The sequence below is a fragment of the Phoenix dactylifera genome, chromosome 17 (assembly GCF_051530095.1).
Source record: "Phoenix dactylifera cultivar Ajwa chromosome 17, Ajwa_hap1_PhDact_Kaust_v1.1, whole genome shotgun sequence".
NCBI lineage: Eukaryota > Viridiplantae > Streptophyta > Magnoliopsida > Arecales > Arecaceae > Phoenix > Phoenix dactylifera.
Window position 1 is genome coordinate 8,999,770 of NC_143206.1, and position 71,214 is coordinate 9,070,983.

Genomic DNA, 71,214 nt, shown 5'->3' on the forward strand with positions numbered 1-71,214 from the left:
GACGCTTCTATATTTGAGGTGTTGGTTCGAATTGAATGCAGCGCATTAACTCTCAGAGTTGACACGCGTTATGATCTGAGCGGGGAACAACGCTTCGCTTTGCGGATCTGGGCTGTCAGAGGGGTTTATATATAAATCCCTCCTTGGCCATCTTCCGATTTCTTTCCCATCGTCTCCATCCTCTTCCTGTCTCCTTAGTCCGAAGCAACCGATCCTCCATTATTTTCGGCGAACTCCCACAGGTGTCCCTCTTTTCATCTGCTCGGAGCCAATCCTCTCCTCTCTTATTTTCTTTTTCCTTAATGGGTCTTGGTCCGAATGAAATCGGGTCCACAATGAGTGAGTTGGAGGTTGAGATGGTCGAGGAGTGGTTCTTTCCTCGGCGAGGGTTCCGTTTGGAACCCGCTGGGTTGGGGGATCGGGTAACGAACCCCCCCATAGGTCGGATCGGAGTGTATTTGGAGGCACTCTGGGCCGGCCTACGATTTTCCTTCCATGGGTTCGTGAACGAGTTGCTCGGAGAGTACCAACTTGTCCAGGCGCAACTTGCTCCGAACGCATGGAGGACGATCATCGGGTTCCTGTCATTGTGTATGGCATATGGGATCCCGTCTTCCGTGAATGTCTTCCGGCGGCTCTTCATGTTGAAGTCCAACCCGGGAGATGGAGAGTGGCTCTATATCGCCCTTCGGGCGGGCCGGCCACTCTTCCAGGGCGCTTCGTCATCCATTCACGATTGGAAGAAAAAGTTTTTCTTTTTGGGTTCCGAGCGGACGTGGGGGTTCGACCCTAGGTGGAGGCCGAGCCGGCTCAGGACCGCCAACAAACCCCCTAGGCTTTCCACGTGCGAGCAGGGGATCCTTAACGCCATTCGCGGCCTCGGAGACGGTATTCTTCTGAGCGGCCTCGTGAGCAAGGACGCTCTAGTCAATGTCGGCCTGAGCTCGGCGCGTCCTCAGGGTAAGGGTAGTAATGAAAATATTTTCTTTTTCTTTTTCTGTGTAATATTTCGCGAACTTATCTTGCTCGTCTTTGCAGATATTGCGAAGATGGTGACCAAGAGCGAAGCTTTGTACGCTCGGTTTCGAAAGAGGGCTGCCAAGCTCGGAGGAGAACTGCTCGAACCGAAAAAGAAGGCAAAGGTCTCGGCTGACGGGGCCGCCGAGAAGAGTGCTCCTCGAGTCGACCCCTCCGAAGCTGCTAGAAGGGGAGGTTCGAGCTCCGAGCCCGGGAGCTCGGGGGGGGACCGCTATGGCGCTCGCATGCCCAGTGCCGATCTCGCAGATTCCTGGTCGGCCTCCCGTCCGACCCGAGGGCCCGACATTTGAGCCGGGCAGCAGCCAAGGGGCTGCAAGGCAGCCTATGCCGGAGGCGACAAGGTCTGGCCTCCCCGACCCGCCGGAGAACGAGGGCCAACAAGAAAAGCGGTCCTATGTCGTGGAGTGGACAGTGTCCGAGGGCAATTCAGCCCTCGAGAATTTCGAAACGGCGCGGCAACTTTTCCGCGTCGCGCTTCTTCCAGCCGACAGGACGAAGATTCAGGCTATGAGCCTGAACCAATTTTTGGAGTCGACTCGCCTCTCCGCCGTTCGGGTAAGTCTTTCGTTTACAGTCACTTATTCCCTACGCTTTTAGCTTTGATGCTCTAATTTTATTCTCGGCCTAATTTATCTCGCTTACAACACCTCCACGAGATCGAGACCTTGATCTCGATCGGTGCAGATTACAAGGAACGAGCTCGTCGGTATTTAGGGGTGCAGGAGGAGGCCGAGAAGAAGGTAGCGGAGCTTGAGCTCCAAAAGAAAGGAGCTCTTACTCAGGCTAGGGGCCACTGAGGACGAGATCCAGATCGTGGCTGCGGAGCTTAAGGAAGAAAAGGCCGCTCATGCTCTGACTAGGTCAGAGCTGCGGGCCGCCGAGGCTCGCTTGACTGAAGCGCAGTCCCTGCTCGTCGTCCGCGAGCAGGGGATAAAAAATGCAGAGCTCAAGGCCGAGGAGCTCCAAGCTCAACTTGGAGCCCGGGAGGGGGAGGCCCAGGAGCAGGTCCAGAGCGCCGTCCAACGCTTCCGTGAATCGGAAGAGTTCCGCGACCTGCTTGAAGAGGAGGGCGTGAACGGGCTCATCCAGGGCTTCAACGACTTCCGCAATCAAGTGAAGCGGCTCTGCCCTGACTTCAACCTCGATCTACTTCAACCAGGAGCGGGGGTCGAGGGGCTCGAGGAGGGCGAGGCCACCGCCGAGGAAGGCCTAGCGGGAGCACCCGAGGCTGCTCCAGAGGTGGCGGAGGGAGGTCGGGACGAGACCGCTGCGAAGGAACCAGCCACCGTCGAAGGTCCGGCGGGTGAGGCCATCGAGGTCATCGAAGTCGAGCCTGGAGAAATCTCTGCTGAAGATGCTACGGCTTCCGCCTCTTAAGGCTTCTAGTACTCTTTCCTTTTTTGTAACGAGAGGTCGGCCCTTGTCTACCGCACGGCCGAGCCTTAATTTTGTACTTGGCCTCCGGGCTTTTGAATGGAAATATTCCTTTTCAACTTTCGTTCTTTCAATTCCTTTATAGTTCATTTTTTAGCTAACGTTTCTCCAAGGCTCTGCTGCTCGGGTTCCCGAGCTGCTAAGGCACTTTAGACCGAAAAAATGCCCGAGCTTGCCAAGCTCCTAAGCTTGAGTCGCAGTTTCGCGGTCATAGAGCGCGGGGCCCCAGCTGCGGGGCGCCGTGCTCTAATCATCTTATTAGGTAACTAGCTTGTGGCCCAAATCGTTGAACCCCCTGAGCTTAGGATTAAATTTCACCGAGCAGCCGAAAAACCGAACTAGGGTTCGCGCGGGCGTGTTCGACTAGATTTCAGCTCGTAATCGGCTCGGCGGAGGACCCCGATATTGGCCGGGATTTTCATTTACATATCTAACATAAGAATGAATGGAATGTGCGTATCGGACGATCAAAACGTACCTTTTCGGGGTTATATGTCCCGTGCCGCAAATTGTTCTTAGTGGTACCTCAGCTTGTCGCAGAGGATGACCCCAAGCTTAATCCAAAGCATGGGGTCGTAACCCTTTGAGCTCGTACATGAAGCTGTCGCAGGCTTCAAGGCACCCAGATCTCGATCGAGATATCTGACATCGGAACCAAGCCTTGATAGTCGATGGGGATCGAGCCTAGCTCGATGGTCGATGGAGATCGAGCCGAGCTCGATGGTCGATGGAGATCGAGCCGAGCTCGATGGTCGATGGAGATCGAGCCGAGCTCGATGGAAAAACGGCTCGATGGTTGATGGAGATCGAGCCGAGCTCGATGGTCGATGGAGATCGAGCCGAGCTCGATAGATGATGGAGATCGATGGCTGCGTCTCGAACTTTTGGATGATCACGAACATTTATTTTCGGAAGGGATCGCGAAGGTACTATCCCATCATCCCGAGGTCGAGGAGTTTGGGTACGCACTATCGACACTCGGGGCATCCCGACCTTAGTCGAGGAGGCGCATATGGGGGACCGCGAAGGTACTACCCCGTCTTTTCGAAATATCGAGGGGTCTGGGCACGCACTGTCGACACTCGGGGCATCCCGACCTCAGTCGAGGTACTTAATGGAGATCGAGCCGAGCTCGATAGCTAGTGGAGATCGAGCCGAGCTCGATAGATGGAGATCGAGCCGAGCTCGATAGATGGAGATCGAGCCGAGCTCGATGGCCGGTGGAGGTCGAGTCGAGCTCGACGGCCGGTGGAGGTCGAGCCGAGCTCGACGGCTGATGGAGATCGAGCCGAGCTCGATAGCTGTGTCTCGGTCTTCTGGCCGAGGCGTCTAGCGTCGTCCGGCATTGATTATAGCATCCTAGCAGGATCGCATATCAGGTTGTCTAAAAATTACGAAACTTCCAATTAGGACAAACGTGATCATAAATGAAGAATAGCAAAAATCACTGAGGAAGATAAAACTTATGCTCAGAGCAAAAAACCCCTTGGGGCCCTATTGATGATACACCCGGAGGTTTTCGAAACTCCAACTTCGTGGAATGAGGATCCCTTCGAGGAATTCCAGCTTGTACGCTCCGGGTCGTTGGACGCGCGCGATCTGATAGGGTCCTTCCCAGTTCGGGGCCAACTTCCCTTGCTCGGTCGGTTGGGAGGCTTCTGGGACGGCCGCGCTCCTCATGACGCCTCTTTTGCTTTTTGAAGGTCTGCTCGGCCCCACCCCGCCTGGAAGCGACGGCTTCCTCGGCCTTTGCGTACTTCTGCGCCCGGACTAGCATTTCGGTGAAGTCAGCTGGGAAATTCTTCTTGGTGGAGAAGAGAAACCTATAAGACTGAGCTCCAGTCTTGAGTGCCGACATGGCGATTGACTGGTCGAGCTCGCGGACCTCCCACGTTGCAGCAGTGAAACGGTCCTGATATTCCCTAAGCGACTCTCCCTCCCTTTGCTTTATATCGAGGAGGAAGTCTGAAGTCCGCCGCTGGGGTCGGCAAGCGGCAAAGTTGGTGGCAAACTGCCTGCCGAGCTGCTCGAAAGAAGAGACCGTGCTGGGTTTCAGCCCGGCAAACCAGAGCCGAGCTGCTCCCCGAAGCGTTGCCGGGAAGGCCTTGCAGAGCATGGCCTCCGAGGATCCCTGCAGTGCCATCAGGGCCCGGTAACTTTCTAGATGGTTGAGGGGGTCAGTCATGCCGTTGTAAGGCTCCATCTGGGGCATTTTGAACCTCGGCGGGATCGGCTCGTCCTCGATTTGTTGGGAGAATGGGGACCTCGTGATAAACTCGAAGTCACCCTCGCATCCCGCCCTTCTGCTGTGGAGCGCTTCAATCTGGCGCTCCAGCTTCTCGACTTTCTTGTCGAGCTCGTCGCTCTAGGGGATCACCGCAGTGGCCCACTCGGGCGCAGGTTGCCCTGGGGCTGACTCGGCCTCTGACGGTTGCGGCCAGTCGCCAGGACCCCTCACTGGGGGCTCTCTCCAAGAGGATACTCGGGCATGGAGGCCTTGACTTTGGAGGGCCGGTCCACTTACAGGGGGCACCGGCTGAACCGGGGCCTGAGGTAATGGTGCTGTTGGGATGCCCCTAGGTTGCAGGCCTTGGACAGCAGCGGCCAAGGCCTGGACCTGCTGCACCAGGGCATCAAACTGCTCTGGCCGAACTTGGGGAGTCGAATCGGCCGGAGGTGGCGAGTTCTGGACAGAGTGTCCGGAGCTAGGTGGAGGACGTCAGGAGGAGTTAGAAGCTCCCTTGCTTCTCAGCTTCATGATCGCGACTCGGGCCCTTCCTCTAGCGCCAACTGTTGCTAGAATTTGGACCCGAGGGCGATCGATGGGCCAGAAAGGAGGAGCTCCGGTGAGAATCGGGGTGCGACAATCCGACAGTGTGCGACGTCCTCCGGAAGACCTACAAGAAGCCGGTGGCCGGGGTTTCCGGCTCTGGCTCTCCGATGCTTAAGTTAGAGGGGGAGTGTATAAACGGAGATGGAAGCCAGAAAATAGGATTTCAATCCCCCCCTAAGATGGAGGAGTTTTCCTTTTATAGAGGGTGCCGGGTTACCTGTGATATGACAGGGCAAATGGTCTGTCGTACAGTTGGGCATGCAGTGGGCATTAATGCTCGATCGTGTGAATCAATGCTATTGCTGTAGGAGATTAGGCCAGATCTCTTAAGTCGTCGTGGAGTCATGCCATCATTCGTAGTCAAGCGGGTTTGCCGTGAGAGGCTCGATGTCCGTAGGCAACGGAAGCCATATGCTTTAATTGTTGAGTAGGCTGAGGGCCTGCAGGTGCCATGCGCTTTGATTGTTGAGTAAACCGGATGTCCGCAGGACCCATACACATTAATTATTGACGAAGGTAAGACGTAGTCTTTCGGTCGTGCTGCGGGAGGATGTGGCCTCAGCGCACAGGTCGGACGTCTGGGTTGGTAGAGCTATTCGGGTGCTTCCAGGTCGAAGGGGGTCTGCTCGACCGCCTGCAGGTCGGAGGGGGCTGCTCGGTCGGCCCCTGTTCGGAGGGGATCTGCTCGGTCAGCCCCTACTCGGAGGGGATCTGCTCGGTTATCCCCTGCTCGGAGGGGGTCTGCTCGGTTGGCCCCTGCTCGGAGGGGATCTGCTCGGTTGGCCCCTGCTCGGAGGGGGTCTGCTCGGTTGGCCCCTGCTTGGGCAAGCGTGGCGATATATTTTTCCCCCAACAGGAAGGTATGGAAAAGGATTAAAAAATTTTTCTTCTAAAATGTGGTTCAAAAGATGCATACAAAAATTGAAAAGAAAAATACCTTTTCTTATGGAAGGGAGTCTGACGGCTAGGGTTCTTTGCTCCAGCAGATTTTTAGGTTTATAAAGGGACAAACTATGTAATTATGTTATTTTAATATGGGCATTTTTGTCAAAAATACAGCTTTCCGAAAAAGCTGAAACAGCTTCCTTCCAAAAGCTCCAAACTGGAGCTTCCTCTCAAAAGCTGTTTTCAGCTTCCCGCAAAAGCTGAAACAGCTTTTTGAAAAATTTACCAAACACAGTTTTTAATCTAAAAGTACTTTTGGAGGTCCAAAAGCTCCCCCAAACAGGGCCTTAGTGATCATTGAGATCCCACCACTGTGTGATAAGCAAAATGTCGTCCACGTGTTAAGCATCCATACCTGATGTCCAGGCTGTACTCTGGTCAATCATTTCTGATCGACCCACGTGCCCTAATCCTCTAGTAGTAGGAAATCTCCTCCACCGGCTATACACCAAAAAGGATGGAGGCAAAGTAACTAAGGCCCTGTTTGGGGGAGCTGTTGGCAGTAGAGCTGTTGAAAGTAGAGCTGTTGGAAGTAGAGCTGTCTGAAGTAGAGCTGTTATAAAAAGCTGTTTGTTGTTTGGTAACCACATTCGTAAAGTGCTGTGGTACTTTGTTTTGTGTTTGGTAAACAAATTGAGAAAGTACTTTTATATGACAAAATTACCATAAAGGACATTGCATAGTATTATACAACACAATATAATAAAACATAACATAAATTAATACATAAATATACGATATAGTATAATATTATTGTAATACAAAATAATTTTATGTTAATATAGCATAATAGTAATATAATTATTAGAGTAAATTAATATTTGGTAATATAACATAATATTAAATTATTTAACATAACATATTAATGTATTATGATATAATGTAATATATATTATATTTATAGTATAATACAATAATAAAAGTATAAAATATTATAATTATTAGTATAAATTAATTTTTCATAATAAAACATAATATTAAATTATTTAAAATAACATATTAATGTATTATAATGTAATGTAATATAATACAATATTTATAGTATAATACAATGATAAAGGTAAAAAATATTATAATTATTAGTATAAATTAATTTTCCACAATATAACATAATATTAAATTATTTAACATAACATATTAATGTATTATGATATAATATAATATGATATTATATTTATAGTATAATACAAAAATAAAGGTATAAAATATTATAATTATTAGTATAAATTAATTTTCCATAATATAACATAATATTAAATTATTTAATATAACATATTAATGTATTATGATATAATATAATATGATATTATATTTATAGTATAATACAAAAATAAAGGTATAAAATATTATAATTATTAGTATAAAATAATTTTCCATAATAATTTTTCATAATTTTTCTAAAATTAATTTCCTGCGGTCCAGGGGCTCTTCTTCGTGGTCCACGCTCGAGGAGGACCTCAGCGTGGGCCGCGAGGTTGATGATAAAAAAAAAACAATAGATTGATTTTGGAAGGTATGGAAAAGGATTAAATTTTTTTTCTAAAATGTGGTTCAAGAGATGCATACAAAAATTGAAAAGAAAAATACCTTTTCTTACGGAAGGGAGTCTGACGGCTTGGGTTCTTGGCTCCAGCAGATTTTTAGGTTCATACAGGGATAAACTATGTAATTATGTTATTTTAATATGAGCATTTTTGTCAAAAATACAGTTCTCCGAAAAAGCTGAAACAGCTTCCTCCCAAAAGCTCTGTTGCCCAGATAGACAACCCAAGAGGGGGGGTGAATTGGGTTTTAAAATAATTTGGGTATTTAAAACGATGTGGATAAGTAATTAAAACTAGTGTAAGTTATTTAATTAATTACTATGTGCTGTGAGTGATATGAAAGGAAGAAGAATAGAGACACGCAATCACAAACACCAAATTTTATAGTGGTTCGGAGCTAACCCTTGCTCCTACGTCCACTCCCCAAGTCTCACTTGGGAATTCACTATAACCCCCTTGGATTACAGCCGGTTGTTTTCCAAGCTCACAACCAAACTTGTTGTTTTACGAGCTCACAACGAACTCGGTCGGTTTTCCCAGGCTCACCGACTAGAACCACCCCGATTGTTTTCTCGGGATCACAATCGAACCCTTACACACGTTGGTTTTACACTCGGCTCACCAACCAACCTCAAACCCCTTGATTCAGTCCTCCGATTGAACCAAGCAAATACAATGTGTAAATAAAAAGAAGAAACAGAAAAATACAGCTTCTCAAAAGCATATAAAAGACAATATGAACAATAAATGAAGTTAAGAAGCCTCAAACGCTTTTAGGTTGGAGAAGAGGAATGGCTTCTTAAACTTCTGGTCTCCTCTTGAGTGAGTAGTCGACTTGAATGCAGGAGGAGAAGGCTTTAATTGCTGGGAAGATGTAGGTGGATGCAGTAAATGCAGATCTTCCTCTTTTTCGTTGAAGAACACGTTGCAGAGCTTGAATGCTTGATTAGTTGGAGTGGAATAGTTCTTCTCTGCCTTGCTACAGTCTTCTGTGGCTATTTAAACCAACCCCCACGGAAACTAGCCGTTAGAGAGCTTTTTCTGCCCGTTCTGCACACTCTGCGCACCCTGACAATGTGTCCGTTGGTGGGTTAGAGTCGACTCGCGCGATCAGGAGTCGACTCGGCTGTAGCGGGAGTCGACTCAAGCTTTTCCGGAGTCGACTCGGCAACTGTTCCAAATTTGAATTAAAGTTGCCTTCACGACTGGGAGTCGACTCGTCTTGACCTGGAGTCGACTCGCCAACTTCTGGAGCTGACTTGGCAATTTCGGAGTCGGCTCATCCACTGAAGTCCGTGGATCCAATTTTGAATTTGATCCACTCGAGTCGACTCGACTGTCCTGGGAGTCGACTCGAATCTCAGAGCCCGAACTCCCGATCCTCTGTCTTTTGGCTCGTCCAGTCTTGGAGTCGACTCGAGCTTCCTCGGAGTCGACTCGGCTCTCAGTTTCCGAAACTTGGTCTTCTGCCTTTTTGATGTGAAGCTGTCTTGGAGTCGACTCGAGCTGTCTGGGAGTCGACTCGAATCTCAGAGGCAGTAACTTGGTCTTCTGTCTGTTGATGGTCGCGGAGTCTTGGAGTCGACTCGCGTATTGCGGGAGTCGACTCGAATCTCAGAGTCAATAAAATGCTCTCTGACTTTTTCTTTGTGTACCGCTGAGAGTCGACTCTTGCTTTCTTTGGAGTCGACCTGCCAACCATCGGAGTCGACTCGCGTTCCACTGGAGTCGACTCGAATCTCAGACCCGAAAACTGCTCTCTGACTTTTTCTTTGTGTTCCTCTTGGAGTCGACTCTTACTACCCTGGAGTCGACTCGGTGAACATCGGAGTCGACTCGCGCACTTTGGGAGTCGACTCGTTGACAGATTCTGAGTTGAAGCTTTCTGTTCTTCTGTCTGTTCTCAGTCGGAGTCGACTCGTACTGATCTGGAGTCGACTCGAGCTCGTGCCAGTGAACTTGATACGCTTGGAGTCGACTCGTGATACTCTGGAGTCGACTCGAGTCTCAGACTTTGGTTCAGGCTGATTTCTTAACTTATCCAAAATACTATGAACCAAGTCTAGAGACACGTAGACAGGATTTTTACTGAAATACTTAATTGAATTCATTAGTAAACAAGAATAATACTCAAATGCTTTGAGCTCATCAAAATCAAATGGGGTTTTAATCAATCACTCCACAATCTTCCCCTTTTTGATGATGACAAAACATTGAGTATATGTAAAGTGAATTGCACAATAAACAATGAAATAAAATCCATAAATGAATTCAAATGTCTGGTAATTCAATTTATCCAAGCTTGAAAGGAGTGAAACAATAAATTTCGGAGTCAAAGCTCCCCCTTTCATTTGGAATTATATAAGCCTTCATATCATGCAATCAATTGTTTGGCTTATATATGTTTAATAATTTAGCTTGCTTAAAATTCAGATTCTCCCCCTCAACATATGCATTCTACTATGTTTTGATTCTCTGAATTTTCTTTTAATGCTTTGAAGTTTATGAACTGAAATTTTTAGTTTTTAGAGGGAAAATCTGTCAATTTGTTCTTGAGTAGGATTCAGCTAATCTCCGAATATCCCTTGAATAGATTCTGGAGATTACTCCATTAGGAGCCCCAAAAGAGAGATAATGAGCCTCGAGGTACCGAATCCACTAAGAACAAATTTGTGTGTTTTAAGAGTTTATCTTTTTATTGATTTCCATTGATTCCTTTTATATATTTTATGCATATTTCTCCCCCTTTTACATATTTTATACATATTTCTCCCCTTTTTGTCATCATATCAAAAAGGAGGTAATCAAAACACACAATCAAACATAAATCAAAAGGCACAGTATTGAAGAAAAATGCGGCTACTCATTGTATTAATTTGTATGTAAGTACATTTCAGAATACAATAAGTAACGTAAAGCAATACATGTCAAAGCAAAATACAAAAAGTAGCTACGGTCTCCTCGAGGATGTAGCTCCTCCTCTCGAGGATGTATCTCCTCCTCTCGAGGATGTGGCTCCTCCTCTCGAGGATGTGGCTCCGCCTCTCGAGGATGTGGCTCCTCCTCTCAATCTGTTCTCCTCCATGAGGAGGGTGACCGCATCTGTAAGATGCCCGAGCTGAGTGATGATGGATGAGGTGGCCCTGCTGTGTGTAGTGGAGAGCTCAGTCACCGATGTCTGAAGTGTATCCAGCTTGTCGATGAGCACATTCGACAAGCGCTCGGCCCCCTGGGTGGTGGTGCTCATGTCCTTCCGGATGTCATCGCGCATCTTCCGAGTGATGCCCGTGACCTCACTCATACTGGAGGACTGACCCTGGACCAAACTCCGGACATTGTAGATCTCTTCCCGTACATGAGCCGTCATGTCAGTCACGGCTGTCAAGGAAGGGACCAACTGAGAAGATACGGGTGCAGGAGTGGGAGCAGGCACCGAACCTCGGAGCTCCTGGAGCAGATCTCGGACTATCTCCTGCCGCAGCTCCCGGAGCTGCTCAGACGAGATCCGGACCTCCATAGGCTGAGTGGGTGGAGCTGAGGAGGAGGGTCCGGCGGAGGTGGTAAGAGCAGGAGGAGTGGATGGAAGGTCTGGATGGTCTGGAAGGTCTGGGTAGTCTGAATCGGGCTCAGGACTGGGGGAAGGTCTGGTGGTCTGTGAGGTGAGGGACGACTTCCTAACCCAGATCCCCTCTCTCTTCCGAAACCCCATCCTGTGTAGGGTCCCTGCACGCGTGCGATCAGTCCATCGCAATGCGCGAAAGGGCTCCCCCTCAGGAATGGGAATCTCGTACTCCCTAAACAGAAGGGTGAATATCATGCCGTATGGGAGGGTGAGCCTAGGTCTATCTAGGGGCTCACACATATACCTATAGATGAGTTTGGGGAAGTTGATCGGGGTGTCCTGAAGAATATAAAACATAAGAGCTAGGTCTCTCTCATTTACAAAATCAAATCTCCCTGTCTTAGGGAAGATGGACCTAGACAGTATACTCAAAAGGATTCTCACCTCAATCTGAAGTGAGCTAGCAGAAACCTCGTCTAGAGGTGACTGGGGTGGATGCCCTAGAACGGCCATAAGGGCCTCAACCCTGTCCTCAGGGTGTGTGGGAGCCACCCCTACTAATGGAAGGTGGAGGATGTGAGCAATAAGATCCTCCGTAACAAACAGAGGGACACCGGCTACTGTGCCCTCGATACCCCCATCTTCCCGATGGACGGTACCATAGAACTCTCTAACAAGGCCAGGGTAAGTGGGGAGATCTAAAGTGAGGAAGTACTCTAATCCCTGTGTCCTAAGCCTATCACCTATGGTGAACCCTTCCCGGGAGAGATAGTCGAAGTCGACATATCTCCCGGTGGTGACGGCCTTCCCGGCCAATGGCCTCGCGAGAACCGCCCTAGGCGGGGAACGAGCCGGAGGTGGTTGCCTCGCGGGATCGTGCCGCGCCTTGGAGCGCCGCTCGGGACCGGCCTCGGGTCGGGACCTCTTCCGGACAACGGTCTTACGCGGCATTATGACCTAGACGGAATGAAAAACCTAAAGGACGGAGAAAGGTCGACGGAGGAGGCTTGGGACCGACCGGGGGCGACCTAGGAAGGGATGAAAAACCGAAGAACCGGTGAAAGATCGACGGAAAAGGGGTTGGAGACGATCGGGGACGACCTAGGAGTCGGCTCTAGGGCTTTTGAACAGTGGCGGCTTGAGAGAAAAGTGTTTTCGAAACGACAAATCTAGGGTTAAAAAGTCGGATCCCGACTGCGAGTCGACTCCACTGAGTCGCGAGTCGACTCGACCTCGAGTCGACTCCAGAATATGCGCGAGTCGACTCTCCTTATGCGCCTGTAGACTTCGAGTCGACTCCCGACTATATGCGAGTCGACTCCCCCTCTGCTGCCATCTTTGCGAGTCGACTCCCGCAAATGCGCGAGTCGACTCCCCCTTAGGAGCCGACTCTGAAACTTACTCGAGTCGTCTCTAACCTTGGCACGCACCTAAAAATCATGCTATAATCGTGCCAAATGAGGGAAAAACACTAAAGTATGATCTGATTTGATGATTATTGAAAAGAAACTCTATTTTAACCACAATCTAGTCATCAAAATCAATGAATCTAGTGGAAACCACCACTAGGATGGATCAATCACTCCTAATCCCCTCCTAAGCACACTAAACCTCTCTTCACTTAGGGATTTTGTAAAAATGTCTGCTAATTGATTATCAGTACAAACAAATTGGAGTGTCACATCACCATTCAATACATGATCTCTTATGAAGTGATGTCTTATCTCAATGTGTTTAGTTCTTGAATGTTGAATTGGATTTTTAGTTAGATTAATGGCACTTGTATTATCACAATTAATGGGAATTTTATCTTGTTTAATGCCATAATCTTCTAATTGTTGTTTAATCCACAAGATTTGAGCACAACAACTCCCGGCTGCAACATATTCAGCTTCAGCAGTAGATAATGCAACCGAGTTTTGTTTCTTGCTAAACCATGAGATAAGATTTTCTCCTAGAAATTGACACGACCCACTGGTACTTTTTCTATCAAGCTTACATCCAGCGAAGTCTGAATCTGTGTATCCTATTAAGTTTAGGCTAGATTCTTTAGAGTACCATAGCCCTATATTCTTAGTTCCTATTAAGTATTTAAAAATTCTCTTAACTGCAGCTAGATGTGATTCTTTAGGATTAGCCTGATATCTAGCACACATGCAAACACTAAACATAATATCAGGTCTACTTGCAGTAAGATACAATAAGGATCCTATCATACCTCTATAAAGTTTTTGATCTACAGATTTACCTGATTCATCTTGATCTAATTTGCATGATGAGCTCATGGGGGTGCTGATTGACTTGTTTCCCTCCATATCAAACTTCTTGAGCATCTCCTTGATATACTTGGCTTGATTGATGAAGATGCCTCCTTCAGACTGTTTGATTTGAAGCCCGAGGAAGTAGTTCAGCTCTCCCATCATGCTCATCTCAAACTCACTCTGCATCAAATCAGCAAATTCTTCGCAGAGGCGATTGTTAGTAGCACCGAAAATGATATCATCAACATAAATCTGTACTAATAACATATCTTTGTTTTGCTTTTTCAGAAATAGGGTTGTATCTACATTTCCCCTAGAGAATTCATGTTCTAATAGGAATTTGCTAAGTCTCTCATACCATGCTCTAGGTGCTTGTTTTAAACCATAAAGTGCTTTGTTCAGTTTATATACATGATTAGGGTATTGATGATTTTCAAAACCAGGAGGTTGTTCTACATATACCTCCTCATTAATATACCCATTTAAAAATGTATTTTTTACATCCATTTGAAAAAGTTTGAAGTCCTTAGAGCATGCATATGCTAATAATAGTCTAATAGCCTCAAGTCTAGCTACAGGAGCAAAGGTTTCATCAAAATCTATACCTTCTTCTTGATTATAACCCTTTGCTACTAGTCTAGCCTTATTCCTTATAACAATTCCATTTTCATCAAGTTTATTTTTATAAATCCATTTCGTGCCTATAATAGGATATTCAGAAGGTCTCTCTATTAGATTCCATACCTTGTTTCTAGTAAATTGGTTTAATTCTTCTTGCATTGCATTTATCCAATTTACATCATTTTCGGCCTCTTCTATGTGTTTGGGCTCAAAGTGTGAGACAAAAGCTAGATGGTTATTTAAATTTCTAAGGGATGCTCTAGTCCTAACCGGTTGAGATGGATCATCTAGAATTAGTTTCTTAGGATGCCCGTGAGCATACCTCCAAGCTTTAGTTAGCCCATGATCCACAATAGCCTCTTGGCTTGATGGTGCTCCTTCACTCAACTTTTGATTATCATCTTGTAATGCCATCTCATCTATCTTTTCTTCAAGAATTTCAACATCATCATCAAAATTAACTTTCTTACTAGAGGAGATGTCACTAGAGTCATCAAATACAACATGTATAGATTCTTCTATAACTAAGGTTCTTTTATTAAAGACTCTATAGGCTTTACTAGTTGTAGAGTAACCTAAGAATATTTCTTCATCCGATTTAGAGTCAAATTTACCTATATTATCTTTTCCATTATTATGAACAAAACACCTACATCCAAAAACATGAAAGTAATTAACTTTTGATTTTCTGTTTTTCCACAGTTCATAAGGTGTTTTCTTTATGATGGGTCTTAATAAAACTCTATTTAATATATGGCAAGAAGTATTAATGGCTTCTCCCCAAAAGTACTTAGGGAGGTTACTTTCACATAACATAGTTCTAGCCATTTCCTCTAGAGTCCTATTTTTCCTTTCCACAACTCCATTTTGTTGTGGTGTCCTAGGTGCAGAAAAATTATGGGTTATCCCCTTTTTACTACAAAATTCCTCAAATGACTGATTTTCGAATTCAGTTCCATGGTCACTTCTAATGGCTATGACTGAAGACTCTCTAGCATTTGTTACTTCCTTATGGAACTTCTTAAAAATAGAAAATGCTTGATCCTTATGTGCTAGGAACATGACCCATGTGTACCTAGAGTAATCATCTACAATAACTAGACCATATTTATTTCCACCTAGGCTTGTTGTTCTAGTTGGTCCGAATAGGTCCATGTGTAATAATTCTAGAGGCCTAGAGGTAGAGACACATTTTATGGATTTAAATAAGTTCCTAGATTGTTTGCCAAATTGACATGCTTCACATATTTTGTTCTTTTCAAATTTTAATTTTGGCAAACCTATCACGGAATCTCTTTTAACTAGTTTAGTTATTGTGTCCATGCTTGCATGACCTAACTTACGGTGCCATAACCAACTAGCATCATTATCTTTAGTTTCATTAACAACTAAACATTGGTTATGTTTTGCAAGATCTTCTAGGTCAACAACATATACATTTCCACGTCTAATCCCTTTAAAAACTAAACTATTGTCATTAGGGTTTGTTATAATGCATAGTGATGGTTTAAACATAATATCATATCCTTTATCACATAATTGACTAATGCTTAACAAGTTATGCTTAAGACCATCAACATATCTAACATTATCTATAAAAGTTGAAGGGGTGATTTGAACTTTACCAATACCAATGATGTGACCTTTGTTGTTGTCTCCAAAAGTCACAGCACCTCCCTTCTTAGCTTCAAGGGTGAAAAATTGATCCTTATCACCCGTCATGTGCCTTGAGCAGCCACTATCCAAATACCAGCAGTTTTTGTTGACCTTGGCTGCAAGACACTCCTACACAAGCAAATCATGTCAACTTAGGTACCCAAGTTTTCTTGGGTCCTTCATGGTTAGTCAAGTTGGTTCCTTTTGGAACCCATACCCTTTTAATTTTCCTTCTTGATTTACCTTTCCTAAAATTACACACATTTGCTTTATGACCTATAGTTCCACAACAAAAGCAGGTTATTTTCTTAGTTTTAGTTTCTCCAACTTTAACAAAGAAGTTACTAAGAAGTTTTTGTTTATTTCTTGGTTTATATCCTAAACCCGCTTTATTAAATACTGCTCGTTGACTATTGAGTATCATATTTAACTTTTCAGAACTATATGTAAATTTTTCAACTAAGGGTTTGTATTTGTTAAGTTCTTTAGTTAGTGTTTGATTTTCTGTTTTTAGATCATTTAGTTTGTTTGTTAGATCCTTGTTTAAGATTTGTTTATGGTTTTTAAATTCTGAAAATTCCTTAGTTAGTTTTTCATTATCTTTAGTTAAGGTATTAGTCTTTTGAGTTAAAAGTTGGTTGCTTGTCTTAAGTTCTATATTTTCTTTGGTGATTAAATCCTTATCCTTAACTAATTTATCGTATTTATGTAGGTATGATTGATTAGTTATTTTTAGTTCTTTATTCTTAAGATTTATTGCCTTATATTCTATCATTAATTCATTAAAAGCATCATAAAGTTCATCAAATGTAAAATCAAGCTGTGTTTCGGAAGTTACCTCATTTTCATTGGCCATGAAGCAGAAATTGGCCTTCTCTTCTTGTTCTTCATCCGATGATGAAGATGATGTGTCGGAGTCCGATAGGGTGGTGACAAGGGCTTTCTTCTTCTTGTACTTGCTGCCCTTCTTTAGTAAGGGACACTCAGCTCTGATGTGTCCCGGCTTTTTGCACTCATAGCACCCAATCCCCTCATTTTTCCTTTTCTTACCTTTGTCCTTGCGGTAGGAATTTGAGGGGCCTCTCCTTTGATGATAAGCCTTCTTGTGGTTGATGAATTTTTTGAACTTGCGCACAAGAAGTGCCTCACCATCATCTTCCTCATGTTCTTCTCCTTCACTGCTGCTACTGCAAGATAATTCCTTGTTAGATGAAGTAGATTTTAGAGCTATTACCTTTTTCTTGTGGGAGGACTCTTCCTCGTTGTGTTGCTTCATGGTTAGCTCGTGCGTCATTAAGGATCCAAGAAGCTCCTCGAGTGGCAATTTGTTCAAGTCCTTGGCTTCTTGGATTGCCGTCACTTTAGCTTCCCACGACCTTGGTAGACACCGAAGGATTTTCCTGACAAGCTCACTGTTAGTATAGTTCTTGCCAAGGCTTTTTAGGCCATTGACAATGTCAGTAAACCTAGTGAACATGCTAGTGATTGTCTCATTAGAATCCATTTTAAATAGTTCATACTTATGAACCAATATATTAATTTTGGATTCTTTAACTTGATTTGTGCCCTCATGGGTCACTTCAAGTCTATCCCAGATCTCTTTTGCAGAGTTGCAAGTAGAGACCCTATTGAATTCATTTCTGTCTAAGGCACAGTAAAACACATTCATAGCTTTAGAATTTAGTTGTGCCTTTCTCATGTCATGTTCATCCCAATCCTTTTCTAATTTGGGTACCGTGATACCCTCTACATATGTGGATGGGATGTATGGGCCATTTACTACAATGGTCCACATCTCATAGTCTTGGGCTTGGATGAATATTCTCATCCTAGCCTTCCAGTATGAGTAGTCGGATCCATTAAAGAAAGGGGGTCTTTGGGTGGACTGACCCTCAATGTGGGAAGATCCAAATGGGGTTGTCATTTTGATCTTTTAACTCTTGGGTGGAAGAGTTTAGGCTCTGATACCACTTGTTGCCCAGATAGACAACCCAAGAGGGGGGTGAATTGGGTTTTAAAATAATTTGGGTATTTAAAACGATGTGGATAAGTAATTAAAACTAGTGTAAGTTATTTAATTAATTACTATGTGCTGTGAGTGATATGAAAGGAAGAAGAATAAAGACACGCAATCACAAACACCAAGTTTTATAGTGGTTCGGAGCTAACCCTTGCTCCTACGTCCACTCCCCAAGTCTCACTTGGGAATTCACTATAACCCCCTTAGATTACAGCCGGTTGTTTTCCAAGCTCACAACCAAACTTGTTGTTTTACGAGCTCACAACGAACTCGGTCGGTTTTCCCAGGCTCACCGACTAGAACCACCCCGATTGTTTTCTCGGGATCACAATCGAACCCTTACACACGTTGGTTTTACACTCGGCTCACCAACCAACCTCAAACCCCTTGATTCAGTCCCCCGATTGAACCAAGCAAATACAATGTGTAAATAAAAAGAAGAAACAGAAAAATACAGCTTCTCAAAAGCATATAAAAGACAATATGAACAATAAATGAAGTTAAGAAGCCTCAAACGCTTTTAGGTTGGAGAAGAGGAATGGCTTCTTAAACTTCTGGTCTCCTCTTGAGTGAGTAGTCGACTTGAATGCAGGAGGAGAAGGCTTTAATTGCTGGGAAGATGTAGGTGGATGCAGTAAATGCAGATCTTCCTCTTTTTCGTTGAAGAACACGTTGCAGAGCTTGAATGCTTGATTAGTTGGAGTGGAATAGTTCTTCTCTGCCTTGCTACAGTCTTCTGTGGCTATTTAAACCAACCCCCACGGAAACTAGCCGTTAGAGAGCTTTTTCTGCCCGTTCTGCACACTCTGCGCACCCTGACAATGTGTCCGTTGGTGGGTTAGAGTCGACTCGCGCGATCAGGAGTCGACTCGGCTGTAGCGGGAGTCGACTCAAGCTTTTCCGGAGTCGACTCGGCAACTGTTCCAAATTTGAATTAAAGTTGCCTTCACGACTGGGAGTCGACTCGTCTTGACCTGGAGTCGACTCGCCAACTTCTGGAGCTGACTTGGCAATTTCGGAGTCGGCTCATCCACTGAAGTCCGTGGATCCAATTTTGAATTTGATCCACTCGAGTCGACTCGACTGTCCTGGGAGTCGACTCGAATCTCAGAGCCCGAACTCCCGATCCTCTGTCTTTTGGCTCGTCCAGTCTTGGAGTCGACTCGAGCTTCCTCGGAGTCGACTCGGCTCTCAGTTTCCGAAACTTGGTCTTCTGCCTTTTTGATGTGAAGCTGTCTTGGAGTCGACTCGAGCTGTCTGGGAGTCGACTCGAATCTCAGAGGCAGTAACTTGGTCTTCTGTCTGTTGATGGTCGCGGAGTCTTGGAGTCGACTCGCGTATTGCGGGAGTCGACTCGAATCTCAGAGTCAATAAAATGCTCTCTGACTTTTTCTTTGTGTACCGCTGAGAATCGACTCTTGCTTTCTTTGGAGTCGACCTGCCAACCATCGGAGTCGACTCGCGTTCCACTGGAGTCGACTCGAATCTCAGACCCGAAAACTGCTCTCTGACTTTTTCTTTGTGTTCCTCTTGGAGTCGACTCTTACTACCCTGGAGTCGACTCGGTGAACATCGGAGTCGACTCGCGCACTTTGGGAGTCGACTCGTTGACAGGTTCTGAGTTGAAGCTTTCTGTTCTTCTGTCTGTTCTCAGTCGGAGTCGACTCGTACTGATCTGGAGTCGACTCGAGCTCGTGCCAGTGAACTTGATACGCTTGGAGTCGACTCGTGATACTCTGGAGTCGACTCGAGTCTCAGACTTTGGTTCAGGCTGATTTCTTAACTTATCCAAAATACTATGAACCAAGTCTAGAGACACGTAGACAGGATTTTTACTGAAACACTTAATTGAATTCATTAGTAAACAAGAATTATACTTAAATGCTTTGAGCTCATCAAAATCAAATGGGGTTTTAATCAATCACTCCACAAGCTCCAAATTGGAGCTTCCTCCCAAAAGCTGTTTTCAGCTTTCCGCAAAAGCTGAAACAGCTTTTTGAAAAATTTACCAAACACAGTTTTTCATCTAAAAGTACTTTTGGTTGCTTTCTGGCCCTCCAAAAGCTTCCCCAAACAGGGCCTAAGCAAGCAAGAAGAATACTCTAACAAATTGAGAGACGACTTCTTTCTATTTTCTGATAACTATATTGACTTAGGCCCTGTTTGGGGGAGCTGTTGGCAGTAGAGCTGTTAGAAGTAGAGCTGTTGGAAGTAGAGCTGTCTGAAGTAGAGCTATTATAAAAAGCTGTTTGCTGTTTGGTAACTACATTCGTAAAGTGCTGTTGTACTTTGTTTTGTGTTTAGTAAATAAACTGAGAAAGTACTTTTGTATGACAAAATTACCATAAAGGACATTGCATAGTATTATACAACAGAACATAATAAAACATAACATAAATTAATACATAAATATACGATATACTATAATATTATTGTAATATAAAATAATATTATGTTAATATAGCATAATAGTAATATAATTATTAGAGTAAATTAATATTTGGTAATATAACATAATATTAAATTATTTAACATAACATATTAATGTATTATGATATAATATAATATGATATTATATTTATAGTATAACACAAAAATAAAGGTATAAAATATTATAATTATTAGTATAAAATAATTTTCCATAATTTTCCATAAAATAATTTTCCGCGGTCCAGGGGCTCTTCTTCGTGGTCCACGCTCGAGGAGGACCTCAGCGTGGGCCGCAAGGTTGATGATAAAAAAAAAAAAACAATAGATTGATTTTGGAAGGTATGGAAAAGGATTAAAAAATTTTTCTTCTAAAATGTGGTTCAAGAGATGCATACAAAAATTGAAAAGAAAAATACCTTTTCTTATGGAAGGGAGTCTGACGGCTAGGGTTCTTGGCTCCAGCAGATTTTTAGGTTTATAAAGGGACAAACTATGTAATTATGTTATTTTAATATGGGCATTTTTGTCAAAAATACAGCTTTCCGAAAAAGCTGAAACAGCTTCCTCTCAAAAGCTCCAAATTGGAGCTTCCTCCCAAAAGCTGTTTTCAGCTTCCCGCAAAAGCTGAAACAGCTTTTTGAAAAATTTACCAAACACAGTTTTTCATCTAAAAGTACTTTTGGAGGGCCAGAAAGTGCTTTCTGGCCCTCCAAAAGCTCCCCCAAATAGGGCCTAAGCAAGGAAGAAGAATACTCTAACAAATTGAGAGACGACTTCTTTCTATTTTCTGATAACTATATTGACTAGGCATTGGACGATCTCCGTAGGATATATTCCAGTCGAAGGACTCCTTGCTTTGTACTGTTCCAAGTTGGAATACTTTTATCAAATAGAAATCTCAGCCTCAGCGACCGAGCGTCCCTTATTTTTTTCTAATTTTGGCCAAAACAACCGACCACCAAGCACTTTAGTGCCGGTGCCTCAAGCCCGGCACTACTCAACAGCAACAAATAAGTGTGCAGTACCGTAATAAGCATCTCAGCTGTCCCATACGCAAATCCCAACAACTGTTTTGCCATGCGGATCAACATAGTCTGGTACCGCATCTTTTGGCCAAAATAAAATATATCTCTAAAGGTGCAATATCCCTTTTGTCATTTTCTCTTTAGCACTACAAAAAGGTAGGGCGTCTTTGTCCATATATAGTTATATAATACTGTAGTCCACGGATCAACGGAGCCTCGTAGCCCATGTTGTGCCCAAAAAAAGTAATATACATTGCGTCCCCGTCAAGATCTATTATGACATATGTTTGGACAGCTAACGCAACACCTCTGGTATGATTGCTACGTGACTTTTGTACTAACATTTATACTATTAGCTTTTTTTTTTTCGAGTAATGTTTTAAGGTATTGGTGCGTTGCACTCTAAGATCTTTTGTCATATGGCGTGAAAGGAATAGTGCCACTGTTGAAAGTTTGATGAAACTATTATGAAACACTATGCTAGTATCAAGTTAGCACTAGAAACTTTTTTTTTTTTAACTTGCTGATAAATTATAACATGTTTTTTTTTGTGAAAGAGGTGCACCTGGTTATAATATTTATTTAGTAGTATTCCACGTACAACACATATACAAAAACTAGAGATGGCAATCGGGTCGGATTGGGTCGGATCGGATATAGATCGTGTTGGATGCAGATCAGATTAAAAATTCATCAACTCAAATCTAACCTATTTATTTAACCAGTCAAAATTTTAGATCTGAATTCGATTTATTTATTATACAGATAACCTGATCCGACCCATTTAATCTCTTTATTAAATAAGTTAAATGGGTTAGACGAGTTAAATTAATTTAAACTGGTTAAATGTGTTAAACAGGTCAGAAACAAGTTAAGCAGATTTCAAACAGATTGAATAGATTTAAACAGGTTAAATGAGTCGGGTTATAACTCGACCCAATTATTAAACGGGTCAAAGATTTAAATCTAAACCCAATCATTAATAAACAAGTTTAGATAGGTTGACCCATTTATAACCCGTTTATGTCAAACCTTAATATGCTTAAAATGGGTCATTTGCGGGTCAGGTTGACAAAATATATACCATTAGCATTACCAAATTCAGTAACAAACCCATGTATGTAAAAATCTAACAAAAATGATCCCATTCTAAATAGGTCAAAGGTTTAAATCTAGCATTTATGAGTTGGGTTTAAACAAGTTTAACGGGTTTAAACAAATTAAATAAGTCGAGTTATAACCTGATCCAATTATTAAACAGATCAAAGGTTTAAATCTAAACCCGGCTCATTAATAAACAAGTTTAGATAGGTTGACCCATTGACGACCTAAATCTGTTTATGTCAAACCCTAATATGCTTAAAATGAGTTGTTCGCAGGTCGGGTTGATATATACCATTAGCATTACCAAATTCAGTAACATACCCATGTATGTAAAAATCTGACAAAAATGATCCCATTCTAACCTACTTATCAAGTACTTGTTAAAGAAGATAAAGCATTCCGGTGGCATTTGTGGATTGGTTCTGCAATTGTTTATACTCCGTTTGGTAACATTTTATTTTCTAAAGTTGGACGATATATTTATATTAGAATAGCATTGAACCATAATCACCCACGTGTGCTTCAATTTTGGCGATCACCCTCCTAACTTTTCTTCCCCTGCAAATATTACGGTCGCCTGCCTCTCGAAAAAGTAGCCTTTACGCATCATCTGATAAGCAACGAAAGAAAAAATTGACGGCCGGTGATCCTCCATTCGAAGAAAACCGCATCCTCTGACCGATCACAACCGTCCATACTCAAAGAGGTCGCCCTCTTCAAAATCGGTGGCTACGCTCTCGGAAATGCTCGGTGGCATTACGGGCACCGGTTTAAGTTTAAACCTTTGCCGCGGGCATCCGTAACACACCGCCCCTTGTCTCATTTCACCTCCCTAAGAGTCCGTATGGATATTTCCAGGGATCTCGTACACTAAAAAACAAAAAAAAAAAACATATATTTATATAAATCATAGATAAAGATATATATTTTTGTAATTCATATGAAGAAATAGGATTCTGCGATTTGGTGGTGCTGGAGGGTTGTGGGGATTGGGTTGATCGGAGCGATGCACGCGGTGGGTGCCTTAGCGGTGGCGAGGATGGCGGTGGCGGCTGGGATGGGCGGGGGAGGCGGCGGAGGGGGAGGGGGGCCGGCGGGGATGCTGGGGGCGGAGGACATCGCGTTCGGGTCGCCGTACTGGTTCGCGTACGCGGGGATCTCGTGCTTTCTGGTGCTCTTCGCCGGGATCATGTCGGGGCTCACGCTGGGGCTCATGTCCCTCGGCCTCGTCGAGCTCGAGATCCTCCAGCGCAGCGGCACCTCCACCGAGAAGAGGCAGGCAGGTCTGGTCTAGTTCTTCATTCTTGATTCTGATTCGTGGGTGGAGCTGTGATGCGCCTCTTCCTAGCTTAGCTGGTTCCATTTGGGGAAATCTTGACTTTTTCTTTGCTCTGTTTGATTCCTCTGTGTTTAGCTAATCTGGACTGGACAAATCTTGAGCTTGTTTTTGATCTTTTTGATGAATATCATGCTGAACGATTCGTCTCAATTTGTGAGAATCTCGGTGGAAATTTAGTTTGTAATGAAGATCTTGATCGGTTCAGGGTTCAGCTAGTTCTGCTTAGGTTTTCTCTATTGTTATATATTTTTTTGATATTTTTGGGGGAATTAGATGCCCTTTCTTAATTCTCGTTTCCCGGTTAAGTTTGTCTCCATTACGCTGAGAGCTGACAGTTTTTCACATAGATCCTTTTTTTTTTATATGTGAAAAATATAAATGTGTAGAATTGATTTGGAAGAATGGAATATTTGAGAATTTGAGTTCTGTGGTTGAATATATGGCTTTAAATTATCTTAAATGTGTTATCGTTTGAATTGATTAGATTGCTGTGAATGCTCTTTTGGTTAGACATATACAATTTGATTTGTGATATCTTATAGTCTCTCACATTCACAAAGTATAACTTGTTTGGTCTTCGAGTGAGTTTTTAGTGTGCCAGTTATTATATTGGAGCTATTTCTATGATAACATTGTTGGCTTGCTACATGATAAGGAATGCTGCTAGTGAATGTTGTGCTGTATGGTTTCACTCATGAATTGTCCAATCTTATGATCGTTAATTTACTAACCTGTCCATTTTCTTTATTTGTTTCTGTTGTTCGGGTCTTTCTTCATTAATCAGTTGTTTTGTCTCCTCTTACAGCTGTTCTTCTTCCTGTTGTCTAAAAGTAGCATCGACTTGTCCTTTTTATTAATTGGTTGTTTTCCCTTGTTACAGCTACCATCCTTCCAGTAGTTCAGAAGCAGCACCAACTTCTTGTGACTTTGCTTTTATGCAATGCTGCAGCCATGGAGGTTTGTCATTTAACTTATCTTTGCAAATCATTTTTAACCTATGAAATATAATTGAAACTTGACAAGCTTGTGTTGGAGTGACTGGAGATTCCACTTTCAAGCCGAACAACACAATATAAATAAATATACCCTTTACAATAATTACACATTATGAATGAAATTATAGTGCAAGTAAATGCAATATCAAGTCATGGACATCCGCTCCTACGAGCACCCTTCTCCAACTCATATGATGATTTGCTTGATGCTTGTTAACTTTAGTTCGAATCTTTATATAGTTGCCTATATTGATAAGATGACTAAAAGTGACACTCCATATCACATAATCTGACATCTGATAAATTTCTTGTCACAAGGGTTTTGGTATAATACATGAGTTTGTGTCAGCTTGTCTCATATATCGACCCAAATTAGTAGGTATCAGCCAAGATCTGCTTGTAATGCAGTGACCCTAGTGATACACTACAATATGGGTCAACTTGGGTTTGTACCCCACCAAACCAGACTTATACTAATGATTATCAATCTAGACATACTTTAGGTACATAATGCTGTTAACATAAAAACCAATATTTTAAATCCTTATGGGACAGGGGCATCCTGGCCATCCCGTTCCGTTCTTGAGAGCAAGGTTTTAAATCACATAGGACAGGAGTGTCTCAATTATGCCATGGAACGGAATGCCCCACTGTGTTGCCTTACCTTGGTGGTCGTCCTGTTCAAGCATCCTTATTGTTACCATCTATCTCTCTCTCTCTCTCTTCTTCTTTCTTTTCTTGTTTCTTTCATTATTTTCTTGTTTCTTTCTTTCTTTTCTTGTTTCTTTATTTTCTTGTTTCCTTCTTCCTTCTTTCTTTCTTTTCTTCCTTCCTTCTTTCCTTCTTTCTCCTCCTTTCCTTTCTTCGTTCTTTCCTTTCTTTCTTTTCTTCTCCCTTCCTTTTGTTGCTCTTTCTTCTTCTTTTCTTCCTTTTTTTCTCCTTTTTTTGATGTTTCTTACTTTCTTTCTTTCCTTTCTTCTTCTTCTTCTTTCCTTTTTTCGATGTTTCTGCCCCCCATCCTAGTCCTTTTTTTCACAGGAACAAAATGGGACGATCGAAATGTCCCTCGTCCCACTAGGATTCAAAATGTTGCCTTTGAGAAAACGGGACTGGAATGAGGGCAGGACTTTAAAACCCATCTATAAGGGAGAGGAAGAAGAAAGAGGAAAGAAAGAAAGGAGGGAAAAAAGAAGGAAAAGAAAAAAAGGAAGGCAACAAAAAGAAAAAAGGAAAGAAAGAAATGAATAAAGGAAGAGGAAAAAAGAAAGAAGAGAAGGAAAGAAGGAAGAAACCAAAGAAGAAGAAAAGGAAAGAAAGAAGAGAAGGAAAGAAGGAAGAAAGGAAGGAAAGAATAAAAAGAAAGAAACAAATGAATGCAAAAAAAAAAGGGGAGAGATACAAAGGGAACCTATTGGGATGCTTGATCAAGATTGATGGGGTGGGATGGTAGAGTATCTTATTCTGTGGAGATAATGGAACACCCTTATCCCACGAGGTTTAAAACTTGATACTAAAAACTTTAAAAAATGTTGGTAGGTAATATTATTTCATAAATAATAATTAGTGAACAGTTTGTAAAGATGTTCTAGTTTCAAAATTGTAGCTCTTTGTGTTTGTTTCATCTTTTTTCTGAATTCTATATTATGCTACACTAGTTATCCTATTCGTTAGATATTTCTGTGAAGTGCAATATGTTTGTTTTTGGTTTATGTCTTAGTAACAAATTGTGCCTTTAATTTTGAAATGAGAGACTATATGGAGGAGTGAGGAATGGAGGAAAAGGATCATGTAGCATACCCCAACTAGTTTGGGATTAAGGCTTAGTTGAGTTGAGTTGAGTATACTATATAGAAGAGTCAAAAATCATGTTTTGTTGCCTAGAAGATATCTACTTTCAACTTAAAAAAAGGTGGCCCAAACTCATAAGTTGAGGTTTTTTCTTTCTTTTATATTTATATATGTATGTATATTCTTTAAGCTGGGATAAGGCTCGACGGTCGTGGTCAGTTATAATTTGTATATGTTCTTTTCATGTACCTTGTGTATGTTGAAATGATGGTTCATGCCAGTTATGGGTTTCATATTGTGCATAATGCATGTACATGCTACTAGTAGGATTAAAAAAAATAAGAAGTATGTGATGATGAATGTAGGTTTTGTTTGTCAATAGAAACTTGAGGTGATGATAATCTGTGTACGCCTCTAGTTGTAGCAGTGAAGAGAGATGTAATAGAATTGAGATGGATATTTACTTAACTAACAAAATAAGGAGCTTTAAATAGGATATTTGGCCAAAGATGGTAAGTTGACAAGAACATACATCAGTTGATGATATTCGATGCAACTATAAAAGTTACAGTTAAGGTTCGCCATCTCAGTACCGGACCCTATACCGGTGCCACACTAGCATTGTGTTAGTACAATACAGTACAAGATCTTTTTAGCATACCGAGTGTTGGTACGCCATCCGTACTGAGCACCGATACTGAACCGGTATAGTACGGTACGCCTCATACTGCCTGGTTCGGGCTGGTACGGCAAACCATGGGTAAAATTTTATATATAATAGTAAAAGTATTAAAACTATAATGCTAGATGCAAACTTGATGATCAGATTATAGGTGAAATTTGATTAGTGTTGTTCGGACAAGGATGTAAGGGTCAGATTTGGATATGTAGTTGAGTTTCTGATTTTCTGATCTGATAATAGGAAATAAAGAGACACAGGGACATGATAGAAAAATAATTTTGACTAAATTATATGTATTTAATTGTATAATAGAAAAAGTGTTAAAAAGATGATATGTATTTAGATGATTCATCATCTATATAAAATTCACAAAGTGCTTATCTGTCAAGTATTACTTACTCATGAATAATTAATTCAAGACATTATTCATAATATTAAATGTTTCAATGATTGTGACTTGTTTGATGTGTCTATTGAAAGGTATAAATAAAAAGGTGATGCTTTATCAATCCTAAACAGTATTATAATTATAAACCATGATATATCAAAATTTTCATTTGCCAAGTCCGTTTTACATAAATTATATATAAATGTATGAGCATCAGGAATTGTGAAAAAATACACTAGTAAGGTGGATTGTGTTGTTTCTTATATACTTCAAAAGAATCTGAAAGCTTAGTGTTATATATTTTGCCAATGGTAGTGTTATCAAATCCTTATTCCTCATCCAACTCCAAAATTAGCTTAAGATACAAGGCATACAGAATTTACAAAAAGGTTTTTCTAGTATGTCCATACTTAACCAAGCTCGGAAAACAACAAAAGCTCAATTCTACAATCAGTAGGATTCATTATTCAAATCTTTAAATTCTTTAGGAAAAATAATTTTGTAAAACGCCAACACATAACCAACTCGCTGATACACTTCCAAAAATATATTCTTTGAATTGGAAGCAAGAGTCCATATATCATTGCTGCTATTGCAGCAAAAGTATATTTACAGAAAGAAAGTAACATTGCGACCAAAAGATCAGAGGGGCCCAGTCATGTCATAGTAATTTGACTTTAGAGGTTTTGATTAAATGTCATGTCAGCCATTTATTAATGATAGCTTGAAGAAGTCAATGCTAAATTAGAAATTACGTAATGAAAGTGTTAAAATTATCTATTTGGGCACGTAGATGGCATGATGAAAGGTAATAAAACAAAACTGGTAAGCAAATGAAAAGCTTGGAAGAGGTTGAGAATAAACAATCAAGTAGATTCTGCCATTAGAAATGCATCTTCCAACCAACCTAATGGACATGTCAACCACCCAAAACAACTACAGAGATTTAGATGTTCATGATCGTAACTTTGTCACCCTATCAGCGTCTTGCATCACTTTTTATAGCTTCGATCTTAGTAAATCAACTAATGTGAGTCTTGAATTTGTAGATCTGTCTGAAGCTAGTGGTAGCTTTTCATGTCGCAGGGAAGTTTGGAGTGTGGATTTGTTGAAGAACTTGAATCTCTTTGGCTATTGTTCACTAGCTGCTTTGTCATTGGTTGAGTATCAGGCATGCACAACAAATAACTGAGATGTTAATCTTTTTGACGTGTTAGTTTACAGAAAAATTAGAGGTGCATCTATGTGCAAGTTATACATGAAAGGAGAAGAAATAAATGAAGGTGGGACTGAGATCATGATATCTGGAGGATGTCTGTGAAGTGAATTTAACATTGCATAAGGAACGCCAGGAAAAGGAGTATGAGAGCAAGAGCTTAAAGATTAGAAGAATGCTGTATATTCAATTGCCAGGATGGTCTTAGCTGTTAGCTATAGTGTCTAGGAGGGTGACAGTTCCTCTTTGAAATTTTTAAGTGTTTAGGAGGGTTTCTTTTTGGATGGCTTACATTTTTACTCGTGAGATGGATGAGATTGTTAGGTTTCTATTTTTTGCAATTTTTAAGGATAATGAAGACATATTTAGTTCATACCTTGAGTTATAGTAAAATAAGATCTTGTAAATTTGTAATTTATGTCGTGTAATGAGAGAAAACAGGGGTTTCATGGAAAATGATACGAGAGGCAAGAAAAGTGGTGGCCAGTTGTAGACCCTTTTTATTAGGGGTCATTGCTGCTATAACATCAGAAATGAACTTTTTATCTTCTTTTTCAATTCTTTCTCATATTGTTAAAGTTTTCTCCAAGTTTTGACGTAGGAGCACCACATTAGGTCATTATCTTTTGCCAAATTCTTCATATTTGAAATCTATATTGACATCTGGGAATACATCCCTTTGGAGTTTCAATTCTAGCTTCAGCTAAATATCTGATGGATTAATTGAATCTACATCAATGTGGTATGTAAGAGGAAAGAATGTTGCTGCATTCGCACACTTTAGTTCTTTGACAGCATGGTGACAAGTGTAGACTGCGCCTGAAAGTTTCTACGGCACAATAAGTGGTTCTATACTAGATAATGTTGGTTAACATTTGAAAAGCTGGATAATATTTGTATGACATATCAGATTCATTCTCACAAATAAAAGCCACTCAAGATAGGTCTCTAGATATTTAATGTGCCTCACTAAGCTATTGTTTTGTCTTTCGAAGTAATGGCCCAAGTCCACACCTTCTCACAAAATTGAGTAGTGCCCCACCACTCCTCTGTTTTAACACCAGAAATTATGGACACCTTCTTTCTTTGGTGGGAATTTTCCAAAACTTAAATTGATGACAACTAATATGGTTTTGGTCACCTAAGTTATGAGCGTAAGTAAGCCCTAGTGGTCCACTAAATAATATATTGCCATCCCTTTATCAGATAAGGGTTAAAATACTGCAAAAAGCTAAGTATAAAGATTAACCATAGCACATGATTTTTGTATCCTTGTACTTCTTTTCTTGGCCTGTTTGACCTTATTTACTTCATCAATCCTCCAATTATAAACTTTGCCTCTCCTTGTCTATCTTTTGGTTTGTTTAAGGGATTAGGCCTGCACTGCAATGAACCCTTACATAGCCGAGAGGTGATGAACAACTAGTGTGGAATGTTAAGTCCGACAAACTTAACTTCTTAGAGTAGTAAGTTCTGCTAAAGCCATATCATGAAGTTAGACTAGCAAAAGTCAATGGGGACCTCAATATTATTTGTGTCCTCATAAAGTAGTACTACAACTTGATTCTCCATGTAGTGGAGTTGCATGAAAGTTCTTCCCCATATGCATATCCTCATCCCCTGCTTTTGGATAAATGTACTTACTACCAAGGAATGCTAAACTGGCCCATACCGGCCGGTTTAGTTCGTACCGAACCAGTACGGGCGCTGACCGGTCCGGTTCGGCCGCAGAAAACGGTTCCGGCTCGAAACCGGCCGGTACAAGTCCGAATCGGACAGAATATAGATGGGTAAGATGCCTTACATAGGGTCCATATGTACAAGCACTTGTTATAGATGGGTAAGATGCCTTACATAGGGTCCATATGTACAATTACTACATATATGTCAATTTATCTACTGCTATATGCATTTAGGCATCTGATATATAATGCACAAGCACAATGAATTATATATGTAAAAGGTATTTAACACTGTATTCCAAAAACATCTATACTGGCATATAATATTTCCACAATGTATCTATATGCATCTATAAAGTATTATTTGTCAGAGATGCATATATTTACCACAATGCACATCCTTAAGCAAGAATTGATATCGGCATGATATGTGATAATAAGAAGCTTTGATGGATTTACATTGCCAGCAATTCAGGTTAAACTAAATCAAGATTGACTGGAGTTTAGCAAGAGAAAAGCCAGAAATTGGTTGCATTTCCTGCAATCCATAGTCTCAAAATATACTAGTTTCTTGCACGCTGTTATTTTTTTCAGTTTAAGTTCATAAACTTGTTACTTCTTTATCAGCTTTGCTTCTTTAATTTTCTTCTGTTTGTTTTATGTTAGTTACAACATTGTGCAGGCTCTTCCTATATTCCTTGATATGATATTTCATCCTTTTGTGGCCATTGTCTTGTCTGTTACATTTGTTCTAGCTTTTGGCGAGGTACATTCTTCCAAGTTGATTATGCTTTAATTTGCTTCACTTGATGTTTATCAGTGCCAAGCCATGAAGATTAAGAAGATAATATATATTTTGTTTTAAGTGGTTCAGGTTATTCCCCAAGCCATATGCACGAGATATGGATTAGCTGTGGGTGCTAATTTTGTATGGCTTGTGCGCATTCTGATGCTTATCTGTTATCCGGTAGCTTATCCTATTGGGAAGGTAATAACTACATCTAAAAAAATCATGTGTTCATGTTATAATTTGTTTCAGACTATGGACCGGCTATATGAAGCCGTACTAAGTAAATATTGATTGAAAAAACTTTATTTTAACATTTAACAGTTTTCCTTTGTTCTCTTCTTTTCTATCTTCCAAGACGAACACCCTCAGTTTTACTTTCAAGTAACTTTAGTGATAAATCTTTAAAGCATATGCTGAGTATATATTGATTTAGACAATAATTCACTTATGAAACAAGTGCATGATGTTTGTAATCTCTGTCTTTTTGCCCCTCTAATTGTTAATAAAGTCATGGTTCTTTTATGTATTTTTTATGCCTGATTAGTACTTTATTTTCTTCTCTTTGTTACTCAGAAATTAATCCCAGTCCTCATGTATTACTAGTCTAATTTGTATTTCTTATCGGCTGAAACACAAGTAGTAAAGCTGTTATACCAAAAAGCTATTTGTTCTTTATCACTTATTGCAGTCTATGATATTATCATTTAATTGATGGGTTCTTAGCTTTCCATATGCATGTTTCTACTATAGTCTTAGCTTATTTCAAGTACTTTTTGCAAAATTAAGGGCCTTCACCAGTATTTTGCTAATCGTCGGAGGTTTACGCAGTAGCTTGGCCCTCAAGTTGCATATGTCACCATCTATTCTAACTTTTACCCTTCTATGAAAAAAAAAAAAACTTTTCAAGCTTTCCACTATCATCACTGGTTATTAATTCCATGGGATTCTTAGCTTTCGATATGCATGTTTCTACTATAGCCTTAGCCTATTTCAAGTACTTTTTGCAAAATTAAGGGCCTTCACTGGTATTTTGCTAATGGTTGGAGGTTTGCGTGGTGGGTGGTGGCCTGGCCCTCAAGTTGAATTTGTTACTATCTATTCTAACTTTTACCCTTCTATAGAAAAAAACTTTTCGAGCTTTCCACTATCATCACTGGTTATTAAGGTTTTAGGTTCTGTGGGACGGGGCTATCCCAGTTTTCTCACTGAGCAGGATGCGCCGCTATCTTACCCCGTCCCGACACTTGGGACTGTGGATGGCTCAAAACATGCAATCGGGATGCTAGGATGATGGCAGGACAGTCATATCCCAATACTCGGGATGGTACCCCATCTCAGTGTCCTGTGGAACGTCCTGCCGGGGCTTGAGTCCCTACATGATAGCATATCATACCACTGCTGTATAATCTTTTATTGCTTATTGACAATTGCTTTGGCTGTCTTGCTGTTTTCTTTCCCAAGGCCATCTTCAGAAAGGTTGCTAAATATTCTGTTTCTGTTTTTGCTTTAACTGACAGTGCTGATTTAGATGTTTCTAACTTGTTATGTGGTCCCAGCTTCTAGATTGTGCACTTGGACATAATGAATCTGCACTTTTTAGACGTGCTCAGTTGAAAGCTCTTGTTTCTATCCATAGCAAAGAGGTGCATCAACTTTCTAATGAACTGTTGTTCTTCAGATCTCACTAGGGCAGATATCCAGTATGACAAACTGTTGGAGTAAATTTGGTATGGTTATACTTACATGGTTTTGATCATGTTAGGCTGGTAAAGGTGGTGAGCTCACCCATGATGAGACTACGATAATTAGTGGAGCACTAGATTTGACTGAAAAGGTATATTGCAATAACCTGAGGGATTTTTTTTCTGATTTGCTTGTTCTCTTAATCATGAAACCCTAAATTTACAGGTATTACTGATATTGTACTTTCAACTTTTCTTCACATGAACTCTTTTTATTGTGGAAGAATCATTCTCTTGCTTGGTATTCTCCAACAGATGATAAAATTTGTTGCTTTCCTCTTGAGTGCTCTCCATCTCTCTTCTAAACATTGATACTAGATGTTCATGAAGAACCATAAATTTGATTCCAATTTAATAGTAGGGCAATCAAATTTCACGTTTCCTGAAATTACCTCCCCTAAAATAATAACAAAGATCATGATGATGCTAATAAACAATCGTAACAGAATAATAATAGTAGTTGTAATAGTAGTAGTTGTAATATGACGGATTTCAGCATGCAATAATTTTCACGCCAAAAGGCAGAAGGGCATCATTCATGGACAGAAATATTAAGCAAATCACTGCTGTAATGGATTAATTTATCAATCATTGAACTCGATTTCAGCTACAAGAAAATGCTATGAATCGAAAGAAACAACTATATAAATAGAAAGAATTGACCATAGCATCTGAGAAAAAGTATTTGTGATAGACTTGCACCATTGAGCAGGTAATAAGCTTCCTTTGTTTGGAAAAAGAAGAAACGGTCTCAATAATTTATGTAATTTCTGTCTTTTACATAAAAGTAAAAAAAAAAATCCTTTTTGGAGTTAACTTCCTTTCTGGTGTGGTAAACCTCTTCGATCTTAATCCTTATAGAACTATCAATCTGAGGTTGCAAAATAAACGATGCAAATCACTCTAGAGCCCAATTCCAATGACTTTGAGAGACTCAACCTGTAGCTAAAGGTTAAATTTTTAACTTCATTACTAGTCATTCGAGACTTCAAAACATTTTCAAATGTTCTCATCATTAGAGACGCTCTAATTTTTGGTGCCACTTGAACTCTACTAGGCACTTACTTGGAATCCTGTTTGAGGAAGGAATCCTTCTTCATATTGGTTGGCTGTGATGAACATATTGCTGCATCTTTTAAAGTGCTGCATTTTGTGGTTGTTTGTTAGGCATTTCCTCACGTAGAAAGACCTTTGTTGCTTTAAATGTCTTCTTGGAATTGTAGGGTGTGAAAGGATCCCATATTTGGCTATCAGGTGGTCAAAATAGTAGTGCGATTTTACTTCTTTATTGATCTCCTATGTTTTTTTGTGGGTTCAACTTGGATTTCTTGATGCCTAAGTTAATATTTCTCTTGATGATAGGTATGTTATAGTGAATACCAATCATAGAAAGTTCTGACGCCTTTTGAGTAGATTGCATTTGATAGATAATACTTTTACAAATTTGTGAAGACAAATGCATGTCTTTTCTCTTACCATATGTAGATGGACTCTTTGGTAATCATTAAGATTTCATGACAAGCTAGGACTGACTGTACTCCTGCTCAAAATAGCGTTGGATACTTATAATACAAATTATAGCCATGGTCGCATCTTTTAGTACTTTATTATTTTATGGGAAACAATGATCGTGAATAACTTCACCAGCAACAATGTTGTCAGTTTGGTCTTGGCCAACAATACATGCTCCTTGATATCTTAGTAGGATTGTCACCTTTCTTTTCATATTTGTCATTTTGGGTATCCCGAATATTGCTTGCAATAGAACCTTTTTAGACTCTTAAATTAGCATAAACACAGATCCACTAGATGGCATGACTACCATTGAGGTCATCAGGCAACATGTGGGCCTCCCAACTTTGAGGGTTTGCCTTCTCGATCAACAAAATATAATTATAGGATAACCACCTTATACATAGACATTTTAACTTTCCTATGATCTCATTTTTTTCCTTCTATATGGAATCTGGCTGCTGTGATGAAATGTGATGGCATTTAGAGGATCTTATATGAAACTGGCTAGCAAAATCCTTGATCAGTTTCCACGAATTGAAACTAGGATAATGGATTTCTGATTTTAGCAAGTAGCATATAGTTCTAGCAAATTATTTCAATAATAGCACTAGACCACTTTGAAAAAAACATAAAATTTTAAGTTATATTATATTATGAATTTTTTAAGTACTTAAATATTTTTTATATATTTTCAGCCTTCTTGCACATGTTTCGTATTCATCTTTCTCAAAAAAAAAAAAAGTACTGCAGCTGGTATTTCTAATTTTTCCAATTTATTTACTCTTGTAATTTTTTCAATTATTTACTCTCAAATTTCTTTCCATAATTGGTTGGAAGCCTGGAGTTTTGGAATTTTATTTGTTTATTGTTATGATTGTAATTAGGTAAAATTTTCTTATTTGTTTAAAACTGGGATTTAAATTTTTTTTCCTTATTTGTATATAGCAAAGATTTGTATATATGATCTAGAAAAAGTGAAAGATTTTTCAGGATAAAATTGACAGACAGAATCTAAATGGAATATTCCTTGATTGCAAAACTCTTATTTTTATATAGTAGATAATCAAAATTAGTTTATTCAACCAAATTGTGGTATTTCCGCTTATCTCTACAGAATATATATATATATATATATATATATATATATATATATGATACATCTTAACGAAAACATAACCTACATTGGTAGAAACTGTTAGACTGCATTTGGAAGTGGAATAAGGATGAATAGAAAAAAAGTTATTTAATTCACTTATTCCATCTCATTTTAGCCAAACAGTCATTTCAGTGTATGGAGTTAATCACTTTTCAGAAGGATAGAGTTGATATTTCAGCAAAATTGAACGTCATAATGCTCTACTTTTTCTCCTCCTAACCTATTTATCCCCCTTAAAGTAGGAATAACTTACTACAATGAAATGGTGTAATAATTTAACCCACTCTTTTCCTCTCAAAATCACTCCCTGCTACTCTGGAATTTTTATTCCGCTTCCAAAAACAGCCTTTTTTATAGAGAATAATCCTGAATAAGAGCTTTTAGAATCTTTATTTCTAGTTTTTGGAAAATTTTGCTGTACTACTTCTCAAATGATTCTTCTGTACTCAAGTTCATCTATATTTTTAGAAAAACATTAAGGAATGGCTGCTTCACCCATAAAAATTTGGCTGCCTCGTACTAATATTTCAAAGTAAGTAATATCAACAACCAAGTGCTATATGCATCTTGAAACTTAACAAGTGCATTATGCAGGTTTAGGTATAACATTCATAACAGAGTTATTTGAATCACATATTGGCATGCTCACGTACAAACTCTTGCATGCAGCGTAACATGCTATTATTGTTGGTTCTCTTAGAATTTCCATTTTTCTTTGGTAAATCTTAAGATAATGGAAGTGCTAGTTCATAGGAAATATGCTATACCACAAGTGGTACCTTTTCATTGCATTCTGTTATTACAAGGGTTAAACATTGGTGTGCTAATGTATTTACTTATTTGCAATTGTTCTTGGTTCTTCTTAGAATTTTTTTCTCCGCAACTATTTAAATTGCAGCTTGAAAAACTACTAATTGCTTGTCTGGATTGATGTTATTTAAAGCATGGTTCTGGAATTCTAAAGTTTCTTCTCATGCACAGACTGCTGAGGAGGCTATGACACCTATTGAATCAACATTCTCCTTAGATGTCAATTCAAAATTAGACTGGTGGGTTTCACTACTTGGAGAACTTTTTTCCTTCATTAAATAAACAAATAAAGATTAAAAGCCTAATGTATATGCTTCCAGCAGAAAGGATAGAAATAAGGACAATTTATATTACGTGAACCTGTTTTATGATGTAACTTTATCCTTGAGCCTCAAGGCAACTTAAGGAGCCTCGCATTGAGGCATAAGGCTAGTTGAGCCTCAGATAAGCCTTTCTAAGCAGTGATTGTGATCAAGGATAGTTTTCTAATTGTTACCTTATTGTTTATAGCTAAAAGTTTGTTAAAGGATGCTATAGATCATTTTGTTTTGTTCTTATACTCAGGGAAGCGATTGGCAAGATTCTTGCTCGGGGCCACAGTCGTGTCCCTGTTTATTCAGGGAATCCCAAAAATATTATTGGCCTTCTGCTGGTGGGTGTCTATTATCTAAATTTGATACTGCATTGTGCTGCAGCAGATGTCACTGTCATGTGGTAGACTAGAATGTGTTTTTTGCTTATATTCGTTGAGATGTTGCATTTTGTGGAACTAGGTGAAAAGTCTTCTCACAGTCCGTGCTGAGACGGAAACACCTGTTAGTGCCGTTTCTATTAGAAGAATTCCGAGGTTTGATAGTAGACCATTTTTTTCTTTTGCGCTTATTCACAAACACTATGCTCATCTTTGAAATTTCATCAGGGTTCCAGCAGATATGCCACTGTATGATATACTGAATGAGTTTCAAAAAGGAAGCAGTCATATGGCTGCTGTTGTGAAGGCTAAGGGTAAAACAAAAAATCTCCCTCATGCTGATGCGGAAAAGACTGAAGAAAATAAAGAAACGAGTGGAGACTCCAAAATAAGTACTCCTCTGTTATCTAAAGTAGAGAAGTCAGAAAGTGTTGTTGTTGACATGGAGAAGTGGCAAAATAAGCAGGTCAATGGAAATAAACCCACCCATTTGCAACAGAATGATGCAGCAACCAATGCTGTGGCTCGTTTGTCAGAGGATATTGAAGATGGGGAGGTAATTGGTATCATCACCCTTGAGGATGTATTTGAAGAACTCTTGCAGGTAACTTGTAGATATTTGATTCCTCAACATGCTAGATTTAGTTGATGGACTTCTGTGTCTCATTTGTTTCAATCTTCAAACCATATTAAAAAATGTCTGAGACAGAAAAGCCGTCTAACTTGATAACTTTTTGCGTTGATTGTTGTTGGCCTAAATCTAGCCTGCTCTGGTAAAACATACTACATATTCATGAAGTTCAATGATGAGTCTCTTTGCAGATTATAATTTAATACTATTTTGTGGAAGTATGAAAACAAATGCTATTCGCTAGGCAAATCTGCATCAATTTGTATAAACATATAATCAGATTATGAAATGCTCAGCTAAAGAGGCTGAAGTATTATCCAGACATTGTATGTTAGTTGGACTTTGACATCTTTGACATGAGGGTTTTTTAAAACTGTAAAGAAGACTTGTGAATTTTCTTCATGCAGGAGGAGATAGTGGACGAGACAGATGAATATGTTGATGTCCACAAGAGGTATGGTATTACTAATAATATTATTGCTTCACTAGTAACTATTTGTTTCTATATGTATCATGAGCTTTTTTGCATCCTCAGAAAGCACATGATAATGTGATACTGTTGTTGCAGGATACGTGTTGCTGCTGCAGCTGCCGCATCATCAGTTGCTCGGGCTCCATCACTTAGGAGGTTAACAGGTCAAAAGGCAGCGGTAAGTAACTCTTTTAGCATCATAGTTTCTCAGAACAAGGTTGGCCTTTAACAACAGTCACAAGTTGTGTTCACATTTCATATTATCAGTACAAGCATCCCAGAATTTGATCTTAGTTCTCATTTAGAACCATATTGTTGGTTTTTTTGCACTTTTTAGCCTCGGAAATTGAGTTTTATGGCATTCGTAATGAAGAGTTGAGCTGAAAACTTTTCTTGATTATGCTATTATATATTTATATGTGCGTAAGAAGTATCTTTGCATGCCTCAGCTTGAGGAGAGGCTTTGCTCCTATACTGTCATGGAAGTAATACTGTTGGTCTAAATTGTTGAAAGTTTTCTCTACTTTTTTTCAAGGGAGTTCAAAATCGGCAAGGACAACAGCCAGCTGGAATCCTAAAGAAGCCTACTGAAGGGGAATCGAATACACCTAGACATCAAGTGAATCTTGTGGAACCTCTCTTAGGAAACAAGAGATAAGGCAAGTATACCAAAATCTCCTTGCAGGATTTTACCTTGCAGCAGAAGTGATGCCAGAAGCTTAGCAGATTACTTCCAGGGGCTTGTTTCATATATAAGTACATGCTAGCAGTTCATTGGAATGAATCTTTTTCCCTTATTTGTCAATTATCCAGCATGACATGTACAGTAATATCTTTTAACGATTGTGACGAAGTTTTGCCATTTCATCCTTTTATTTTTTAGAAAGGTCATCAAAAGGGTGGTAGCTTCATCATCATTTGGATTGTTGTGAGTTGGGTAATAAAGAAAACAAGCAGTGGAAGGAAGAGAGAGGGAAGATAAAACCTGCATTCAGGTTGCTGGACCTTGCTGTGTAACAGTTCGCAGAGATGCTTCGTCAAGGGATTTTTGACCTGCTTGGTTACTACGAGTTACTGAATGTTGCTGGGCTGAAAACAGACTGGTTGCCTACACTAGTACATTCATATTGGTACTCTGTTTTATTTTACCATACAAATGCAAATATAGATATTAGTTGAATGGGAGCATAAAAAAAATATACTGTTTTATTGTGCTATACAAATACAAATATAAAAGAAATATGCTAAATAGCTTCTGTTTGTCAAATATACTGACCGAGATATTCTTATTTTTATCAAAATAATATGTTCTATCGTTTTTCATCTTTATGCTTTCTAAATCTCACCAATCCAACCAATACTGTACCATTTCAAAAATAAACCCACATCCTTAACTTTATCCCCGATCTTCTCTCTTTTCTGTTCTCTCTCCAAACAGAGATATACCTATAGTAATTTTAAATTTAAATATCAATCCATCAAGTCTGCGTCTCCAAACTCTCTCTAATTTTGATTTTGCATATTCAACTTATTATTTTATTATTTTATATTTTAACTATTTGTAATCATATTGATATTTTATGATCTTTTTCATGCATTTCACATCCCTAGAGTGTAACTATTACAAAATATGAGATTGATATCAATCATATTATAATAATACTGGTGGCATATATAATAACATTATTATATTATTTTATAATACTAAAATTAATGTAACAGGCAAATGATATTTTATTAATATAATATAAGTTTACATGGTATGGTAATATGATATATTTAACATCAGTAATATTTTTATATAGTTTTACTATCTTATCATATATTCGTTGTATAATATGTAACATACTAATTATACAATAGTAGTATCATACAATAATTATAACATAAAACATACAATATAATACTTTAAAATATATTAGATAATTTGCACAAATATTATATATAATATATACTATATTATACGTGTTATGAATCAGTATAAAAAGTGACATGATATTAATGAGTGTTCAATAATTGTTTGATTATATACTCTAACACATTCTAATATATTATATTATGTTAGTTTGATGCTTCAATATATAAATTAAAATAGAATCTTCAAAGAATTTAGCCAAAGATTCTTTCCAATTGCAAATGATGATAGATCTATTAAAATAAAAATTCCATACTATTGATCATGGTCCATGATTTCTAAAATGCCTAGAAATAATAATAAATTTTTTTTTGGGAATTTACTTGAAATTGATTTATATTACCGCATATTGCTGTAACAATATATGAAAGACTGGAACTATGGGCACCGAATGAGGTCCGATGCGTCGCACGTGTCACACTTCTTTCTGAGTGTAATTGGTAATGGATGCGACATCTAGCACTTGTAATTGGTAACGTTGCAGATGCCGTAAAATGATTTTATTTTTACCCATGGATTAAATGGATGCGAAATAAACAAATTTAACAATCAATACTATAATTTAGGCAAATCAATAAACATAGGTTTCTTTCGAAGGCCATTAAATTTTTGCAAACCCTTTCGAATTGTTGGTTTAACTAATGTTTCATTTGAATCACTGAACCTGCCAGTGTTTGCATGATACTAAAATCTTGGTTTAGAATATGATTTTGGACGAGAGCCCGCATGATACGATCTCCACTCCAAATTCAGATGGCAAGCAGTGGCCAACAGTTGACGAACATCACAAGGCAACATACAACCTCTCTCTCGTTGCAGCTTGTGCTCGTCTTCCACCTGTAGCCAAAGCTGGGTGGCCGTCAGCATCCCTCTCTCTTTCACCACTATTCTAATTCTTATCCCTCTATCTCTCGAACCCCTTCTTATTGTCTTAATTATATTTTATTTTAAATAATTTATATATAAATATTTTTTTTAAATATTAAATTTTGCATTAATATCATTTCAAAATTTATATTTACATATATACCCTCACAAAACATTTATTTTACTATTCTATCATTTTTTTTATTCTTTTTTTTTTAATTCACACAATCTAACTCTGTTAAAAAATTAACGGTTTCAAATTGAAATAGCTAAAATATTCTTAATGGACAAAAGAAAATATTTATAAAGCATTTCGCAATGAAGGACAAAAAAAGTATTTTCAAATTTTTAATTTATTTTAATTAAAATAAATATAATTTTTATTAACGGTTCACTATATTAAAAATATTTGTGTAAAAATCATATTTTATGAAGATATAGAAATAAATTTAAATTTTAAAAAAATATTCACTTAAATTTAATTTTTTTAAAAAATATTTATCTATTTTTTTTATTTTTTATGGAATATAACGGCCACGCACGTGGCAAGGTACAAGCTTATGGTCGAACATATTATCGCTTCAACCTCATGGCCCATGGGCAAGTGCCAGTACGGATGATAAGCCTGAAAACTATAAGATATTCTCGTTCCTCTACCAGTCTACCACCGATATTAAATAGATATTAAAGTTAAAATTTATATTTATTCTACACAGATATCTATATATAAGATATCAAATATATTTATATTTGCTTTAATTAGGTACGAATATAAGTTAGATATTAATTATGTCCATGTCTTTATCCAGTTCATTCCATCCGATGGTTGAACAGGTGGCAGCCGCCCAGAGTAGGAGCTATTATTATTATTAATCGTCCATTTACCGTTACACTAAATCCTCCCCCAGAGACCAAGAAAACGCATGAGGGGCCTCGGCCTCCGTTTAAATAAATGCGAAAAAGCATCGTTTAGATTCCCGGGACGGACGCTTCGCTCTCCTTCCCCTCCCCTTCCTTCTCGTTCCATGGTCCTTCCCGCTTTCGATAGGGTTCTCCGTCTCGATCGACCCGGGTTTTGATCGCCAACGCTTGGTTCGTTCGCCTTCTTCTCCCCCTCACTCTCTCACTCTCTGTGTTCTTTGATTACTCTGTTCGACTACCACCTTTTTCGGATCTTATTCCTATTTTAGGTTTTTTTTTATGTCGTTTTCTTTTTGGAGATTTTTAGCTGGGATCTATAGTTGCTGATGCTGTTAACCGTTATTCCAGCTGTGCTTGATCTCATCATCATCGTTTTTTTTTTCTGTTTTTCTTTTCAGTCTTGCAATATTTGTTGATCAACCTTCTGAATTCCTTTACTTTTGGCAGGCTGATAACTATCAGGGATGACTTTCCAGTCTGTTTTTGGTTCACTGCAGGAGGTTTTCCCGCAAGTAAGTCATCATTTTTTTTTAATTTTTATTGTTCTTTTAATCATCGAATTCATGTATTTTTCAACTTTTTGAATTTTAATTGCTGTCAGTTGTAATGTGTTTTTGTATAATTGCTGAATAGAGTTTAAACAATTGAGAAAAGGGTAGAAATTGGTGCTTTTGTATCTAAGGGGAATTTGCCCTGGTAAATTGATTCGAGGGTCGTGAAACCCTGGACTGGTTATTTCTCTTAACAATAAGATCCTAGAAAGTGCAATGAGGGTTTCATAAACTTAAGCATGATCGATTTTTGATGAATTCCAAGAAACAATATCGCTTAAAGTTTGGCTTTGACTTGATGTTTTTTTATGATTTCTGATTTTCCCTTTGAATTCAAACAAATTTGGTTTCAGTCTTTCCACCTGTCAAGAGTCCTCAACCAAAGGAATTTCATCCATTCCATGGCAAACAAGCTTTCTTCATGGCTTTTATTCTATGCTAATTGTAGCTTAATATCATGCACTTCGATCTGCAAACAAGAGAAATAGAACCTCTCAACAAGCCATGAACACAATGTTCAATCTTCTCACTTCAATCAGCCCACTCTAAAACTCCCACTGAAGTATTTATTCTCCATCATGCCTCATGTGTCTATGCCCAAAAGAATTTTATGTCTCTCCACTGCAAAAAAAAAAAAAAAAAAAAACAACTTATGATTGTTTTGAGCATATCTTGCTGGGGAAAAAAAGAATAAAACAATAGAAGAAAGAAAAAGAACTCATATAGTCTCTCTTAGTCTGCTATCCAATGATATATAATTTCTGTTCAGAACAGATCTGGACACTTGAATCTATTAGGACAAATCTTATACATTGAATCAAATATAAGCAATCCTACCCATCAACACATACAGTTATAGTTAAAATAAATATATGCTACTCCTCCAACTCGAATAAATGAACCAATTAAAAGTACTATAAATTTGTCTACATATGTATGTATGTATGTATTTTATATGTACGGGAAGACATGGAGGAGGAGGAGGAGGAGGAGGAGGAAAAAAATATTTTTTCCAATTTTATTATAGTTTTTATATTTTTTTTATGTTTATTTTATGTACTTTGTTTCACAAGTAATTACTTTTTTTCTCATTTTCTCTTCCTTTCTCTGCTTCACAGGGTATTGTACTTCTGAAAATTTATTCTGGTTGTCTTTATGCCTTGGAATGACGGACTTTTTTCCCTTTCTGCAGATTGATCTTCGTATACTAAAGGCTGCTGCCATTGAACATGCTGAGGATGTTGATGCTGCAGTAGAATTTATTCTTACAGATGTTTTACCAAATGAAATGGAAGATTTATCTGCTGAAGGCAAGACTGCTGTTCTATGTCTGATTACTATATCTTTTTCAGAACCAGATGCATTAAAACAGCATGATGCCTTCTTATTCTGAATCCATATTCTATAATTTTGCACTGCACCAGCTATGCCTTGCAGCACTATGAGAATATTTTGTGGGTTGCTTTTATAACTATATTTGCTTTTATAACTATATTTGGGGTGAGGGTTGTTGGCTATAGTGTTTTTTTGAGATCATATATGCGGATGTATATGCGCATATGTGCATCAATGACTGTTTGCATGTGCAGAAATGTGTGTGTTATCTACATGTTTCTTTACTTGTCATGCCTAATGGTAGATTATGGTTTGAAAGTGTAGTTGGTCCAGGCAAGCAGGCTGTTCCAGTGGAACTTGAGGAAGTTGACGAAGTTAATATGACTCTGTTTACAGAAGGAGATTTAGTAAGACGTAAAAGAGATTCTGCTCATCATACTTCTGCTGATGTCAATTCATCAGGCATGGTTGAAGCAGTTGATGATGGTTCACAAATTGGATATGCAGGTGATCCAAAGGAGCCTGGTTTTTTCATGCCTCATTATGAATCTTTTGATGCAAACCTTTATCCAAGTCCACATTCATTACCAAATTTGGTGGATAATATAACTGGTGTAACTTCTGATCTGAAAAATGGTGCTCTTCATGTTGACAACTTCCTGTATAAAACAATGGTTGATGGTGGCCTTTCTGATGTCCATGATGAAAATAACTCTGACCAGTTAACCTCCAATGCCAACCTTGAACAAGATTCTTTAGGTGAACACTTACAGTTTTGTGTGAAAGTAGCAGAAAATGTGAACGATGACGGGCTAAATGCTGAAAAAATTATTGCACTTGTTGATACCAATGATAAGAATCCTTCATCAGCAAATGTTGAAAAAAATCTAGATCTAATGGAGTATGGAGCTGCTGTAGAAGTTGATATCAACCATTATATAAGTGAATCTGAAGTGCAGCAGTCCCAATGTTCAGTTGAACCTGCTAGGAGCCTGGATCTATATGGATTAGAACCTAATGATACTGCTTCATCTACTTTTATCTCTGGCCAAGATATCTTGCCAACAGTTTGTGACAAAAGCTCTGATTCTATGGACTATGGAGCTGAAGTACAGAAGGGTACTGGTAATACTAGTAGTGAATATGAACAACAGCAGTCAAGGTGTGTATCCAAGAATGGTGCTTTATTAGCTGTTGAGAGTCAGCTGCCTTCTGCTGATGACAACCACCGACCATCCACTTTAGCTACTCGATCAGGTCATCTTGTTAGCATTGAGTTTCTGGAAGAATTCATTACTGATGCCAAAAGCAACAAGGTAGCACATCTGCCATTTGGAGTATTTTCAATCAGCAATTACATCACTTCTGCAAAGCAAGAAAATATACCAAAAATTCTATTGATGCATAACAGATTTTTAGTTAAGACATTGGTAACTCAGTTTCTTTGTGTAATAAATTATTAAGGGGTAAATGCTTCTGTAGAGCTTTCTTGACTTAGAGTTCTGTACCATAGCTAGATGATGAAAATGATGACGGTAATGTCCTTGTCATGCTACAAAGGGAATGAATATTAACTGAAAAAAAATGCTATGCAAGAAAGAAACTATTCGTGATGCCTAGTTTTTAAAATTTTTAGGTTGTTAATCATTATAGACCTCATTAATAGACAAAATCTTCCAATAATTATCCTGTGACACTTAACCACTTAAATTTACTTTTATCTAGCCTTATGATGGTATAACCCATGATTTTGCGTTCTTGATATTATTATCATTTGCCATTATGTTATTGTATATGTGAAATGGAATACATCATGACATAAAATTAGTAAGGATCATCAGCTTCTATCTCTATTGCATTCTCAGAGATTCACCTCTGTCTCATGCCAATCTAGGTTGTTACAGTACGTGCTGGGCAGCAGGGGTCAGCATGGTCAACACCCTGATCCATGTAACAGGAGTTTTAAACTATTAAGGTTAATGTTCTTACGCAAGAAGTAAGTAAGATGTGTCTTTATAGTCTTTAAGCTGAAAGACCTGCTCTTAATAATGGCATATAGTCCTCTCTCAAACCTATGCTTAAAAAGAGTGGCATTCTTATGGTGTTTTCCTATCCTTTTGGGACCCATGAAGCAACTAATAGGTGCATTATTTTCATCGATTGCCTATCGCACAATAAATAGCTGACTGCCTTTGGGAACTTCTTGATAGAGATGGAAGTGATTTGTTCTGGGCCATTGTGGTGGAAGTTTTGTTAACCTTAAATATGATGCATGAAGTAGAAAATACATGATCCAGGTTTCAAAAAGCATCTGTGGCATGTGGGCAGTCGAGGTAATAGTGCCTAAGTTGTATGTGGCCACTTAAGCAGGTGCCTATGCAGTAGATATTCAAGAAAATATTAAATGATAAATAAATTCATAATAACAGTTGATTGGATATCAAATTTAGAAATAGCTGAATAATTGTAGAGGAGGTGGAGCGCAACATATCCCGTGCTTGGGCTTATGCTGGCCACTTCGATGCCCACTACGTAACCTGTCTACATACAAAGGTGTCCTCACACCCTAAGTGGGGTAGTTAGGAGGCTGCATCCACACATGCTGCTGCATAGACAGCTTTTCAAAACAGGCCATGAAAACCCAAATTTACCTTGACTCCTAATATTTTTTCTTTCTGGCATTTTTTCTTTGATTTTAATCTTAACTTTATGGTGTTGTTTGCTATCATTTTCATCGAAAGGTGTGGTTGCTTTGCAGCGACAATGTTGGTGGATAGGGTACCAACAATGTGGTAGAGATAATGACGATGGCGGTAGTGGTGTGATGCAGGCAGTGATGATAGCAGTAGCAGCAGTGATGGTGGTGGTGGTAGATATGCCATTGATGTGGCTGAAGCAGTGATAGTGGCTACAATAGTGAGGGTGGTAGCAACAGTGATAACAGTAGCAGCAGTTATGGTGGCGGCTGTAGCGGTGGTAAAAACATAGAGTTTCTTGTTTTTGAAAATACCGAAAATAAAATTTCTTACTTTCATTTTTGCTAAAAATAATTTTAAAAAATAAAATATTGAAAATAAAAACAATAGTGCCATGCATGTTTTTTGTCTTGGTTTCTGTAATTTTGTTTTTAAAATGAAAAAGAAGAAATACAAGTGATGCCAAATAGGTCCTAATTGTGTTGCAAGTATACAAAACTAATTATAGTAATTACAGTTTTTCTAGGTAATTTTTTCTTTTCTATCTAGTTAAATTCTTGCATAGTTCTATAAGGGAGCTCTCTAACTTTTCTAAGAAAATGGTGCAGAAAAACTTACTGTCTGCCAAGGAGTTGGTAACTAATTTGATGAAAGAGATAGAGTTTCTTGAGGAGAGGGCCAAACAGACCAAAGAGGAGGCTTTGACTTCCAGTCAAGATATTCTTCTCAAGGTGGAGGAACTCAAGCAGATGTTGAAACATGCAAAGGAAGCAAATGACATGGTTGGTTGTCTCCATTATTGTTGTTTTTGTTTTGTTGATTGCTTGAGAGGGAGAACTGAAGCATTTTACTTGTATTTTGCAGCATGCAGGAGAAGTTTATGGTGAAAAGGCTATATTGGCAACTGAAGCTCGGGAGCTTCAATCCCGGCTTCTCAGTTTGTCAGATGAACGGAGTAAATCTCTTTCAGTCATTGAGGAGGTGCATTTTTGACATGCGGCTATGTTTTTTTAGACATATTAAGATATGCTTACATGTACTGATAGGTTTTTTGTGGCTATCCGTATCTCCTATTCAGTTCAATTCATTGAATGTTTGAATGCATTAGATGGATTCTCCAATCCTGACATCGCATTGATTATTTCACTTGTAATGTTATATAATGCGGAAGGAAGTAGACTAAATGTTTTGAATGTATTACTCATTGAAGACCACATGAGAAGGTAGGAAAGGTGCAACTTTGAGAATCTTAACAGTGTAGTAAAACATACCTAAAAATTTATACATTTTCTAGTAATTGTTTGTTGCTTTTCTGTTTTTATATGCTTCACTGGCTGAAAGGTACTGCAATTTTGTGGTTGTGTAGGTATTTCTTGTTTACTAGTATGGTTACTAAAACTTGAAATTGATAATGAGATGCCTCCAAATATGGAGGCTTCCCAGATTCCGTCAGTGTCGTCTCTACAGATTCTGCCTTTATCCACCATGGGTTTACAAATGACTCAGGTGAAAGGTGTAGGCAACAGACCAGAATTCTGGACCTGCCTTAGTCGGCTACCATTATGGCTCACAAATATGCATTAGTGAAATATATTTCTGTTACCATGGTGAATATAGTGTTCGGTAATATGGATTAGTTTCATTCAAGATGATTGCATGGCTTGTAACTGGTGAAAGCACTAGATTATCGCCATGCTTGTTATGTGTATGATGAGTCTTTTGAAAGTCGAAGACTCTTCTTGACTAGACTTGAATCACTTGATTAGATAACACTTTTATCAAAGTTAAGATAATAAAAAATAACCTTATAAAATATTTTTAAGTTTTGGGCTGACTGGAAGGACTCAATCACTCAAAACACTTATAGCAGAGTCAATAATTCAAGATACTAAGCAACAACCCTTTAAGAGTTAACATTGGTCCAGCTGGCTATCCCATTTGGCCAACCTGATTGTTGGTCCAGGTCACATGACCTAAAACCCATTGAACTAGAGTTTTGTTAGACTTATAAGCTTAAATACTGTATAGATCAAAGCCTTCTCAGTTGCTGAACTGGCAATCTTTGTTGTTCTTTAGGTATTTTCTTATTCAAATATGATAGATCCTTTCCCAGTGAGTAGGAGCCTGTCTTGAGCTCCAAGAGCAATATATATTGGATCACGAGATTATGTTTTCTTAAGAGCTATTGATTATATGCATCCATGATGGGTCATGATGTCATTTTTTTCAATGTTTGATCCTTTCATTGATTGGACATTTGTCAAATTAATACTGTAGTTTAAGCACACTCTAGATGGTCACTTGTTGACCTGCTGTTAAACATTCATAGTATGATGTAGCTGTCATATTCTTTTCTTTCCCTTCTTGAGGAGCTATACATGTGCACGCATGTGCATGCACAAACATATATGTATCCATTTACATATATGCATCTGTAGTTCTGTACACAACTAGATGTATGTGTGGATGTTTTTGTTACTGCCCACCTTGCTATAATTGGATTATTTCAAAACAGTCAGTTTTCGATTTATGTTTTGAGAATCTGCCTTGGGTAGTCAAACCTGCACCTTGCTTTCATGATCTAATATATTAATTAGTCATGTAGTTCTCCATCTGTTGTTTTAGGCACTCAGAGCCTGGAAGTTGCTTGGCCTTTTACATTCTGTCTTCGAGATGCAATTTATGCTGTTCTCTTTTTGCCACCTTTATGCATGATCAAGTATCTTTCTCAAACACCATTGTGCATCCTCATCATAAGATGTAATTTCTCAAACCTTTGTAAAGTATCATAATGTTGTCAAATTATTCCTTGTCTTCATTGTCATATGCAAAAAAGCAGTTGTTTTGATATGATAATGGTTTAATATGATGTTTACTTAAAGTCTATCTTTGTTAAGATCTAATTAGATCTAAAGTTAAAACTACAAATTGGCAGAAGTGAATCTGAGAAAACCGGAGAGACTCTGAGACCAATTCTTACTGTCTAATTGAATCATCCATAGACCATATAAAACATCGTTTCTAAATATATTTGCTATGGGTGTCTAACTTAGGTCCTAAGTAATATACAGGACTTTTGTAAGACAACCTGTTTTTGATAATTGATTAAACCGAAATAAATTGGTTAATTTACTCCTAAACCATGTTATTCTGGAATAAACTTCTCCGCTCTCTGTGGTGGAATTGTTTACTTCAGGTTAGGTGGGAAAAGGTAGCTGTGGGTTGAAGTGAAATAAGTGGATTAAAGGGGCTTCTGTTCTATTTAACCCTCCTTTTTTCCACAAACCGAATGCAACTAAAATGAGTTTTGGAAATACAAAATAAATAATTGTTATAAATTATAGCTTTTGGAAATGTTTCTTTATTCTATTTAACCCTCCTTATGTCTATTATTGTATAGTAGGCCCTTGATAACTTGATATGTCTTCTCCCAGAATGCATACCAAGGCTCAAGAAAGAGACCTGTTTCATTAATCATTACAGTATGCTATGTCATTTCCAATTGATCTATGGTGCTACTATTCATTTATGGCACCATTTATATGATAATGGGCACAAAGCCCTTCCCTGCCTCCTCTCTCTCTCTCTCTCTCTCTCTATCTCTATCTCTATCTCACTCTCTCATGTGTGCACCCAGAGATGCACACCGAAGTGGTTGAAAGCATCACAGCAGATACTTCTATGGGAACATGTTAGTTGGTACGTCTACTAGTACAATCTCATCTGGTTCATCTTTTCATGTACTTCCATGTGTAACAGTAGTCTCTGTGGCCTCTTTGGCCCTTCTTGCTAACCAATTTTCCACTTTCTTGGTTTCCCATGTATATGTACCATTTGAAAGTTTTGAGACCACTATTTTTGATGATGTTTTGCATGTACGGGGAACAAATACATCGATAAGCTACTCCTGTTTTATATATTACTTATTTCCTGCAAGAATTTTTTCATACATAGCTTGCTAGCATTCCCCCTCCCCTCCCCCCTCTTCTGTTTTTGAGTAGTAATAACTTTCACAGTTTGATTACTTTTATTCCTTATCATGAAACCCTTTGTAGCACTTCTGTATTGGGATCTAATGCACATCTGGAATTTGTTTTAACCATCTGTTCTCCTTTGCTATCCATTCGGTACAGTGTTGTGTGGTCCTAGTTCCAACTTCCACTGGTCATGAGTTCGAGTGTAAGTGGTATGCTCATACCACACTTACCTTATGAGTTGCATGTAATTACTCTTTAACAACATGAGAGTTCTGAACACTCCAGGGCACATCAAGGTGTTCATGCCCGCATAGCATCTTGTGTTGTTTATCTAATGTTGTCTCTTCTTTTCTACTTCTTTCTTGGCTGAATTCTCATAGTGTGAATATTATCTCTGGTGTCAGATAATATTTTAAGCTTTTATTAGCCAATATCTCAAAGAAGGTGCTTATTTCTATTCTCTCAGATGGTTTTCAACCTTTGCTTCAAATATTGACTTTAAATGTCTCCATCAAGAAGAATTTGTATGTTATTTTTTTATTTGATGTTACACAATTTGAATACTAATGGTTAACAAACAAATCCTAACTTCCAGAAGTTTGAATTTTTGCATATTGTTTTTTATGTTAACACTCGTGTCTTTTTCAAGTTAAAATTAACCTAGAGATGCAAAATGTTGTTCACCTCATACTAGATACGCCGAACTCTTGAAGCACGGAGATATGCTGCAGAGGAAGAAATGGCCGCAGCTGAGCAGGAAAAGCTTGAAAGAGAAGAACTGGCTCGCAAGGCTCTTAGCGAACAAGAACTCATAATGGATACCATAGTGGGGGAGTCAAAGAAACTGCAACAACAAGCAGAGGAGAACTCCAAGGTTTCATTTATTATGCTTTGTGCCCATTGAATATCTTAGTAAATGATATCCATATATATATGTCTCTGTGTGTGTGTGTGCAATGAATGCTACAAACCAGCCATGCTATAATGCTCTTGTTACTGTTTTGCAGTTGAGGGAGTTCCTGATGGACCGTGGTCTCATTGTTGATGCATTACAGTAAGTTTTTGTGCTGTCATTTACTGTCTCTTAGTTATTATTCATAGTAAAGTTCTGTTTAGCTACTTTATGAGTGTCAGATAATTTTATGTTCTTCATGTTGAGCTGATTACCTGAAAATTATAATCTCTAGCAAACTAAAGATCTTTCACAACATGGTGATAATCTGCATTTTTTTATGGAATTTACATTCTGTATTTTATGGACGTGATATCAATTTCTAGTGGAAATTAAAGATTGCTTACATGTGCTGTGTGTTTGTCTTCTTCAGAGGTGAAATAGCTGTTATCTGGGAGGACGTGATGGTGCTCAAAGGAAGAGTTGATGGGCGCATACCTCCTAGTAGATCACAAAGATCGTCGACTTCCAGCTTGGCATCTTCATCCGGTTCATCATGCCATAAGAGCACACATTCATCAGATAGGGTCCTCCATCATGTGGATTTAGCTGACCAAGGTTCCTTAAAGAGGCAGCAGCTAGAAAATAGTAACAATAATGATAAAGAGAATTATGTTGGTCACAATCTCTCTATGCATTATCATGACGATTGGGCATTTTTCGAATTCGAGGCTTATTAGATTTACGGCTAAACCCTTAGCGAAGATGACAGAGACAGCTAAAACTTGTTGAAGTTTTGATGACATTTACTAGGTTTCTCTCTGACTATTGTATTAAGGGATGGAAACATAAGCACAGAGTTGTATATAAATAATTGGTCGTAAATATATCTTTGTATTTGGATTTATTAATAAATAAATTATGAGATAAATGCACCTGGAGTTCCAATGTTCCCTGTCTCCCATGTCAAGATCAGGCTGATAATCTGAGGTAGTAAAACATTGGGAGAACCAGAATGGTAACGGAAATTTCTTTAGCTGCAAAATAGTTTTTGGGAGCAGGATTCAAATGCCTTAATTTAACAAATATTGATCTCATAAAAAACATTCCAAATATTTTTTCTTTTGTAAAATTCCTTTTTTGTCGGATCTAACCCGATAAACATGGCACAACATAACCCAACAAACCCGATACGAAGGTAAGTTTCGATTAAGGTAAGTTTAAGTTAAGAGCTGGAATATATGATGGTAAGTTTCGATTAGGGTTTGCCCTCAAGCTGACTTAACCCACCCAAGTTGCAGCCCTAGGGATGCCCTACATGCATGTGTGTGTGTGTGTGAGAGAGAGAGAGAGAGAGGTCATATTAGCTCACGAAGGGAGTGCAGTCGGTAGAGGTGGCTTGCCCAAGAACTAATCAGTTATTTGTTCAGGGAGGGGAAGGGTCAGGACACCTACAAGTTTATTTTAGCAAATAGCTTGGCAGCTTACTCTTTTAAAGGCAACTAAACAGCATATCAAATCAAAGACCATCCCTTGATTCGCGATATTTGAATAATGATGAGAAACGAAGGGTTGTCCAGGCGAAGCATGTGTTTAGAGAAGTCAACGGGGCTGCGGATTGGGTGGCCACCTACGTGGCTAACCATGCCAATAGCACCCTGTGGGTGGAGGATGGGAAGCTGCCTCGGGAGCTCCATGATATTTTGTTTTCCGATTTTATTTGGTGCATCCATACACATGTTGTATGAATCACCCGGTCTAGCAAAAAAAAAAAAAAAAAAAATCAAAGTAAGATGTTCATTTACTCGTGCCCAAAATTGAAAGCTAAGCCAACATCAGAACAGTGACTCCAGAATTTTCCTCTGTTATGAAATGCAATTTATTTCCAAGGTAATTTTTGTTACTCCAAGCAATAGGAATTCAGAGAGCAGCGGGCTACGTCTGATCCAAACTGACGCCAGCTTTGTAGCACCTCTTTAAAAACAGAAGTCCCACCAACTGGGACACATGCTCAAGTAGGAATGTATGCATACAATTAGTATATATTTTCAAATCCCTCACAGTACTCACATCAAGAATATTAACTATTTCTCCTGGTATGGAAACAATATAAATGTAAAAGGGCTATTTAAAAAAAATAATGGGTAAGTAGGTTGGGGAATCCAGAACAAAACAGAACAGATTCCATAGAGTAGAACAGGAAAAAAGAGTAATCCTATGACATGACAGCTTGCAGGTCTAAAACTTTTCAGATGTTTTCCAATATTAAAGGTCTAGTCCCCCTTCTTCCGCAACTTTTACCATCTGCATCATATCTCATCGTCCATAGCCACGGACTTCCACCCACCAATATACTAACATGAGATAATCTAAGAACCACACAAATAGCTGCCGTCATTGTTGCCTTGGACGGTCACAATAAATAAAACACATATTGCCCAAATGGAGACTTACCTATCCTTTCTTTTTCTTATTTTATTGATCCAAATCAAAAGTAGGAAAAATAAAAGAGTTTTCTTGCCGGGTACTAACATGTCAAAATGCATGAATACAAAAAATAGTTGATTATAAGAGCTAAGAGAAACAAATGAATAAAACATATTCGGTTAAATGACACTAACTACTCCTACTGTCTTCAGTGAAGATAATTTGGTCTGGCTGGGAGGTTGAGCTCCAAATTATCATTTTCTAGTATTGGAGGAGCAGTAGTAGATTGAGTTGGGTAGTGTGGGTGCGGCTGGATCGACACATTGTAGGATACTTTGTGGAAATCTGGGGCACATATAGTTGAGCTAGCTTAGCATGAAGGAAATGTCTGGTTGGAAATATCTAGTAGAGGAGCTACAAGTATGATCCATCAAGCTGCCCGAGATTTCCACCTGCTGAAACCAATTTACCAGCAATGTATATGAATTCCATGATAGAATAGAAAACTATTGAATGCCTAAACAAGAAGTCCAAGGATCAATATTTGTTTCCCCAACCTTGTTGTTGACATTGTGAATGTTTGGTGCTTCTCTCGAATCTTTGATCAAAGGCAATGCAAGGGATGCCTCTGTACCTTCCGATGCAGCTCCAGAGAAGAAAAAAGAGCACGTTCACGCTTGTAGATAGCTCAAAAGAAACTTAGAAAAAATTATGGCCATTTTGAAGAAAGAAATCTCACAACCTGTTCATGTAGTTTGTAGGAAAGAGTTTAGGGAATTGGTGAATGTTTACTTTCATAAACATGAAAAATTTGTATGGACATGAGAGGGAACTCAGAATTTACCAAATAACTTTCTTGGAGATAATGATAAATCTCTTCTCTAACTTCACAAGGTCTTTTGGATGATAATGGTGGGGTAGAAGTTTCAGGTACAAGAGCCTGCAAATAGAGTGATTATCATAATATAAGAAGTGAAGAACAACACAGTAAATGAATATGAACAATTCATAGAATGACTGAAAATTTGATACATTTTAGTCAACTAGTGCTAATAAGTTGAATGAATGAGACTTACTAGATCACCTATACCGATGTCAAAAAGGCTGGACCTGCGCTTCTTTTTATTCAAATTACTCTGCCTAAAAATATATTTCTGAGCATGACTGGCTACCTGAGTTGGAGTTCTAGTGGTAACAAAATTTCTTGGTATTCCCCTCCAGTCCCCTTTACCAAGCATTTTAAGTCCAGCTAGAAATTTCCGATGTTCTTCTGTCCAAGGCACGCCTGAAAAAGAAAGGAGTGAGATCAATAATCGGCAGACCATGCCAGTACCTATTACAATGTCAGTATGCAGTACGGTACAAAATGGCAAGGTGTACCGAGTCACGGTACAGTACAAGACAACATACCGGTTTGTTACCTGTACAGTATGGTATGCCTGGTATGGTACAGTACTGACTGGTATGACGAACCTAGCGCTCCCATATCTGAATTTTTCTAATTTTAACATGCCTTTCTTTCCCAAGACACAATAGAAAGAATGATTTATACATCATCATTGTTGTCATCATCTCTTGAATCATGATTTACTACGTATTATTTAGGTTATTTATTTAGCATCCACTAAAAATCTCATATGATAGAGATAATAACCAGTCAACAAGCAATGCAAAGAGGATTAACAATCGAACAGAATAACAGGTTCTGCATTAAAAAAAAATAAGAATTTCTTCAATCTTAGTTTAAAGAACAAAAATAACAACAATTTCGTCATTGCTATGCTAACAAAATACCAAGACCAATTTTTAATAATAAAACAACACATCAAATGTTTTGGTTCATTAGAAGTCAGCAATAATTGTGGTGCGATTGTATTGTTTAGTCTGGTTTACAAATTATTTTTTATTAGTTATTGACATTTTGTTTGCTTTTCACCAAAGTCCACATTCTCTGCATCGCGTCTCATGATGGCACACTAATAGTTTGGTATGGTATCGTTCAGTACTTAGTACTATTCGGTACACATCCCATACCAAGACAAGTCTCGAGCCATTATTCTCGTTTTTTATCATGGTACTTGCTGAAACTAGGTGCTATGGGTTGGCACATACCCCAATTCAACTCGGTACGCCTCGATTCATACGGATTGGTATGGGCCTTTAATGAAATTCTTTCGCATCGTTCCATCCAGGTAAGGTACGATACATGCTGAACGGGATAATTTGGGGTGGTATGGCAAATATTACTTTTGAGGTTGATTGCCATGATAAAATAGTTCTGCAGCTCCTCCCATAGCTGAAAAGCCATTAAAAAATTGTTTACGGTTTAAATCATTCCTGGTGCCCGATTTTTCTTTTTTTTAACTAAGTAGTTATTTATTGCTTGTTCTGTATACTAGAAAAGCATGTACATTCAATTATCCTAAGCTAGTTAATGAAATCTCCATTTCTTTCCAAATTAGGCACTTTCTCTAAAGGATCATCTGAATCTTGGAGTGGAGATATCAAGCAGAAATATTCCCTTCAACATCCATAGTGCTTCAAAATCAGTTTGCCTATATGGTTCAAAAATACCAGGTTTGCTACTGAAACTTCAGATTTCTGAATTTACACCCTGCATTTTCACAACTAATGTAAATCTCACTTTTTTCACCATGAAGACTTTGGAACTTCTGGAAATTTGGTTGTTGCTTTCCCTAATCTACCAACAAATTCTTCAGTTTTCAGTTTCCCATTAAAGTAAATATTCTTCCATTTTATTGGCTAATTAGGTTTGTACGTATAGAGCATCTTCGCTGAAAATAGTTTATGTTGCATTTCCCTTTATTTTCCAACCATATCCCAATCATTGACCGTGTTTCTTAGGTTTAAATCAATTGCACTGCTAGTGTTAGGCATTTTCTTCTACCCTTCACAATACAAAGTTTTCAGATTGCACTAATTCAAATCATAATGTGGTAATGCAGGAGTTCAAGAGGTTGCTTGGGCAAGATACTATAGATTATTATTCTTACAGCTAATATCATGAGGAAACACCCAACTTATAGATTGCACTAATTCAGTATGATTGAGTACTTTGAGATTTAGAAGAAGCAGGCTGGCCTAGTTCTATTAATCTCTTGTCAATTGGAACCTAATTTCTATGTTGTCAAATGAAATGGGTTATTTGTGCCTTGGGGATGCCGGGGTCGTTTCTATGATAGACATTAATTCTTCCATAGACATCATGAGCGTTATGATTTTTAATTTCCTATATATACATGCAAGAGTAAAATGGCCACATCCAAGATATGTCATCTCCGTACTGAACCCCGTACCGGTACCACTTTGTTACTGTGTAGGTACGCCTGGTATGGGGGTCGGTTCGGTGTACCGAGTGTCGGTAAGCCTCCCGTATCGCGTACCGATACTGAACTGGTATCGTACGGTACGGTATGATATACCTTGGCTACAAATGATTAGCCCTTTGGTGTGTTCTGATGCTATGGATGCTGCAACAAGTAGAATCATCTCTGTAAATATCCCAAGAACATCAAGATGGAGAGCATCAGTTGGTGGAGTTGGAGCAATCCAAATTTCAAATCAGCACAAAATTACTTAAGGTCATCATTACCTCTGAAAATGATAAGAGTGCAAACCTTGATTTGCTGTACCGATCGATACCGATGCGTATCGACCGTATCTTACCATACTGATACATGGTATGGGAGGAGTATCGAGTGTCGGTATAAAGAGCTATCTCATGTACCGGGCGTACCGATCTATAATAGGATGGTACCTATATGGGGTCCGGAACAAAGGTGGCGAACCTTGATGCAAACAACTTATGATAACTTTCTTTGGTTCAATTTCTTTCTTTTTGCCAAGCGAAAGGGGCAAAGTCAAACAGATTTATTGTCCTCTAACAGCTGTATTTCTCCAGAATAAGGAATTAGTGTATCATAAGGAGGAACCTATGCATCTATCATGTGTTTATTGCTTTAATCATTAAAGTGAGAATCGCTAGTGAGCAAGACAGAGTTCCATTGCCCTATCCATCAACTTTCATATCCTTGTTTTCTTTCATTTCTGTTATGATCTCTCTCTGAGTTTATAACATCATTTCTTTCTATGTAAAGTCTCATTCGGACTCCAAATCTACTGCCCTCAGCATATCCAAAGTAAGAAGGGATCGGGACACCACATGAAACATTTTTCATAAGATTTCTTTTTCAAAATAATTATTTTCTAATCATGGAAACTAGTCAATCTTCAATATCTACTTGTTTTAGTGTCATTGCTTCCCTGGGCATCCAAAGCCAGATGGCACAGATATATTAGATGCCAGCGACTCTTGATTGCTGCATGGAATTGGAACCGTGCATGAAAATTTTCAGAAGATTAGTTTTTCGTAATGATTATTTCCTAATCATGGAAACCTATCAATCTGCGACGTTTGCATGTTCCAGCTCGTGGAGGCTATAGTCAAAATTGTGGATCCTTTCTCTAACTTTGCAGTCAAATATCCATAAGGAAGGCTAAGGCATTACGGTGCAGGGATATGGTAAACTTGTCACTACTTTCAGCCATACAAATTATGGCACATTGCCCTTGTTTGCAGAAGGATGATTGATGCAAAGATGCACATGGAACAGATATTGAAAAAACCCAAACTGCATGTGAAAAGAGCATTAGAACTATAGTTCTACAAATCACAATACAGACTAGTTGAGTAGCAAGGAACAGGATAGAAAGACAAACAGCTAACATGCTGATAAATTGCAATACATTCAATTTAATTTACCATACTGGGTATATTACAACATTAGTGTATCCCAGGCTGAGTTTCATTCCTACACTTTCCTTTGTTGTGTACAAAATAAACTTACATAATGCCAAAAATTTAATCCTTGGACCCTATCTTAGATAACCTGCTAACTGTTTACTTCCCACTAGTTTCATCACTCCTCTTAGCAGAACCAGTTTACACCTTGCTCACCAAGTTGAGCATTACTGGGTGGAGCAGCTTGAATTGGCAGGGGAAGCCAAGCTGTATCCTCCTCCAAGTTGGGGAAATCTTGTTGAATCAAATTACAAAAACTTTCAAGCTTTTCAGGGTTCTTTGTGATCCAGTCACAAGAAAAAGGAGCAGGTGGTTGCTCTGGAGGACTGTCTTCAATGCCAGTGCCAGGGACAATATGTGAATCACCAAATGGTAGGAGAGATCGATCCACTCCAGTGCCACCGCTGGACAAAAGGGCTGCAACTCGGGAAAAACCAGGGATATCCGTGACCGTGTCATGTTGGAGGTGTGTGAAGTCTGGTAGCAGACCAGCAGCATTGCCAGGCTCCTCCTGTTCTGCTTCATTGTCTTCTTCACTGGAATCATCACTGGCCTCATCATCCTCAGCTGTATTCCCTTTATGATGGATCTCGCACAGCACCCAATCACTTCCCTACAAAAGAATTAATATGCAAAAGAATGGCGTATGAATAAGATGGAGTGGTGTCAGGTAGTACGAAAGAAAGGCATGAGATCAATCCTACCTGGTTTGCAGTTGGCTGATGCTGCTTGGATTCCTCGGAAAGACGATACTCTTTCATGATCCAACCAGTCTTCTTAGACCTGCCGTTGCCCTCATAGTAGGTCAAGGTTTTATATACCCCACCAGTGTATTGTCCACCATCCGTAAGAACTGGCTTGTCTCCGGCGCTGCAAATCCAGTGGCCTCCATTCTTGACCCTGCGATCTCTATGCTTTTTGTTCTTGGACCTCTTATCCAACTTGGTGAAGAAGTATCTACTCTTTATCCTCGTATTTGGAAAACGCTCTGCAAAGAATCAAGAATCAAGAATCAAGAATCAAGAATCAAGAATCAAGAATCAAGATCCTTCTTTCATCGTTTGAAAGGAAAAAACAAAGAAAGAATTGAAAGCGAGCAAGATGTATATCTTGGCTAATAAGAGAAGAGAGAATAGGAGTTACTATGGAGGACTGCTGGCTGGTGGTTGTAGAGCTCGACTTCCTTGATGATGTTGGTGGGAAGGGGTTTGCCGGAGTCCTTTTCTTTGAGGTACTCGATGAGTTCCTCCATGGTGGGAAGAAACCTATACCCTCGGGGAAACTTCTCCTTCTCTCCCATATCAGTCTTTCTGTTAATCTGCGCTCCAAGATTGCTCCAATCCCGAACAGAGAAGTGTCTCTGTAAATAGAAGGAGAAGAATAAGGAGGAGAACAAGAAGTAGAAGAAGACCGTTATGATTCGAGCGCTTTTCTCCCAATCTCAGTCGGCTTCCAGATTTTAAACCCTCAAAACCACGCGTTTATAATACGCTCAAGATTTCTTTTGTTCCTCCCAGCGTATTAAGTTTTCTTGAAACCCAAAACAGAGCTACAATGGACGCTAACAACGGCTAATTTTCCCAGGGTGCAGCTGTTATACGGTTTTCCGTACAGATGTTATACGATTTTCCCCCCAGCGATCAGCGCAGAGCTTAATCCGCAAATAATGGGAGATACGCATATAACGGTTATTTTTTCCGGTTGTTATTTAACTGTCAAAAAACGGAACCAACCTGGGGACTCCTGTTAGCCCCCGAACAAAAAGTAAGGCCACGGTTTGCTGGAATTGAGGGAACTGGGGCGTGGGCCCTCACAAGCTTCGTCTTAGATTAAAGAACGTGTAATTGTGTTCTTATCTTTCTATCACCTTGCGTGTATAATTTTATCAGTGTATCTATCTAAGACATGGGCTTTCGGAAAAAATGCCGAACCTAATTGTTATTGTCCCTGGAGAACCAAGAACTGGCTTGCTCTGTGTGGGAGGCACAGGGTGATTTGGATGAACCTTCAAAAATATGCCAAGATGGAGTGAATTGACTTTGATTTGGGAATGTGGCTTTTGGGCCATTTTCAGTAGTCGAAGATAAGTTCTGTGGCCTCGTAAATTGGTAATGATAAATACGAACGGAAGTTTTATCGATCTGGCTCAGGAGATCAAACTTTATCTGATTTCTTGCTGATAACAATACCAGCAAAAAGAGGGCGATGCTCTTGGCACCACCTATGTTTGGTTCTCACCAGAGGAGACAAAAGAAACAAGCTTGGAAGTAAATGTCTCAATGTGAATTTTGTTTGATTATGCTGACATGCAAGTCGACCGGTTAAAATAGTTAAAATCAGAGGGACTAGAGTGTTTTTTTCCTGGCCATTTTCTGCATCAGCTTAATGGAACTACCAACTGTTGTGAACAGGTAATTTTGAACCAATTTCCAGCCAAACGGAATATAATGGAACTCGCAGCTGGTGAAATCGGCAAAATCTTATAAAACATCAGGAAAGATGCTTCATGTTTGCATGTTTGTTGAGAAATATGGGAGGCTCCACCAGCCCGGATCAAACGTAGACTGCTCCAAAGTATACCAACAAGAAGAGTACAAACCGTTTAGTGCTTCAGGCATGAATGCTGAATGAATCAGAGAGAACCCAGCGTGCAGTTTGAAAGCAGCAGTAACTTTTGAGGTGAAGCGCACGGGTCAAGAAAACACAAAATATTTGAAGGGAAATGAGATAAATATTTCGGTGTCCTACTTGCTGGGGACTCCCATTCAGTAATAAGATGCAATGGATGCTGGGATGTCGTTCAGTTTACATCCATTTACTGGCTTCTGCTTTCAAAATATACCAAAACCAAATGCAGGTCAATGACATTTGACAGTTCACAAACTCAAACATATACATCTCTAGGACAAAAAGCACAAGATACTTTAAAGCCGGTAAGATGACCAAACCCTTAAAAGCAACTCTATTTGCAAATAATAAAAGTCAAAGCACGAAATAATGATCAAATGTTCATATGAACAAAACAGCAATGTATGCATATATTCAACTAGAAACTTGGTAAAATTCCACTTTATTCGAGAACCCAGTATACCAGTTTTGCTTGCTTTAAGAAACTGATAAACTGGCTCTGTGTCTGAACCATTTACTCGAACCTGTACAAGGGACATAAGCAACAAAGAAAAGAAAAACCGTGTAACTAGTAAGAGAACATAATGGAGAAGCCAGCCATGCAGTATATCAGCCATCATATATGCGCAAATGGACATATGAATACAGAAGCAAATAAGTTGGTTCACATGTAATCCGATCGTTATATTTATTTGGTCAAATTTGGATCAGATCAGGTCCTAGATTATCCAGCAGCAGCAAAAACATGAAATCTAATATTGTGCTCAAAACACATTATACCCAAATAGGCCATAAAGTGCCAACATGAAGCTCCAGCATCCGTGGGTAAACATGTTTTAGATTCATACTAGTGGATTTCAATAATATGCTGAAGGCAATGATTTGTGCCACCAAAAGGTGCCTCGATTGGAACCTCAGCTCCTAATATAATCAGCAGCCTCCTAGGGATTCTTCTGTTTCTGTATTGGCTTACTATTGTAGCAACTTGTCAAGGCAACATGTTGGTACAGAGCCCATCAGATACCGATGATATACTGACAGTTGGACGCACCACATTGCCAAAAAGGATTATATTTTTCCTTGCACTCTGTATTTTCACCAAGGTGCTTTGTCCATTCACATTACAATGTTCATTGCTTTTGATTTCATTTTAGGATTGGCACATAACGCATCATCCCAGCAGGTTTCAGGGGCTAGGACCAGCTTTTTACAGAGTTGTTTCACTTACTTTTCTCTCTGCCCAAGTTTTGGATTATTCTTCGTTACAAAACCAGAAATAAATGTTAAAGTCGATCATTTTAATTGGTTATCATCTGTCATTTGGATTCTAGATAGCCTATTAGAAAATATTCACATAATTTGAAGCATTACTTATTCAACCGATTAGGTTTGTTTCCTATCCAGTTTGCTTCAGTTTCCAGTATGAGAAGAGCTTATGACCATCAAAACATAATGCAACATTCCTGTCATCCGTCAAGCATAAAGCAACATTCCTACCATCCATTGACCATAATGCAACATTCCTATCATCAATTGAACATAATGCAAAATACCTATCACCAATATCCTTTTCCTTAGTTGCATTGTTTACTTTGAGGTTTTAAGCTTTTGTAGGTACAAATTTGTGCTCTTTTGGCATTGGAGCCTTTGAACTGCTCCTTGTTGGTCTTTTCAGTAGCTGAATGAATTCTCTCTGAAATTCTTTCTTGAGTTGCATTGTTTATTTTGAGGTCTTAAGCTTATCCAGGTGAAAAATTTTGATGAATCCTTTGAACTGCTCCTGATGGTCTTTACAGTAGCTGAATATGTCCTCTCCAGTGTTGTAGGAACTTCATTCAACCTTTGCTACCCTCTCGTCTAGTCCAATTAGAGAAACAAAGACATGCTTTCCATCGTCCCATTTATATTTTGGTTTCAGATCCCCTTACAAGATATCATATAAAATTATAATAAAATTGGCTCTGTGGGTGAGTAAAACAATATTTCATTAACTTGTTTTCCTTACTTTCTCAACCTTTAGAATTATGGTGGACCAGAAATCTTATTTTATGGGATCAAAAATTTACACTAACCGCCTTTGTGATCCCAACTAGTGAATTTAATCCATCTTTTCAATTCCTCGGGTTGATCAAATTTTTTTTATTGTTCCTTGCGCTACCAAAATTTTGCAAACTATTTCATTTCCCAAGTCAGTCGCTTTGTTAGCCTTCGTGGCTCGTTTAATTGCTTCTCTTTTTACCACTTGACCTATAGATTTCAGATTTTGACTCATAAAACTTTAACTGGTCTATTCCTACAACTGACCTGACAACTAGCATGATCCACTGTGCAGCCTCTATCTGTTTTTTTTCTTTATTTTAGACATTATGTAGCCCATTGATCAACAAAGATTATTTTCCCTAGTCATTTACGTAGTAAATGATTTTCCCATTGAGATGCAACAAAGATTTCTTTGAAATTCTCTTTCCCTAGTCATTTACGTGGACTTTTCATTTGTGATCTTTTTTGTGTCTAAAACAATTGAGTGTGACCTTTTGTGTCTAAAACAACTGACAACTCCCACTTTTCTGCGTACTGTTACTACAATGGAATTAAACATTGGTGACTCTACTTCCATCAGCCTTGCATGAGTCACCCAACAAATCCTTCAGTCTCAAATTTCTAACTTATCCACAATTTCCACTGATCATATTGCATCAAGGAAGAGCTGCTAATATCAGCTCGTTGCTCCTCACAACTTCAAGATAATCATGATTTGTGCATCAATCTTTATGCAAGTTTTGTCTTCAATGATGTCGCATCATCTAAAATGATTACCATGAGATGTGACTATCTTCCTTTCCAAGCAGCATCATTAATCCTCATCTCCAGTTAGTCTAAAATGTCTGGAATTACTGCAATGGATGTATACTTCTACATATCTTGCTTGCCGGTCTACTTGCTGATAATATAGCTCGTCTTCTAGTCCACTACATTGTCAGGTGATTAATTAGCAAGCTGACTTAGGACCAGCCAAAATTAACCCCATAATCATGAAATTCTATGTTGTAGAGGTCACTAATCTAAAGGTTGATTTGCTCATAAACACTTGCTTTAGCCTCCTTCAGCAGCCAAAGATCACTTGCATTTAAATCTATCAAGTCTATCACAAGAAATTGTACTTGTTCAGTTGTTTGGCAAGCTTACAGATCATGCAGAGTGTCCAAACATAAGATGTGCATGACATTTCTATTAATTAAATATAGAACTAGATCCAGATAGACCCAAAGTGTATTGTATAGAAAAAGAAACTAAACTAATACAAGTGGATGGAGAAGGTGGCACATCAGCTGAAACAATTTCAGCAAGATGTTCATGACCTATGTGGGGCCTCATTGTCTCTGTCTCATCACAATTAGTTTCTTGATACACCAACCATGGGCAAAAGCCGAATGAGAAAATGGACTCATGATCAGTATGTTAGTTAACTTTAAAAAGTTTTCTACCCAAAAGTTGGCTAAGAGGGTTTGTATCCATATCAGGAACTCACTCATACAATATATTTGATGTCTTGGCCCATATTATCTCAGCTAAAATAAATTGATATATCATGAAACATAAGCCAATAAAAAAGGATCTCACCCAGTTATGGTTCCGGCAATCTGGTATCCTAAGAGGGGTGAACTGAAGGCAGTCCTGGCCATCGTTTTCCGAACTGACCTGAATCGGGCGGGCATGGGGTCCTGGGAGAGGCGAACTGAGGACAATCCTAGGAGAGGTCATTCAAGACCTCGGTGCTCACCCGGTTCAGGTTGGTTCGACAGACGATGGTTAGGACTGCCCTCAGTTCACCCCTCTTAGGATACTGGATTGCCGAGACCATAACTGGGCAAATTGGGCAATTCGGCCTGTACTAAATCAAACCGACACAAAATCAGAATGGTTGTCCATTCAGGTCGGCTCAACTTATAAAAACCTTCCAATCCTTCTCAATTGCACCCACCCTCTTCTCCCCTCTTCGACACCAACCGACACTATCGCCTTCAAACCAAAGTTCTAAATTCCATGGGATGGGGATGTCCCAATTTGCCCATGGAATAGGATGCATCGCCATTCCAAAATTCCGACACTTAGGACAAGCAATGGCCAAGGATATGCCGATCGAAATGTTGGGACAATAGTGGGACAGTCTTGTCCCGACACTCAAAATGGTACCCTATCCTAGTGTCCTACAGTACATTCCAATGGGATTTGAGACCATGCTTCAAACAACGCCGAAGACGATTTGTCATCCTGACGCTGCAGATGATGCTATCATCCTCAATCGACATTGAAGATGACACTGCCACCCTCAATCGACGACATGGAGGCCCTCACTGACATGTCAGACCCCGGTCTATGGCTAGGATTAGGATTCGAGGCTTCTGACTACCGTTGTAGATGAGGTAAGTCCTGGTCTTTCTCTCTTTTCCCTCCCTCCTCTCTGTAAGCCGTCTCTCTCCCTTCCTATCCTTCTCTCTCTCCCCCTCTCCATAAACCCTATACCTCTCCCTCCCTCCCTCCTTCTCGTTCTTCCTCCCTCTCCTCCCTCTCCCTCTCTCCAATTCGGTACGCCTCAAATCAGTACGGTACATGCCGGTACCATACCAAATCACTTGCCGGCTGGTACAACCAAAGATGGCTGAATCAGTACCGGTAGGTGTACTGGTTGGCACTGATAGCTCTAGTTCGGCTTGGTTCATGCATCCAAAGCCCTAAAAAAAATTTGGAACTACGGCTGGTATGGGCTAGTTCGGGCCGGTATGGGCTAGTTCGGGCCGGTAAGGCCCGATAGCGACCGGTACGGGCCAGTACTGCTTTTTAACGCCAAATCAGACCGGTTCGGTACGGGCTGACCTAGTCGGTATAGGCCGGTTCAGCATTCCTTAGGTAACCCACAATACCTGTCCAGTGAACCCTGGTCCTAATTTGTGTCTTCGGGGCTTCTGACTACCGTTGTAGATATGGTAAATCCTGATCTTTCTCTCTCTTCCCTCTCTCCTTTCTGTAAGCCATCTCTCTCCCTCCCTATCCTTCTCTCTCTCCCCCTCTCCACAAACCCTCTCCCTCCCTCCCTCCCTCCCTCCCTCTCGTTCTTCCTCCCTCTCCGCCCTCTCCCTCTCCCCAGTTCGGCACGCCCCGAATCAATACGGTACATACCGGTACCATACCAAATCACTTGCCAGCTAGTACAACCAAGGATCGTCGAACCGGTACCGGTAGGCGTACATGCATCCAAAAGCTCAAAAAAAATTTGGAACCAGTACGGCCGGTATGGGCTAGCTCGGGCCGGTAAGGCCCGATACCGACCAGTACGGACCAGTACTGCTTTTTAACGCCAAACCAGACCAGTCAGAGCCGGTACCGGTTCGGTATGGGCTGAACCGGCTGGTACGGGCCAGTTCAGCATTCTTTGGGTACAACCCACAATACCAGTCCAGTGAATCTTGGTCCTAATTTGTGGCTTTTTTTTTATACAATGGCTGCCCCAGAACTTTAACCTGCATCATTATGCTTGTCGGCCTAAATATTTTACCATTATACCAACCAATGACCCCTTTAGAGCATAAACCATTATCATTTCAAAATAACAACCTTAGATTTCCTAATCAGTCCACCATTTTAAATAACTTTTGTTGTTAAAGTTAAAACTAGTGTTGTTAAATGCTAATTAGTCTCAAATTTACTATATTTGCCAAGATTTCATTTTTAGCGGTCCTAACATACCTATTAAGATCCAGAAATATCTTTGCCTTTCCTTTTTTGGCCTAAGTTTCCATAACCGTGATAAGCTGATATCTCGATCCATCTTTCTCAGCCACACGCTGAGATGGCGAAGATCTCCAAATTTCAAAACTATGAAGCAAGCAAAGACATAAGCAGAAAAATCGAGTATGAAAATGAATAGCAATATCAAATGGAAAATTCCCGATTGCTTAGCAAAAATGCAATTGCCATTAGATGTAAAAATATTGAAGGGAGAGTATAAGAAACTAAAGTGAACCAACATAGAGGCATCAAAAGCCCTATACTCAAATCCACCAATGACCAATCTGTACTTTCAGGACCTACATCCGGTCAACACACAGCAAAAGTGGGAGGTAGCAGGAGAATAGGCAACACTCCATGTGAAATAAAATTGGCCCAGGAATGGATTGTAAGATCAACAAATTTGGAAGCTGTCGAGTTATTAAGTAATAGAAGCACTAGATGTGCTAGAAGACTGATCCACTTAAGAGGCCAAATGGGGAAGTAATTGTATAGGGTTATGGACAACCTTTTTCTTGGCTAGCTTAAAACAAGCACCAATTATGTGTTTTGTGGCTCTGTAATAGCACTTTTAAGAAGTCAGCAGTGGGTTTAGCATAACTGCCATGGTAAGCAGGCCTCTTACCAACAACAAAGAACTAGTAATAAACTTGGCAAAAGATGGTCTATAGATGAAGAGTCAAAAAATAAAGAATCTGATTTCAGATCAACTTGAACACCACTCAAAAAATGCAGTAGAAAGAATAATTTGGGGTGGTATGGCAAATACAGCTTTTCAAGTTGATTGCCATGATAAAATAGTTCTTGAGCTCCTTCCAAAGCTGAAAAAGCATTCAAAAATTGTTTACGATTTGAATGATGCCAGGTAACCTATTTTTCCTTTTCTTGACTAGGTAGTTATTTATTTCTTGTTCTTTATACCTGAAAAGCATGTACATTCAATTATCCTAAGCTAGTTAATGAAATCTCCATTTTTTTTCCAAATTAGCCACTTTCTCTAAAGGATCATCTGAATCTTGGAGAGAAGATATCAAGAGTTCAAGAGGTTGCTTGGGGAAGATAATATAGATTATGCTACTTACAGCTAATATCAAGAGGAAACACCCTACTCATAGATTGCACTAATTCAAGAGGATTGAGTACTTTGAGATTTAGAAGATGCAGGCTGGCCTAGTTCTATCAATCTCTTGTCAATTGGAACCTAATTTCTATGTTGTCAAATGAAATGGGTTATGTGTGCCTTGGGGATGCCAGGGTTGATTCTGTGATAGACATTAATTCTTCCATAGACATCATGAGGTTTATGAAATTTAATTTCCTACCTATACATGCAAGAGTAAAATGGCTACATCCGAGATATGTCATCCCCGTACTGAACCCCGTACCGTTACCACTTTGTTACTGTATAGGTACACCTGGTATGGGGGTCGGTTCGGTGTACCGAGTGTCGGTAAGCCTCCCGTATCGCGTACCGATACTGAACTGATATAGTACGGTACGGTATGACATACCTTGGCTACAAATGATTAGCCCTTTGGTGTGTTCTGATGCTATGGATGCTGCAACAAGTAGAATCATCTCTGTAAATATCCCAAGAACATCAAGATGGAGAGCATCAGTTGGTGGAGTTGGAGCAATCCAAATTTCAAATCAGCACAAAATTACTTAAGGTCATCATTAGCTCTGAAAATGATAAGTGTGCAAACCTTGATTTGCTGTACCGATCGATACCGATGCGTATCGACCGTATCTTACCATACTGATACATGGTATGGGAGGAGTATCGAGTGTCGGTATAAAGAGCTATCTCATGTACCGGGCGTACCGATCTATAATAGGATGGTACCTATATGGGGACCGGAACAAAGGTGGCGAACCTTGATGCAAACAACTTATGATAACTTTCTTTGGTTCAATTTCTTTCTTTTTGCCAAGCGAAAGGGGCAAAGTCAAACAGATTTATTGTCCTCTAACAGCTGTATTTCTCCAGAATAAGGAATTAGTGTATCATAAGGAGGAACCTATGCATCTATCATGTGTTTATTGCTTTAATCATTAAAGTGAGAATCGCTAGTGAGCAAGACAGAGTTCCATTGCCCTATCCATCAACTTTCATATCCTTGTTTTCTTTCATTTCTGTTATGATCTCTCTCTGAGTTTATAACATCATTTCTTTCAACGTAAAGTCTCATTCGGACTCCAAATCTACTGCCCTCAGCATATCCAAAGTAAGAAGGGATCGGGACACCACATGAAACATTTTTCATAAGATTTCTTTTTCAAAATAATTATTTTCTAATCATGGAAACTAGTCAATCTTCAATATCTACTTGTTTTAGTGTCATTGCTTCCCTGGGCATCCAAAGCCAGATGGCACAGATATATTAGATGCCAGCGACTCTTGATTGCTGCATGGAATTGGAACCGTGCATGAAAATTTTCAGAAGATTAGTTTTTTGTAATGATTATTTCCTAATCATGGAAACCTATCAATCTGCGACGTTTGCATGTTCCAGCTCGTGGAGGCTATAGTCAAAATTGTGGATCCTTTCTCTAACTTTGCAGTCAAATATCCATAAGGAAGGCTAAGGCATTACGGTGCAGGGATATGGTAAACTTGTCACTACTTTCAGCCATACAAATTATGGCACATTGCCCTTGTTTGCAGAAGGATGATTGATGCAAAGATGCACATGGAACAGATATTGAAAAAACCCAAACTGCATGTGAAAAGAGCATTAGAACTATAGTTCTACAAATCACAATACAGACTAGTTGAGAAGCAAGGAACAGGATAGAAAGACAAACAGCTAACTTGCTGATAAATTGCAATACATTCAATTTAATTTACCATACTGGGTATATTACAACATTAGTGTATCCCAGGCTGAGTTTCATTCCTACACTTTCCTTTGTTGTGTACAAAATAAACTTACATAATGCCAAAAATTTAATCCTTGGACCCTATCTTAGATAACCTGCTAACTGTTTACTTCCCACTAGTTTCATCACTCCTCTTAGCAGAACCAGTTTACACCTTGCTCACCAAGTTGAGCATTAGTGGGTGGAGCAGCTTGAATTGGCAGGGGAAGCCAAGCTGTATCCTCCTCCAAGTTGGGGAAATCTTGTTGAATCAAATTACAAAAACTTTCAAGCTCTTCAGGGTTCTTTGTGATCCAGTCACAAGAAAAAGGAGCAGGTGGTTGCTCTGGAGGACTGTCTTCAATGCCAGTGCCAGGGACAATATGTGAATCACCAAATGGTAGGAGAGATCGATCCACTCCAGTGCCACCGCTGGACAAAAGGGCTGCAACTCGGGAAAAACCAGGGATATCCGTGACCGTGTCATGTTGGAGGTGTGTGAAGTCTGGTAGCAGACCAGCAGCATTGCCAGGCTCCTCCTGTTCTGCTTCATTGTCTTCTTCACTGGAATCATCACTGGCCTCATCATCCTCAGCTGTATTCCCTTTATGATGGATCTCGCACAGCACCCAATCACTTCCCTACAAAAGAATTAATACGCAAAAGAATGGCGTATGAATAAGATGGAGTGGTGTCAGGTAGTACGAAAGAAAGGCATGAGATCAATCCTACCTGGTTTGCAGTTGGCTGATGCTGCTTGGATTCCTCGGAAAGACGATACTCTTTCATGATCCAACCAGTCTTCTTAGACCTGCCGTTGCCCTCATAGTAGGTCAAGGTTTTATATACCCCACCAGTGTATTGTCCACCATCCGTAAGAACTGGCTTGTCTCCGGCGCTGCAAATCCAGTGGCCTCCATTCTTGACCCTGCGATCTCTATGCTTTTTGTTCTTGGACCTCTTATCCAACTTGGTGAAGAAGTATCTACTCTTTATCCTCGTATTTGGAAAACGCTCTGCAAAGAATCAAGAATCAAGAATCAAGAATCAAGAATCAAGATCCTTCTTTCATCGTTTGAAAGGAAAAAACAAAGAAAGAATTGAAAGCGAGCAAGATGTATATCTTGGCTAATAAGAGAAGAGAGAATAGGAGTTACTATGGAG

General features: G+C 39.3%; 4 protein-coding genes across 6 annotated transcripts in view; 2 read left to right on the forward strand and 2 right to left on the reverse strand.

The window, feature by feature from the left end:
- Nucleotides 1-23,372: 23,372 nt before the first annotated feature.
- Nucleotides 23,373-40,121, forward strand: LOC103718061 (DUF21 domain-containing protein At4g14240-like). 2 transcript variants are annotated; one of them, XM_008806703.5, is made up of 13 exons: nucleotides 23,375-23,756; nucleotides 24,693-24,769; nucleotides 31,246-31,329; nucleotides 31,438-31,551; nucleotides 32,910-32,996; nucleotides 33,116-33,187; nucleotides 36,748-36,815; nucleotides 37,141-37,228; nucleotides 37,350-37,423; nucleotides 37,496-37,871; nucleotides 38,306-38,352; nucleotides 38,467-38,548; nucleotides 38,906-40,121. In XM_008806703.5, the coding sequence occupies exons 1-13, from the start codon at nucleotides 23,480-23,482 to the stop codon at nucleotides 39,026-39,028; spliced, it is 1,569 nt and encodes a 522-aa protein (XP_008804925.4). In that variant the 5' UTR covers nucleotides 23,375-23,479; the 3' UTR covers nucleotides 39,029-40,121. The 2 variants fall into 2 exon arrangements, with proteins under 2 accessions (XP_026664637.4, XP_008804925.4); XM_026808836.4 differs by lacking the exon at nucleotides 31,246-31,329 and having other exon boundaries at nucleotides 23,373-23,756.
- A 1,792-nt stretch (nucleotides 40,122-41,913) lies between these two features.
- Nucleotides 41,914-52,459, forward strand: LOC103718060 (uncharacterized). 2 transcript variants are annotated; one of them, XM_026808835.4, is made up of 10 exons: nucleotides 41,916-42,244; nucleotides 42,521-42,585; nucleotides 43,817-43,934; nucleotides 44,284-44,373; nucleotides 44,467-45,275; nucleotides 47,264-47,437; nucleotides 47,520-47,636; nucleotides 51,327-51,506; nucleotides 51,640-51,686; nucleotides 51,958-52,459. In XM_026808835.4, exons 2-10 carry the CDS (start codon nucleotides 42,538-42,540, stop codon nucleotides 52,262-52,264), a joined length of 1,890 nt encoding a protein of 629 aa, XP_026664636.4. In that variant the 5' UTR covers nucleotides 41,916-42,244; nucleotides 42,521-42,537; the 3' UTR covers nucleotides 52,265-52,459. The 2 variants fall into 2 exon arrangements, with proteins under 2 accessions (XP_008804923.4, XP_026664636.4); XM_008806701.6 differs by having other exon boundaries at nucleotides 41,914-42,244; nucleotides 44,284-45,275.
- A 6,289-nt stretch (nucleotides 52,460-58,748) lies between these two features.
- On the reverse strand, nucleotides 58,749-62,457 carry LOC120112960 (NAC transcription factor 32-like). Its single transcript, XM_039133182.3, has 3 exons — nucleotides 59,917-62,457; nucleotides 59,478-59,761; nucleotides 58,749-59,386 (listed from the first exon to the last, which is right to left on the reverse strand). The coding sequence occupies exons 1-3, from the start codon at nucleotides 60,071-60,073 to the stop codon at nucleotides 58,901-58,903; spliced, it is 927 nt and encodes a 308-aa protein (XP_038989110.2). The 5' UTR covers nucleotides 60,074-62,457; the 3' UTR covers nucleotides 58,749-58,900.
- A 7,233-nt stretch (nucleotides 62,458-69,690) lies between these two features.
- The window catches only part of LOC120112959 (NAC transcription factor 32-like), a 1,727-nt gene continuing 203 nt past the window's right edge, over nucleotides 69,691-71,214 (reverse strand). The window contains exons 1-3 of the mRNA XM_039133181.3: nucleotides 71,208-71,214; nucleotides 70,783-71,066; nucleotides 69,691-70,691 (exon numbers count right to left, since the gene is read on the reverse strand). The exon at nucleotides 71,208-71,214 is cut by the window's right edge and continues 203 nt beyond it. Coding sequence (XP_038989109.2) covers nucleotides 70,206-70,691; nucleotides 70,783-71,066; nucleotides 71,208-71,214 — 777 coding nt within the window. The 3' untranslated portion in view covers nucleotides 69,691-70,205. The remainder of the gene's footprint in view (nucleotides 70,692-70,782; nucleotides 71,067-71,207) is intronic.

Excerpts from the sequence above, each read along its gene's own strand:
- LOC103718061 (XM_008806703.5), top strand. The coding sequence starts at position 23,480 with ATGCACGCGGTGGGTGCCTTAGCGGTGGCGAGGATGGCGGTGGCGGCT. Across the intron at positions 37,229-37,349 it reads ATATTATTGGCCTTCTGCTG|GTGAAAAGTCTTCTCACAGT; the intron begins GTGGGTGTCTAT and ends TTGTGGAACTAG. Across the intron at positions 38,353-38,466 it reads TATGTTGATGTCCACAAGAG|GATACGTGTTGCTGCTGCAG; the intron begins GTATGGTATTAC and ends CTGTTGTTGCAG.
- LOC120112960 (XM_039133182.3), bottom strand. The coding sequence starts at position 60,073 with ATGGGAGAGAAGGAGAAGTTTCCCCGAGGGTATAGGTTTCTTCCCACC. Across the intron at positions 59,762-59,916 it reads CCAGCCAGCAGTCCTCCATA|AGCGTTTTCCAAATACGAGG; the intron begins GTAACTCCTATT and ends GATTCTTTGCAG. Across the intron at positions 59,387-59,477 it reads ATCAGCCAACTGCAAACCAG|GGAAGTGATTGGGTGCTGTG; the intron begins GTAGGATTGATC and ends ATTCTTTTGTAG.
- LOC103718060 (XM_008806701.6), top strand. The coding sequence starts at position 42,538 with ATGACTTTCCAGTCTGTTTTTGGTTCACTGCAGGAGGTTTTCCCGCAA. Across the intron at positions 43,935-44,283 it reads GGAAGATTTATCTGCTGAAG|TTGGTCCAGGCAAGCAGGCT; the intron begins GCAAGACTGCTG and ends TTGAAAGTGTAG. Across the intron at positions 47,438-47,519 it reads CAAAGGAAGCAAATGACATG|CATGCAGGAGAAGTTTATGG; the intron begins GTTGGTTGTCTC and ends TGTATTTTGCAG.